Source organism: Carcharhinus amblyrhynchos, chromosome 13 (genome assembly GCF_965287045.1).
Source record: "Carcharhinus amblyrhynchos chromosome 13, sCarAmb.v2.hapA, whole genome shotgun sequence".
NCBI classification, from domain to species: domain Eukaryota; kingdom Metazoa; phylum Chordata; class Chondrichthyes; order Carcharhiniformes; family Carcharhinidae; genus Carcharhinus; species Carcharhinus amblyrhynchos.
The window spans coordinates 73,661,882-73,733,970 of NC_137336.1; the positions used below are offsets into that span (position 1 = coordinate 73,661,882).

The 72,089-nt window shown below is 42.9% G+C and overlaps 1 protein-coding gene across 1 annotated transcript; it reads right to left on the reverse strand.

Moving 5' to 3' along the window:
- Positions 1 to 2,434: 2,434 nt before the first annotated feature.
- On the reverse strand, positions 2,435 to 59,493 carry LOC145351985 (NACHT, LRR and PYD domains-containing protein 3-like). The gene is made up of 12 exons (XM_080201834.1): positions 59,451 to 59,493; positions 56,288 to 56,493; positions 36,830 to 36,996; positions 28,568 to 28,739; positions 28,397 to 28,462; positions 21,021 to 22,758; positions 12,953 to 13,039; positions 11,589 to 11,759; positions 5,310 to 5,480; positions 3,518 to 3,688; positions 3,212 to 3,379; positions 2,435 to 3,052 (listed from the first exon to the last, which is right to left on the reverse strand). The coding sequence occupies exons 2-12, from the start codon at positions 56,346 to 56,348 to the stop codon at positions 2,944 to 2,946; spliced, it is 3,081 nt and encodes a 1,026-aa protein (XP_080057960.1). The 5' UTR covers positions 56,349 to 56,493; positions 59,451 to 59,493; the 3' UTR covers positions 2,435 to 2,943.
- Positions 59,494 to 72,089: the final 12,596 nt, after the last annotated feature.

Sequence of the window (72,089 nt, forward strand, 5' to 3'; positions counted from 1 at the left end):
TGCTCCTGTATCCACTAGCATCTCTCATTTCCTGCCCCCTACTAGTGCAGACATACAGATCCTTCCCGCCATCTTATCCTTGTGAATGGGGACTGCAGGTCGTCAGTCTTGCTGACTTCAGAGATTCATTGGTTCCTCTGATTCTGCTGTGGACATGGATTGGGGCAGGGGCCTCCCATGTTTGCCCCAACATATTGTTTCCATGTGTCCATTTTTATTACAATAATTACAATGTCTCTCACTGTTTCCAAATTTGTTTCCTTTCCTTGAGACCCAGCACTCCTTTGCAAAGTGCCCTCGTTGGCCACAATTGTGACAGGCCAGTTTGGGCTTAGTTCCACTCCTGCTACCGAATGCAGTTAAGCTTTCCTGTCTTATCCTCATCTGCAATTTCTCTCCCTCTACCCACCCCCCATGCCCCACCCACCACCCACCCCCCCCCACCCACCACCCACCCCCCACCCACCACCCACCCACCACCCACCCCCCACCCACCCCCCCCCACCACCACCCCCCCCCACCACCACCCCCCCCACCCACCACCCACCACCACCCCCCACCACCCACCCCCCACCCCACCCCCCACCCCCCCCCACCCCCCACCCACCACCCCCCCCACCCCACCCACCCACCACCCACCCACCAACCACCCACCCACCACCACCCACCCACCACCCACCCCCCACCCCCCCACCCCCACACCCCCACCCCCCCACCCCCCCACCACCCACCCACCACCACCCACCCACCACCCACCCCCCCACCCCCACACCCCCACCCCCCCACCCCCCCACCACCACCCACCACCCACCCCACCCCCCACCACCCACCACCACCCACCCACACCCACCCCCCCCCACCCACCACCACCCCCCACCCCCCACCCCCACCCCCACCCACGCACCCACCACCCCCCACCCCCCACCACCCCTCACCACCCACCAACCCACACGCTGCTAATCCATTCCACTAGTTCATCATATCCTGGGACATAATCATTCCCACTTTTAGTATGGTTTGGTGAGCGCTGGAGTGCCCATCCTTGAAAGCTTGAATAAAGGCTCGATCCACACGGCCTGGACTTCCCCGCCCTAAGCATTCCTGGTATACATAATAACTGCTCCTTCCCCCTTTTTTTGCTTAGTCATTGTGATTCTGCTTCAGTTAGTAGGAGCATTTCCTAAAACTCTCTGGACTTCTGCTTTAATGAGGACGAAGGGTGCATGTGGGACATCTATTCCTGCTGTTAGAGCTACCACATGCATCCAACGTCGCCCACTGTAGTCTTGTGCTGGGGGAACAGCAGGCACTCCAGCTTCCTGCTTCCATTTATCCACTGGAGATGCGGCCCGAACTAGTTAGTGTATATTCCTTAAGTGCAGTTGGTCACCTACCCAAACCGTATCTAATTCTTCCCAAAACGTTGTATTCGTGCTTCTAGGTTGTAGTTTATCCAGAGAAGGCATTATCTGTTGTCTTTTGCCTGGGACGATAGTTTGTAATTTGCTGTTGGCTGCGCATCCATTCCCCCTTGGGTTACTGGCGCCAAGTTGTGTTCTAGCACTTCCCCTTCCTCTCTGGGCGGGGGGGTGGGCGGCGATTGGTCCCTCTTGTGGGGACTCATAATGGGACAGAAGAACAGTTTCCCCATCCCATTGATCCTCTTCTAATATGTGATTTTTTTCTCTAACTCCCTTACTCTGCATTCTAATTTTTTAATCTTATCCTTACCTTCGTCCCACTTTTTAGTGGAAGCGACTACATAAGAACATAAGAACATAAGAAATAGGAGCAGGAGTAGGCCATCTAGCCCTTCGAGCCTGCCCCGCCATTCAATAAGATCATGGCTGATCTGTCGTGGCTCAGTTCCACTTTCCCGCCCTCTCCCCATAACCCTTAATCCCTTCTCTTATCAAAAACCCATCAACCCGCTTCTTAAAAATATTTAGCGAGGCAGCCTCCACCACTTCAACGGGCAGAGAATTCCAGAGATTCACCACCCTTTGAGTGAAGAAGTTCCTCCTCAACTCCGTTCTAAACCGCCTCCCCTTTATCTTGAGGCTGTGCCCCCTAGTCCTACTGTCTTTTTTTACTTGTTCAATTAGTCCACTTCCTTGTCCTTAGTCGAACAGCACAAGTAACAATTCCTGTATCTATCCGATAGTCCCATAAATTCCCCAAATTTTTGCCCATTTTTAACTGCATTGTTGGTTCAGTCTGACTCCCACAGATTCAATAATCTCTAGTGCAACTGGGCAATCAAGGCCATCCGACCAACGCACCAGGTGAGATCCTGCCGCCTACAGGAATTTGTTGTGGGAAAATCACCACTTGGAGTCAGATCTAAGATTCAACACACAGTTTTGTCAGACAAAGCTTTCAGAGAAGCGGTGGGATCTCTGCAGTGCACGCAATCACCTTCTCAACTATACAATGACAGTTCAGCATCTTTTATACTTTTACAAATAATAGACAAGTACAGACATCAACAGTTATTATACATATTACATTATACATAGAGTAGACTGACATCAACAGCACAACATTATACATAGAGTAGATTCAATTATGCATTTATGTTCTCCCATCAATGGCTGACCTCGTTACTGAAAGAGTAAGAAGTCTGACAACACCAGATTCAAGTCCAACCGATTTATTTGATGGTAAACTCACAAGCTTTCAGGGTTTGCCCCTTCGTCAGGTGAATGGAAAGTTCTGAAACTCGTTACTGAAACTCACTGTTTTGGCTCTGCTTTATCTCAAGCTAAGGTGCCTCAAGATTTGATCTATATCCTGCAGTAATTTAGACACTAAGAGGCTTTAACTCCTTGTGCAATGTCTGTGCCCAAGTCAGCACATCTTAATGTCGTTTCCCAGAGTCCATTTTGTGCCAGGTAACCATCTTGTATCTATTAATTTTGATTTTACTGCAACAATAGTCACTCATGTTGATAAATTGGAATATTCACATTTCACACTTAGTCCGGATCGGGATTCCTGTAGTGACTCCACGTGTCTTTTTCCATTTGGGCTGAAACGATTCTCCACAAGCCTAAAGCAGATTAAAGATTAAGCATATAATACATAGATTAAACCAGCACTATAAATATCAGGAGACTGGAATTAATATTTCAATAATAATATACATATATTAACCATCAGCATGGCTGAAAATGCATTTATGTATTTATTTATTAACTCAAACACTCACACTATCTGCTCCAAGGTCCTGCAGGTTTGTATGAGTCGGCAGAGAGCGGGTACTGATTGGTCTGTGAAGGAGTTTGAATTCAGATTCAGAACCATCAGTGACTGGTTTGCACTGAGAGCAGAGGCGAGATCCTTGGCACAAGAATCTGTGAGAACATTCCATCCAAGACTGGGGATCAGGGAAAGACATATCAAAAGTTAGAGTAAATGCTCAATGTTTATTAATACAACAATTACTGGTACTATTGATAATGAATAGCATCAATTATCCAGTTATTACAACACTTTGACACAGTCTGTTACTTACTCCAATTTCTGTATTTTACAGTCTGGATTACTTAAGGCCACTGACAATAGTTTCACGCCCAAATCTCCGAGTCTATTCATCCTCAGGTTTAGATCCATCAGTGACTGATTTGTACTGAGAGCAGAGGCGAGATCCTCAACACAAGAATCTGTGAGAGCATTATCATGCAGCCTGGAATCAGAGACAAAAATAACAGGAATCAGTGCAAATCTCTCATGTTTAAAAAAAAAACAGTTTATGATAATAATAATGTACAGATATAGATATTCAAGGATCCTAACTTCTATTCATACAGAAGGGAAAAGAAAAATGATTGATTTTGCAAATCTGAAATCTGACTAAAATGCTGGGAATAGTTCACAGGTCTCTGTAAAGAGAAGAGCAGCATTCAGTTCAACAAACTTTAATTAAGACAGGGCAATGGCAGCAATTAACAACAATTGTTGAATGACAGGCAGTTGGGCAGATGCAACAAAAGAACAAATGAAGAACACAGTAATTAAATAACAAGATCATCCATTAATCCAGGAAGTCTGGATGGTGATTGCGGACATGAGCAAGAATGGGGCACAGTTACAATGCCACAAGAGGATTAATGATGTCTTCTGACAAGATGAGTGCAGAACACAATGTTAAACTTACAGCCTTCGACATTACTAAAGATAAAACTGAAATTGGTACAATGGCCATGACTTTAATAATAGGATTCTCCTAAATATAGTTATAATTTTTAATGGTTATGTCCACCCTGGCATTAGCATTAATAATAATCAAACACTAATAGTGGACAACATTAATTTATAGAAGTGCTCAAAATATGTATGGGACTGAATCCTCCAAAGTTTTGGATTCTCACATCGCTACATTTAACCTATTTTATTCTGATGTTCCACACCTTTTCTGCAGATTTCTGAACTGGGCTGTGAGAGAAACGTGGAATAAAACTGCTTCTGGTGTCCTTCCCTAGGACTATAGGAACTTCAGGGAATGTTAAGCCACCACCGCTTCTTACAGCATGGGCTGCCACATATTGGTAAGTTTTGTTCAAATGTCACTTTGACAAGCTACAGACTAAGGAGGTAAGTAGGTGAATGGGTAGGTATTAGATGGATGGACTCAGGAGTGGGGTTTGGAGGTGGGGAAGTTGGTGTTGGGAAGATTTTTGGAGGTAGTTGGGTTGGGGGGGGAAGTTGGAGGGTCGTTGTGAGCATGTTCAGCTAGTTGATGGGGTGGTCAGTTTGAAGGGCGAGTTAGAGAATTGGGGGAGTAGCCACAAAGTCAGTGGAGTAGTCTGCTGTAGTCAGGTTTCTGGAAGGAATTGGGTGGGGGGGTGGTGGTGGTGGTGGTGGCTGGGGGGAGAGATAGTCAAGTTGGGATGTGTGCAGGAGGAGGATACTCTTGACTGGGAGGGGAGTCACATTGAGGAAAGCAGAGTTAGGTTGATTTGTAGTTGCAGGGAGGATAGTTGGGTTGGAGTGTAGCTGGACAATCATGGGCAGTAGTTGGGAAGTCATAGGGTCACCAGTATTGTGAACTATTTTGATCCTAACTTTTTCAGGGTGATTATTCTGCTCAGTTAGAATCATTGGAAGTCAAAGTTTGCAGGGGTGGGGGGTGTTATGTAGACACAGGGTAATTGGCCAACATAGCTTAAACTTCGTTGGCAATAATGCATGTGGACCTCCGAGGAGGATGCCTTGCATATTGTCTGCAGTGCCCGTGAGGACCATCTGGAGACCGGAAGATCTGGGCCAGTTATTACAAACACAATCTCGCACAGTCTCCTACTTACCTCAGTCGCTGTATTTTACAGTCTGGTTTCCTTAGAGCTGCAGACAGTAGTTTCACTCCAGAATCTCCCAAATTATTATTACCTAGATTCAAATGTGTAAGTGACTGGTTTGTACTGAGAGCAGAGGAGAAATCCTCAGCACAAGAACCTGTCAGAGTGACATCGCATAGACTGGGAATCAGAGTGAGAAATAAGAGGAATTAGGATAAATGCAAGCTACTTAAAATAACATCATCAATCACAATAAAAATGTACAGTGTGCGACGCTGAAGAAACAAAACTTCCATTCACAAAGAAAGAAAAATATTATTAATACCTTAAATCTGAAATATAAATAGAACATGCTGAAAATACACAGCAGGTCAGCCAGTATTTATCAAGGCAAACAGGGTTAATGTTCACTTTGATCAGTTTTCATCAGTATTAGGAAAAAATATTCTGCATCTGGGAAAGCAGTGAAGGGAAGCAAGAAAGGAACAAAATGGGAGTGCAACAAAAACAGAAAATGCTGAAAAATCTCAGCAGATCTGACAGCATCTGTGGAGAGAAAATAAAGCCAATGTTTAAAGTCTAACTGATCCAATGTCAGTTATGATAGTGAGCACCTTCTAGAATTTCTGCAGTCTGTCTGGTGCACAGTGCTGTTAGGAACAGAGTTCCAAGATTTTCAACCTGTAAAAGTTGCAATGATATAGCAAGTCTGGATGGTGTGTGACTTGGAGTGGACCTTGCATCTGCTGCCCTTCTCTTTCTAGGTCGTAGGTTTGGAAGATGCTGTCAAAGGATCCTTGGTTAGATTCTGCAGTGCATCTTGTACATATCACACATCACTACCTCAGTGAACTGATGGAAACAAATGTACAAGTTGGTGGATAGGGCTCTTTAACTCTGAATGGTGTTGACTTTTTTGAATTACACTCATTCAAGCTAGTAGAGTTGTCCATCACACTCCTGATTTGAACTTTGGAAATGGTGGACAGGCTTTGGAGAATTAGGATCTGAGTCACTTGCCACAGAATTCCCAGCTTCTGACCTGCACTTATAGCTGCAGTACTTAAACAGCTGGTCCAGTTCAGTTTCTGACAAATGGTACCAAAAGGATATTATGAAAGGGAAGTCCAATGTTAATGCTATTATTGAATATTAATTGGATATGATTAAATAGCCTCTTGTTGGAGGTGAAAATTGTCTGGCACTTGTGTGATGTATGTGTTAACTACCATGAAAGGTTCAAGTCTGAATGTTGTCCAGATTTTGCTGCATATGTTCATGAACTGTTTCAGTATCTGAAGAATCATGAATGATACTGTAGTCATCAGTGAGCATGCCATTTCTAGCCTTATGGGTGGGAGGTTACTGAGTAAGTAGCTGAAAATGGTTGGGTTAGGGCATTATCTTGAAGAACACTTGAAACTATGTATTGGGATGCAAAAGATCAGTATCCAACAACCAGAAGCATTTTCCTTTATATAGACATGGCTCCAATCAGTGGAGAGTTTCACCCTGATTTCCACTGACTTCATTTTTTTCCAATGCTGCTTGATGCCTTGATGTCTAGGGAAGGCACTCTCCCCTTAGGTTCTTTACCCAGAGGATGGTGAGGGATTGGAATGCGCTGCCTGCTGCAGTTGTAGATGCGCCTAGTTTGGGGGCGTTTAAGAGATCCGTGGATAGGTTTATGGATGGAAAGGCATTGGTTTAGGTTAGAGGGTCATTGCTTTTTTAATTGGTCGGCGCAACTTCGTGGGCCGAAGGGCCTGTTCTGCGCTGTAATGTTCTATGTTCTATTACCTCCTGAGTTCAGCTCTTTTGTCCAAGATTGGGACATGTTTGGAGGTCAGGTCCAAGTGGCTCTTGTGGAACCCAACTGAGTAGGCTATTGCTGTATTGGTGCCAAATGATGGCATTTCCAGTGCCACCTTCTTCCACTTTGTTGATGATTGTGAGGAGGTTTGTAGTGTGGTAATGAGCCAAATTGTATTTGGCTCATTACCACGTATGTCTTGGTGAACAAGACATACGTGGGTAATTTTACACATTGTCAGGTAATTGCCAGCATTGTAGCTGTCCTGGAAGAGCTTGACTATGGACACATCTAATTCTGGGCACAAGTCTACTGCTGAATATTGGAAGGGCTGATATCCTTTGCAGCATTCAGTGCCACCAACCATTTCCTGGGGTCATGGAAAGTGAATCCAATTGGCTGAATATTGGTATCTGCTTTGCTTCGTACCACAGGAGGAGACTGAAATGGATCATCCACTTGACATTTTAGCTGAAGATGGTGGCAAATCCTTCATCCTTGTCTTTTCCACTGATGTGCTGGGGACTCTCACGTCACTAAGGATGGAGATATTTGTGGAGCCTCTCCGTCATGAGAGTTGTTTAATTGTCTACCACCGCTGGGGAATGGATGTAGCACGACAACAAGGCTTTTATCTGACATATTGTTTGAGATTGCATTGGAATATCATGTGCTACATACACAGTTTGACATGCAAGTACTCCTGACTTGCTGCTTCACCAGGTTGACAGCACATTTTTATGTATATCCAAGGCTAAGCTGTTAATGAACGGTAGTGGTGCTAATCCTGTAGTGACTTCTGGAGAACCACCAGTTATATTTTTTCGTTCTGACAAATACTTAGCATTCATAATGACTACTTTATTAAGAATGTTATGTGAAGTATTTACTGCCACTGGTAGTCATGCCTTGAGTTCCTGGGTTCTAAAGATCTGGAATTCCCTGCCTAATCCTCACCAACTCTGAACTCTTCTCTTTTAAGCTGTTCCTCATTACCAAACATTTTGACTTGGCTAGTTGCCTGTTCTAATGTTTCCTTTTTTCCCTTGGTTTCCAAAATCTGTTGGGATAGCACTCAGGTGAAGTGCCTGTGGCATTTTACTATGCTCTTATTCTTGATTTCTCTGCCTGAAGGTAGGTTTCATCCATCCTGCCATGACCTCCATCAGGAGGTAGTTCCCAAATCCACCCCACCCATAACGGGGATCAAACAATGTTCAGTTGACATCAGTGTGATCCACACTGGCTTTCCAGTTAACTGACCCAACTGCCCCTGCGTCCTCCTCTCTCCTGGGACCCAGGAGTCCAAATTGCCTTGGACACATACATTTTTATATCATGATATACCATAATGGATAGTAAAGTTAGGGGTTCTAATTTTATTTCCATCACATGGGTGACCAGGAATCTCTTCTGTTCTCTCAACTTACCATTCACATATGATGGAAGGACTTAGAAGTTGATACTCAACTTGTTTAGCAACATAACAACTGCAGCTTCCTTGGCCATCACGTCCTGGAGTGGGACTTGAACCAAGAGTTTCTCAGTTTGAGGCTGGGACGCTACCCACTCTAAAACAAGACCTCCTTATTTACTATTTTAAAAGGCGTTATATAAATGAAATTTACTGTAGTTGTTAATAGCGCTATGACATACCAGTGACATACTGACTATGTTAGGCATCACAGATCTCGCAAGTGGGTTCCTTAGAGCTACAGAGTGTGAGAGTTGATATTTTGCTAACTGCCTTACATATGGGAACATTGGAACAAACTGTCCCCATATCCCTTTATGCCACTGGTGATGGGAAATCTGTCAACCTCTATTTTAAACATACTCAATGTTCCAGGGATTCACAACCTTCTGACCAAATGACATCGGAGGTGGTTCTGCTTTTGAGTTTCCTTCCCAACTCCTGAAAATCTGTTTTGAGAACCTTACCCCTCTACTGACCTATATCATTTGTATCAATATGGATCACAACCTCTGGCCATTCACTCTCTATTGGAAGTATGCCTTCCAACCACACTGTGACGCCCTTGGCAATGGCAGCGGTGAAGCAACATATCATCCTGATGTCATCTTTACTGCCGCAGAAACACCTGTCTGATTCCACGTCTATGAAATCCCCAATCCCAATTGCTCTTCCACTCCTCTCCTTCCCTTCCTTTGCAGCTAAGCCACGTCTGATTCCAGGGATTTAACTTAAGTTGCATTCCCGAGGAACCATTGCCCTCACCAGTATCCAAAATGGAAAAATAATTTGCAAGCAAGATCAATTCAGGGGGTTGCTGCACTACCTGCCCCGTTCCCGCAGACTGTATCGCAGTCACGCATTCCCTCCGTACATTTGACCTGCAGTGTCAGCACTTCCCAACGCATGCTATCTATCTGCATAGTCCAATACCTCGCAGATGTACAACAGTGAATGCAACCTTTTGATATGTTCATGTTCCAAAACCTGAAACTCAGCCTTCTGCAGCCAGTGACACTTCCTGCAGATATGTTCATTTAGGACACAAAGTATAATCCATGACTTCCCAATATACTTACAGCCTTTTCTATTTTTAATCAAACCTGAAGCTTGCAAGTTTATATATTCTCAATGTATAATTAAACTAAGTTGAAAAGGTTATAGAGTACATGCCAAATATGGTAATGTACAAACATTTGTTTTGTCCATCTTTTTATTCTGAGTAGAATTTTAAACTATTACTTAAAGGTTTCATTCCTAAATCTTGCAGTTTATTGTAACTTAGGTTCAGACCCATCAATGACCCTTTCACTGAGGGGGGAAATGACAATATCTGAAGCTGTTGCTATGTGGTTTGGAAATCAGGAACAGAAACAGAACAGCAGAGTAAACCCGTGGTATTTAGTAATGTAAGAAATGGGACCTTTAATAAATGATACTTTTCAGAATAAGTAGAGGATTCTTATGGAATTAGTAGTCATAATATCAATCCACTTCAGCAGACTGACAAGGGAAGGGACAGCACCTATAAATGAAGTACATCAAAAGTGCTTGGGAGTCAAGCAAGCAGTCCTCATTAGGAAACTGTTTTCTTTCCATGGAAAATGGGCCAGGGAAGATGGAATAAGAGTGAGCAAAGATTTTCACAACATTTTCGTTGATGGGCAGAATGTTTCAGCCACAAGCTACAGAGACCAACAGACTTTGCGCCATAGGTCTGTTCAACCTCTGGGATCAGTAAACCACTTTCTACTATCATAGTCATACATTTTTCCTAATGACACTGAAAGAACTGGAACTTTTGTGAAAAAAAAAACTGTGCGTCATTTTGAGTTTGTTTGACTTATTTTGACCCAAGTTCAGTTGTATTAAGCTGAGTGACACTGAAGGACTTCTATCCCGAAATATAAAGCTAAATCTGGTGGCTTGAAATTGTCTGGCAGAAATCTGTTTTGAATTTTTTCAAAAACACTTTGTTTTATGTTAAAAAAAACATACTATTGATTTAAATGGTTAAATAGATCTGTAGTCTGACTGACAATTTTCTCAGTGAAGTTAAGTAGTGGACATCACAACTTCAAAATCGGTTATGAATGAAAAATGAGCAATAAAAGAAATATGAGAAAGTTTTAAGAAAACATGTTTGTGTAAAGAGATGCAAAGTTTTATGAGTCTGCTGCAAACACCCTTTCTGCTAACAGTTGTGTATTCTTACTTTCCTATAGAATTGGTAGACATAGCATTGGCCCACTTGAGCAGAGAAATTGGTTTCTCTCTGTGGAAACAAACACGGGGAAACTCCCTAGAAATGTCAAAGTCTGATTCAGGCTGACACTTCTGAATTGATAGGATATTTACCCATATAAATATCTGTTAAAGGTTAACATATAGCTCCTAGCATCGAGGGAAGCTAAAAAATAACCTGAGCTCAAGTGATCGACAAGGGGCAGGAGAACACTCTGACATTTTAGGCACCCATCCTGTATTCATTGGTCAGTAGTGATTAGCAAAAGGTGAAATAATCAATCCTGCAATATGGTATATAGGTAACTGCCTTTTGCAGGTGCAAAACTGACCAGGGAAGATGGATGAATATCACATGAGTTACCTGACACGTTGATTAACCAGCAGACTGCTCATTCTTAAAAAAAATCTTAATGAACACCTTAAAATCGCTCGAGTTGTCAACTGAATATTTTGTATAATCTGTGTCTCAAGATCCTTAGAAATGCACATAAGTGACTCCAATATTGTAATGAGTAGGTATAGTGATTAATAATAGCAGTCACTAATAATAATTTCTGATAAGAAATAGCACCCCTATCGTGCAGAAAGAAGCCATTCAATCCATCAAATCTACAGCAACTCTGATAGAACATCTGTCAGCCACCCCCATCCCCATAACCCCATCGATTTACCTCGCTAATCCACTTAACCTACAAATCTAGAGACAGTAAGGGGCATACCAGCCCAGTTATTATGAATACAATCTGGTACTTACTCCAATTTTCGTATTTTGCAATCTGGATTCCTCAGAGCTGCAGACAGTCTTTTCACTCCTGAATCTCCCAGTTTATTGTTACTCAGGTTCAGATTTGTCAATGATTGGTTTGTATTTAAGGTGGAGGTAAGATAGTCAGCACATGAATTTGAGAGAGCGTTATTATCCAGCCTGAAGGTCAGAAACAGAGAACAATGGAAGTCTGAATGAAGTATAACAGGAATGAAATTGGACACGTAAAAGGTTAAACAGAGGCATTATTGCATTGGTTGCCCGTGATTTGCACCTACTGCAAGAGATTTCAATACCAGGTGTTTCTACAACTACTGTAAATGTGCTTTTTCCTGGCTTGCATTCCTTTCAAGTCAATTAACATTCTCACTGTTTAATATTCATACTATTATTGATACACATAATATAAGGGATGATTTTATGCCTGTATTTGATCCAAATTTAAACGGCGACACAGATGCAAAGTCTTATGAAAGTACGGAAGCCAGACTTTCACCAGCGCAATCTCTTTTCCAGAATTTCTCCACCCCTTGCCGATGTTGTAATGAAATGCCCTTCATTAAAAACATTTAATTAAATTTAAGAATATTCACAGGCCTACCTGCTACATGATTACCCCTCACACAGTATTGAATACTTGCTGATATAGTGTCACGTTGTTGAGTTCACAACTTTCCAAAGATGGGAAACAGTTGAGGGAATCCCATTGCAGGTGCGAATGTATTGCCCCCAGGGGGACAGATACATGACTGCCCCCTGGCACAAGTTGGATTGGGGTTTCCATAATGTGTGGTGGAGAGCAGGTGGATGAGGGGAAAGGGCCATTGCCTCTAAAGTGAGGGGAACTTGGCAGTGATTGGATGGGGGAGGGGTGGAGCGGGAGGGATACCCGACAGTGATGAGCATAGTGGGCTACCTGTGATTCCGCCACTGTGTTTGTGACTGATAGTGAGGGGAAAAAAGATTCCCCAATACTTCTGCAGTGGGCAGGGGGGACAGCACCTGATACCTTCAAGGTGAAGGGAGTGATCTTTACGCAGGTTGGGGTACCATTTAAAAAGGTGGAACCCTGATCTCTGTGGAGCCAGCCTTGCTTGCTGCATTAAGCCCCACCCTGCCACACTGGTAGTATAAACTAAACTCTTGATTTTCTTTTTGTCAAGAGTGGCTTGATCTGGTCTGAAAACATGTCAGTGCATCTGGAGAGATACACACAGATATTCAGTCAGACTCTGACACTGACAAATTATGGAAAACATTACATTGTGTTATTAATAATAATATTCATTATATCAACAATAATGTTAGAAGTCAAGTTATAAACACAATTTTGAAAAAAAATTGGTGTTTACCTCAGTTTCTCTATTTTACAAACTGGATTTTTCAGTGCTGTACACAATTGTTTCACTCCTGAATCTCCCAGGTTGTTGTAACTTAGTCTAAACAGAGAGTGAAAAACATATTAAATGGGATGAATTTTCATCATGGAGCCGGGTTATTTTCAGTCAGAACCCTGTCATCGGTTAATTTGGAAGTTTGTGTGGGGATGTCATTGGTTGCAGGGATGTAGTTGGTATTGAGATGGGTTTCCTGTTCACTTAAAACCAGTGGAGGTGGGTCAGATGAAGGGTGGATTCATTTGGACTCACGTGACTACCATCTCCGCTGGTTGCCTAAAGGAGAGATCTGCAGTTTGTGTCAAAGCCTCATCAGCGCCAGAAGGAACAGAGAAGTTACAGGGAAGCCAGAGGCCTGTCACCTGTGGCAGGACATCCCCTTGCTTCATCAACGCGAAACTAGAGGTCATGAGGGAGACAAGAGGATCCTCTTCCCAAAGGCCTTGTGAGGAGATCAGCGCATTGTGTAGCAGGGGCTCTACCTTCAGGGTCGTAGTAGCCATTCCCTTTAAGGGGCTAGCCCCTTGAAGGATCAGTGAAGGAGGAGTCACGTGACCCATTCGTTGAATAAGGAATGGAGTTGAGAATTGGCTGGGATGTGTTGGGACTTATCCAGCAGTTAAAACATGGAGGTGAATAGGAAAATACAATTTAAAGCACTCTGTAAATAATTGCTTATGGTTATGATAAATGGTTGTATTTTATAAGTTAACTGATGAAGCCAATCCTTGAGTTAGGACTAGGGGGCACAGCCTCAAGATAAAGGGGGGGCGGTTTAGAACAGAGTTGAGGAGGAACTTCTTCACTCAAAGGGTGGTGAATCTCTGGAATTCTCTGCCCGTTGAAGTGGTGGAGGCTGCCTCGCTAAATATTTTTAAGACGCGGGTTGATGGGTTTTTGAAAAGCGAGGGGATTAAGGGTTATGGGGAGAGGGCGGGAAAGTGGAACTGAGCCACGACAGATCAGCCATGATCTTATTGAATGGCGGGGCAGGCTCGAAGGGCTAGATGGCCTACTCCTGCTCCTATTTCTTATGTTCTTATGTTCTTATGAAAACAGAAAATACTGGAAAATCTCAGCAGGTCTGACAGCACCTCTGGAGAGAGGATGGAGCTGATTTTTTTGAGTCTGGATGACTCTTCAACAGAGCTAAGGGAACTGGGAATATGTTTTATTTGATTTGATTTATTATTGTAACATGTATTGGTATACAAATGAAAAGTGTTGCTTCTTGTGCGCTATACAGACAAAGCATACTATTCGTAGAATACATAGGGGAGAAGGAAAGGAGAGAGTGCATAATGTACTGTTATAGTCATAGCTAGGGTACAGGGAAAAATCAACTTATAAGGTAGGATGAGATGTATATACTGTTGCAAGGTGGTTTTGGGGCTGTTGGGGTTGGATAGAGGGCCAGTAGATGAAGGCCAGGATAAGGTTGACAAACATGTCATAGGAAGAAATAAAAAGGGAATGTAGATAGTGATGATCATAGTTAAGAAAGGTGCTGATAGTGGCACATGAAGAGATCACAATACATTAATGGCAGAACAAAAGTGAGTGGTGTATCAAAGAACAATCTGGAACAGGGAACAAGTGACCCTAGTGAGATGGGGGTGGGTGGAAAGGGAGATAGTGGAAAGGGAAAAAAAATGGAAAGAGGGATAAAAAGGATAGGAAAATGAATCAATGGAAGAAATGAATATAAATGATGGGAATAAAAATAGGGTGAAGGTGGAGAAGAGAGTTCATAGTCTGAAGTTGTTGAACTCAATGTTAAGTACAGAAGGCTGTAACATGCCTAATTGGAAGATAAGGTGCTGCTCCTCCCGATTGCATTGGACTTCAATGGAGCATTACTGTAGGCCAAAGATGGACATGAGAGAAGGATGGTGTAAAAATGTCAAGTGACAGGAAGGTCTAGGTCCAGCTTGGGGACAGACCGAAGGTGCTCTGCGGTCTGCGTTTAGTGTCTCCAAGTAGAGTAGACCACATTTGGAACAGCAAATGCGACAGAGTAGATTGGAGGAGATGCACAAGAAAAGCTGCTTCAGCTGAAGAGACTGTTCTGACTTTTTGACCATCACATTCCTGTCAATCTCCCCGTAGCCTCCATATCGCTGGCCCTCTATCCAGCCCTTACTGCTCCATAATCCCATCCACCCACCACAACAGTTTGAATCTCATCCTAATTTCAGTTCTCAGGTCTGACAAAGAGCCATCCAAACTCAAACCATTAGCTCTGTTCTCTACTGTCCTTTCTCCACAGATGCTGTCAAACCTGCTAAAATTTTCTAGCATTCTCCATTTTTGTTTCAGATTCCAGCATTCACAGTAATCTGCCTTTTCCCTTAAGTTATTAAATTAGTAATGAAGTAAAAACCAGCCACAATGAACAGGTCAAAATGCTCCTTCTTGGAAAATTAGAGCTGTTCAATTATTCTTATGATAATTGGGTACAGTATGTGGATTGCTTGAAATTATTTTTCCATGCACAGCCATTAGAAAGGGAGGAAAAGCAGAGAGTAATGTTGTTAACTGCGTGTGGGACACAGACGTAGTCTGATTTGAAGTTTTCCAAACCTAGATGCTTCTGATACCAAATCATTGGCAGCTTTAGAGTTATTAAAGGAACATTACCACCCTAAAGCACCAGTAATCTTAACAGCGTAACGAGTTTAATTCAACTTGGACAACCCCAGGGAAAACCATTGCAGCCTTTGTGGCAAGGCTGCAGAAGATTATAGAGAATTGTAATTTTAGGACTATGTTAAATGCTTGCTAAAAGGTTGTTTATTATGTGGCATTAACGATGAACACATACAAAAGAGGCCTTTGGCAGAAGTCTATTTAAAAAAGACGCTGCAGATTGCTTTAACCATGAAGAGAATGGAGACGGGTGTCCAGGAGTTACAAAGTACTCCAAGCAGCACAGTCCACTAGTTATGGTGGAAACCCACAAGCAGCAGTTGCAGCAGGATTGAAGCGCTGGACCAAGCTTGGAAATGAATATTGGAACAAGAAGAGCAAGAGCTTTAGAAGATTAAAGTAACAGCCCAGGATAGAGCCAGAGTGTTGCAGATGTGATGGAAGCCAAGCCCTAGGCATATGCAGATTTAGGGAGCCTCCATACTTTAGTTGCAGAAGAAAAGGGCATTTGAGACATAAGTGCATGTATAAGCAAAGCTTGCCTAGCATTAGTAAATCAAACAGTACATTCCAGTATACCATATGAAAGATGGTCCTAAGGCACAACAGAAGGCGTTGTCTGTCAATAATATAAAAATGGGCACAATGGCTCCGATCACTTATGTTATTGGAAAACAAGGATGTTATGGATGGAAGTGGACGCTGAGGCCTCAGCCACCACAGTGGCGATCAAATCTACTAGTACTTTCATGAAGGAGATCATTCCCTGTGGCTAAAGACGGGAATAAGGTTAACGGCATATGGTGAAGGCAATAAAGATAATAGGTACAATAATTACTCTAGTGAGGTATCGATAGCAATCCACTCACCTGCTTTTAGGAAAGGGGGCTAATCAGAGACTGAGTTAAGTGAGGTGTGACTAGCTCCAAGAGATCAAATTAAATTGACTAGAAATTTTTAGCATCAATGAAGGGGGTCTGCACAAGATCACAAGTACCAAGATGTTTTCTAGCAAAAGTAATAAAAGGTGACACTCAAGATTTTTCAGAGCTAGACCTTTGCATTATTAGAGAAGGTCAAAATGGAATTGTAAAGGCTGAAAGGGCATCGTCCAAACAGTATGATTTGCAGAATGGGCAGAACCCATTCTACCATTAGTGAAGCTGGATAAAACCATTTGCATCAGTGGGGATTACAAGCTGACTGAACCAAGCCACAAAGCTGGATAAGTTCCCCATCCCCAAAATCTTAAGATCTATATGGAAAACTTTTTGGAGGTTAAATATTTACGAAGTTAGACAATAATCATGACTATCAGCAGCTGGAACTGGACAAATGTCCTTGAGGGAACATGTGACCATAAACACCAATAAGGGGCTGTATTAGTGCATGTTCTTGCTCTTTGGAGTTTCATCAGCATGTGCTAAAGAACCGTAGAGAGTTAACTGCAAGGCTTGTGGGATGTCATCATGAACTTTGATGACATTTGTAACAGGGCCTACAGAAGAACACTTGTCAAATCGGGAAGAAGTGTTAAAGAAATTGAAGGAAACAGGAGTGCACTCCAAGAGGGAGCAGTGCAACTGCCAGGCTAATGAGATGGCTTACTGGGTTATTGGGTGGACGCACAGGCATTGCACCCTATGGAGGGCAAGGCAAAAGCAATCAAGGAGGCACTGACCTCTAAGAATACCTCAGAACTCAACTCGTTTCTGCGGATGGTTAACTATTATGGGTAGTTCCTCCCAAATCTGTCAACAATGTTAGCTCCACTACATGCTTTGTGAAAGAAATGCCAGAAATGGAAGGCATCACAAAAAGAGGCACTCAAACAGATGTTACAGTCATTGTGTTTTCTGGTGTACTTTGACCACTCCCCCGACCCCTAAGAAGATAATACTCATGTGATGCACCCCTATATGCTGTTGGGCCGTTTTATGCCACAGAATGGATAATGGGTTGGAGAGATTTGTTAGACATGCGTCAAGAACCCTTACAGATGTAGAGAAGAACTATTCACTCATCGAGAGGGTCTAGCACCTGTGGCATCAAAAAAAGTTCCATCAATTTCTATACAGCAGATATTTCACTTTATTGATAGACCACAAACCACTTCTGGGTTCATTCAAGGAAAATAAGGTGATTCTAATAATTGCTTCAGCCTGGATACAGTTTTGGACATTTGACAGTTTATAAGTATATAGTTTGAGCGACCGGGAATGCAAATAGCCAATGCAGATGTCTTGAGTTGTATTCCTTTGCCAAGACAGGTGCACCCCTCACACTACTAGTAGAAATAAGAATGGTCATCAATTTTCTAGATACCTTGCCAGTGTCAGCTCAATGGATTAAGTACTGGACTAACAGAAAACCATCGTTGTTGAAGGCGACACAGATGTTATTGTATGGATGGCAGAATGAAAGAGCTTCAGGAGTAAATGAAGCTTAGCAATCAGGAAAGATGACTTTAGTTGTGAGGATGGTATCATCCTCTGGGGTTCGAGAGTGGTCATTCCTGGATGAAAAACAGCATTATTACTGAAGAATTATTATAGTGCCCATTCAGGTGTGCCCAAAATTAAGAATTTATCGAGAAGCTACGTGTAATGGCCTTGCATCAATGCTACAATTGAGACAGTGGTAAAGCACTGCAGTTAGTGTCAATTTCAGCAGAGGTTATCTGCCGAAGCTGTTACACCCATGGGAATGGCTAGACTCCGCGTTGCATATGTGGGATCATTGATAGGCACAATGTTTTTGTTATTAGCTGATACCCTTTCAAAGTGGATGGAGGTATTTGCAATGAGGTCCACAACTGTTTATACCACAGTTGAGAAGTTGTGCCAGTGCTTCATAGTCCATGAGGTGCTTGTTTTGGACCATGGAACAGCTTTTACTGATGATGAATTTCAGACGTTACAACTTTTTATAGAATAAAATGCATTGGAACAGCACCATACCATTCCTCGTCCAATTGACTGGTTGACAGAGCAGTTCAGATTTTCTAGTCTGGCTGAAAAAGCAACCATCTGCATCCTTAAACACCAAGTTGACTAGGTTCCTGCTTTCATATAGAAGCACCAAGCACATGACCAAGAAGTCTCTCCAGCAGATCTGTCGATGAGTCATTGCTTGAGGACTGAGTTAAGCCTGGTGTTCCTAAATTTAACAAGGTGGAGACAAGCCAAAGGAACCATTTGTTAAAAAGAACAGCTTTCAAGATAGAAAATCCGGTGTTTGTGATGAATTTTGTAATGCACCAAATCGGGTTCTAGATGATGTTGTGGCCAGAACACAACGATTGTCCTCTGAGGTTCAAGTACAAGACAAGAATTTAAAGAAGCATGTGGGCCACTTGCATGGATGAGAACCTTCCCAAGAGCCAGTGTTCCAATCTGATCCAATTGGGCCAGCAGGAAATATTGCAGGCTGCCCGAGGAGCAAATTGTCTGATCAATCAGGCAAGTGTTATTCCCTCTGGAAATAATGGAAATAGAGGAAGATGAAATGTTGGTACAAGGGGCAAGGCCTTGTGAAGTAAGGCCAACAGTAACTACCTCAACAGAAGAACATCAGTCACTTCAGCTACTTTGCTCTATGAGCGAGAAGTCATCACCGGACAGACTGAGTCGTTAAAAATGTTCATCATCATTAATATTTTGGCAATTGGGTAATTTAGTTATTCCAATGTGTAATAAGGGATTTAAAGGGGGAGGAATGTAGTAGTTATCTCCTTTAAGGGGCTATCTCCCTTAAGAGGCAGTCGCTGAGGAACGAGTCATGTGACCCACTAATGTAATCAGGGACAGATTCAGGAACAGGCAGAAAGTTTTGGGACTTGTCGCGCAACTGGACCCCAAACCAGAGGATGGAAATACTGTTTCAGGCACCCTGTAAATAGTTGTAATAAGTTGTTGTGTTTTGTAAGCTAATGGTCGAACCAACCCTTGAAGTTGTTACAAGGATCATCGCAGTTCGCTCCTCTTCTCACCCAGCCTGCTTTTCCTCCAGTGAACTGCATCCTCAAGTATCCTATTGACCTCAAAAGCCACACCTCCCTACAACGAACTACCAGAATGACAGACACTTGCCATAGGGGATTAGGGGTCACCACCTGATTGGCTCAGGCACTTCAGATGCCCAATGGCCAGTTCAATGGTTGTCCGATGAGCAAGTGACATTGGTTCTATTGTCAACGTGCCTCTTTCCGGGGCTCCCACAGAGGGTTCAATAACATTGCTCCACAGGGTATCCGACATCCTCTGCAACTCAGAGATTGAAGATATCATGGCAGCAACGAAGGAAGTGTGTGCACACATGGAGGAAGCTTCTCTTTTCATAAAGATAGGTTGGCTATGGAGATTTTGGAAGTCCTTCATTTTGATGGAGCTCGCTAACCAGTCACTGAATGCCTTGATGGCCGAAGGGTGCAACTGATGATGCCCTGTATCAGGCAGAACCCATTGATCATGGAGGAACTCGATGCCCTCTGTCCCTGCAATGCCTGAATATCATTAAACTGCTGACAGCCCTGGCAAGGGGTTTTCCATGACTGCCAAGTGGAACTATTACTAATGTCAATGTCTTGAGGAGTTAGATGTGAAGTTGTTCATGGGACACAAGATTGTGACCAGTGCTGTGAGGTCTTCAACAACAAAGACACATATTTGTGTCTATTCTGACTGGAGATTTACAATCGGAGTGAGTTATATTGTGAAACTGTGCTAATGGCTGATGTAAAATCCAGCCACCTGGATTTCATCTAACAAGAAAAGTTTATTCTATCCCGGTACAAACTCCTTGTTCTCCTAGTTTACAGGAGATGGGTATCTTCCACTTTTTTCCTCATTATCCAGCTCTACACTTACTCCACGTGTAGCTATTGTTATAGTTTGAGGGAATATCCTCCCAATCTGTACAGCTCGTAGTTAATAGAGTAAATTATTAATAGTTTTTATTGAATTACTTATATCTGCACTGGTATTTAGTATGCTTAGAATATCAATTATTCTCATTTTCTTATACATAGATATAGGCTGAGATTCTCCAGTCCCACTGCCATGAATAGAGACATGGCTGAGTGCCTAATTCTCTGTTCAGGCTGGCAGCAGTAGCAGGGCGTGAGAGACCAGGGATTCCAGGCCATAGTTTCTTTCTATCTCAATTTCATGGTCAAACTGAGTCAACCCAAGTAAAACAAATAACCAATGCTAGTTGTCATAATTCTTAAATTTCCACCTAAAAATTTTACATGTCTTATTTTGTAAACTTTTTTCTGACTTTGCTCGAATTGGAAGGGTCTTTCCTTTTATAACATCATAAATGATTTCCTAACAGTGGATATAATCAGCTATGGGACCAAACAAGTGGATACCTCAACTCCTGGAATTTGTGCAGAATAGGTACCAGCCTCTCGAGTCCTTCACATTGAATGAGGCAGTCACTTAGATCAAGGCGTTTTATTGTATCACAGAGTCTAATGACATGAGACAGTATCGCACAGTCAAGCGGAGTCAGTCGCAATTGACTAAACGTCAGTATTTTCACAGATCCCACTGTGGCCTGAGCCAGTGCTTTATTCTGAGATTCAAACAGGTAGTGGAATGTGTTCAGAAGGTTCCTTTTACCAGCCACACACTCTGTGCTTCCAATCTGCCCTGCAACAGTCTCCTTCACCCAGTCAATCACTTGGTAGGTTGTCTGATAAAGAAATCGACCCAGAACCTCCTCCAGGGGCCAAGTTGACTGTGGGGAGGAGAGACCAGCAACAAAACGGAGAAATATCTCAAATCTCCGATCTTCCTTGCTGTGGGCTTCCCTGAGAAGTTTTTGGATATCCTCAGGATCAGGAGTCAGGAATTGCGCAAGTGCAGCTAAGAATTCCTGGATGGTGAGGTGTGGGAATGTATAAACCACACTCTGGGCAGAATCATCTCTCTCTAAAAGTTCCATCAGGAACCCAGACAGGAACTGGGAAGGTTGCAGATTGCACTTGATCAAATCTCCATTCCTAAACACAATCTTCTTCTCGGAGATTCCTGTGAAGGCCATCTCACCAAGCTTCAGTAACATGTCACGAGGGTTTTCAATCTCTCGGCCATGGTTTTTCAGAATGTTGTAAATATAGTATGAATATAGTTGGGTGACAGTCTTGGGACCTTGCTGCTGTTTCCTGTGTTGTTGTGTGAAGAAGGGGCCCAATGACAGACCGAGGATCCAGCAGTAGGAAGGGTTGTAGCACATGGTGTACAGGATCTCATTCTCCTCCAAGTATTTGGAAACAGCTGCTGCCACTGCCTGATCTTCAAAAAACCTTTTGAAATATTCCCTCCGTTCATCACCAACAAATCCCAGGATTTCAGCCCAGACAATGATCTCAGCCTTTTCCAATAAACGTAATGCAACAGGGCGGCTGGTCACTAGCACGGAGCACCCTGGGAGCAGCTTGTGCTGTATTAAACCGTACACAATGTCAGACACTTCACAGCAGCATTCAGGATCTGTGCACATGGACTCAGGTTCTGTATTTCTCTGATTGTCAGCAAAATTGATCTTGTCCTTGAATTCATCCAGACCATCGAATATAAACAGCAATCCCTCTGGGTTTTTCCAGAGCTCTCCCAGAACATTCCCAAAGTAAGGATACTGATTCAATATCAGATTCTTCAGATTTATTCTACAGTTAATTATGTTCAAATCACGGAATTTAAAACTGAAAACAAATTGAAAGTGTGGGTATATTTTTCCAGTGGCCCAGTCATAAACAATCTTTTGTACTATTGTTGTTTTTCCAATCCCTGCAACTCCACTCACTGCTGCTGTACTCCCAGATTTGAATTTTTTCCGGGAAAAACTGCTCTGGAACAACTGATCAGTTTGGATTGTTTCCAGTTCTTTCCGGAGGTGTTTCTTTCTCCACTCTTCATGGTCTCGGCCTCTTGCCAGCAGTTCATGTTCTACAAGTGTCCGATCTCGAACAGTAGAAATGACAGTCAGCTCAGTGTATCGATCAACCAGCTGGAAAATCTTAACCTTCTGCTTTATTAGGATAGTGTTCACTCTCAGTGTTTCAGTTTGTACCCAGAGTGCCTCCTTGTGTTTCTGTTGAACATCTTAAATTAGAACAATATTAGTTGTATTAACATAATATTGAGAAGTGTTTACTATCTTAAATGAATAGATAAATTTAATTCAGTTTGTGCAGAAATTAACGTTCATACCTTCCAAACCTCATTTAACATTTCCAAACAAATTTAAAATTCTCACTTAATTCTAATCATTACTTAACATGGAGATTTTACAAAAATGGTATTTTCCCTAAGAAGGGTAATACTTTCCAACCTGTCCATACTATAGACATCTTGTTACTAAACCACAAGGATCTGGCTTATACAACAGCAGATGTACTAGTTGATCAATTTGTATAACCATGTTAATCTATAGCCTAAATGATAAATGGAAGAGGGAATGGCATTATTATTGCTGAGTCCCAGTGTTGTTGTATCCTACCTTCAGCAGATTATCTTTGATAAAAATAAAATTATTTATCCTGGAATCTGAAACAAGAACAGAAAATCCTGGAAAATCTCAGCAGGTTTGACAGAGTTGTGAGGAGAGGAGAGCCATTGTTTTGAGTCTTGATGACCTTTTGTCAGACATAAGAGCAAAGAAGATTAGCAGAGAATTATACTATTGGGGAGGGGGGAGTGTGGATTTGGACAAAGGGAATGCAAATGAGGATACAGAAGACACAGAGTGTCCATTAAGTGATCACAACATGAGAATGGCAGAACAGATTGTTAAAGGAGTGCCTGAGGAATGTGGCAGTTGCACTGAAAGAGGGCAAGTTGGGAGAGTGTGGAAAGAAGGATAGCTGGAATGGGGAAGTGGAAAATAGAAGTGAAAAAGAAGGATGATAGAATAGAAGAATGAGATGAAATGGAATAAAATAAAATGGAAATGGGGTGAAGCTGGAGGAGAGAGTTCATCCTCTGAAGTTGTTGAAATCAATATTCAGTCCAGAAGGCTGTCAAGTGCCCAATTGGAAGATGAGGTGCTGTTTGTCCAGTCTCTGTTGGGTTCACTAGAACATTTCAAAAGGCTAAGGACAGACATGTGGACAGGACAGAGGGTGATGTGGTGTGTTGAAGTGGAAAGCAACAGGAAGATCTGGGTCCTGCTTGCAGATGGACCAAAGGTGTTTAGCAAAGCAATGACCCAGTCTAAGTTTGGTCTCTCCAATACGGAGTTGACAACATTGGGAGCAGCAAATGTAATAGATGATTGAAGGAAGTGCATGTGAAGCATTGCTTCACCTGAAAGGGGTGTTTAGGATCTGGGACAGTGAGCAGGGAGAAGGTAAAGGGGCAGGTGTTACACCTTCTACAATTGCATGGGAAGATACCATTGGCAGCAGGAGAGGTGTTGGGTATGATGGACGAGTGGACTAGGGTGTCCCGAGAGAGTGATCCCTGTAGACGGGAAGATGAGTTGGGTAATGGCATCATGCTGGAGTTGGTAGAAATGGCAGAGGGTGATCCTTTGAATGTGGAGACTGATGGGGTGAAAAGTGAAGACAAGAGGGATCCTGTCCTGGTACCAGGAGGAGGGGGGGGGGGTGGTCGAGCGATAGATTGGACGCGGTTGAGAGCCCTGTCAACCACAGTGGGTGGAAAACCATAATTGAGAAACGATTATTTTGGAAAGCATCATCATCTGAACAGTGATGGCGGTGGTAAAGGAACTGAGAATGGAATGGAGCCCTTACAGGAAGTAAAGTGTGAAGAGCCATAGTCAAGGTAGTTGTGGGAGTTGGTGGGCTTCTAATGGATATTAGTGGACAGTTTATCACCAGATGTGGAGACAGAGGTCAAGGAAAGGAAGAGAAGTGTCAGAGAGAGGTGTGAGGGCAAGGTTTAAAAGAGATGTATGAAGCAGGTTTTGTTTTTTGTTTTACAGAGAATGGTGGATGCCTGGAGCTCGTTGCCAGTGGAGGTAGTGGAAGTGGATACGGTAGTGACTTTTAAGGGGCATCCTGACAACTACATGAATGAGATGGGAATGGAGGGATATGGTCCCCGGAAGCGTAGAGGGTTTTAGCTAAGTTGGGCAGCATGGTCGGTGTGGGCTTGGAGGGTTGAAGGGCCTATTCCTGTACTGTAATCTTCCTTGTTCTTTGTTCTTAGATGGACCATCTGAAGGTAATAGAAAGGTGGAAATTAGAAACAAAATTGATACATTTTTCCAGGTCTAGGCAAGAGCATGAAGTGGCAACGAAACAGTCGCTGATGTACCGATAAAGGAGTTGTGGGAGCGATCCAAAGAAGGACTGGAACAGGGAATGCTCCACACATCCCATAAAGAGACAGGCATAACTGGCACCCATGCAGGTGCTCAAAACCACACCTTTTATTTGAAGGAAGTGAGACAAGTTAGAGGAGAAATTGTTGAGAGATTATTTTTGATATTGTGTGCATCCTGGGAGAGAAACATTAATGAATGGAGAAGATTTGTACTGTTATTCATTCAAGCTGTGGACAGGTTATCTGGGTTATTGCAGTACTGAGCGAGGAATAGATTGTGAATGGGCATAAACTGCGCTTTCGTAAAATCTGACCTGTAATTTCTGACCCCATAATCTCACTCTTACAAGGACAGTCTATATCCACCTCCGTAATAGCACCCATTGCAGCCTCTCTCTCATCTCATTTGCTGTTGAAACATTCATCAATGCAATTGTTATATCCAGCCTTGAATAGTCCAATAATCTTATGGTTAGCCTCCCATCTTGCACTCTGTAAATCTGAGCTCATGTAAAATTCTATTTTCTACATTGGAATTTTTATCATGTTCGTTTCCCCATCACCCCTATACCTGCTGATCTAAGTCGAATGTCCATCCCACATTGCCACCTCCCAGTCCCATATCTATTTAATATTTTGAATTCTTCTTTATAAATATCTCCATGGCTTTACTTTTTCATTGTTTCATCTCCTTTGGCTTTTCAAGAAATGTGCAGTGCTGCCATTTGGGTCTCTTGCATATTCTCAGTTCTCACTGGTCTATCGTTGGTGACTGCACCTTCAGCTGACCTAACCATGCACTCTGAGAGTCTCTCTGTAAACCTGCATCTCTTTACAATGATTCACTGTCTGATACTGGGTTTTGGACAGGTTATCTGGAGTATTGCATGCACTGCAAGGTGAAGTCTGTGAATGGACAGAAATTAAATTGTCATTGATTTTGGACATCTTATTACCCACACTTCTGTAGACATACAGGATAGGATAGGATTCCTGCCATTCTGATGGTTCGGGGGGAAATCAGAAGCTTAAGGTACAATGGAAATTATAACAAATCCTGGAAATCTTAAACAGAAACAGAAGTTTGGAAATACTCAGATCAAAGAGCATCTGTGGAGAGAGAAACAGAATTAATATGGCTTTTCATCAAACTGAGGTGTGCACTTCACTTAAACTGGGTCTCCTCAGAAAATGTAGAAAGGTGAGGACAGAAAGATCAGAGTGAGAGTGAATTGGAGAATTAAAATAACAGATGATTGGGAGTGCAGGATCATGCTTGGGCACTAAAAGGTGGTGCCCCAAAATTCAGTCACCCAAATGGTGTTTGTTCTGCCCAAATCAGAGGGGGCACTGTGAGCATTTAGTTACCAATTTGGAAGTATACATAAATCATTATTTCAGCTGGAAGAAGATCTTTGAATGCTGGATGGGAGAAAGGAGTTGGTAAAAGACAGATGTTGTATTTCTTGAGCTTGAATGGATTAGTGCCAGGGGAAGGGAAGGGAAGGGAAGGAGATGTTGAAAGTGGTTGACGAAAGGACCAGAGTAGTGCAAAGTTAACAGTCCACTCAGAATGTAGTTTGAATGTAATTTGAGAGCGCTTGGGGTATTTTGATTGGGAAGCAGCTTTGGCACCAAATTATTTTAATGGAATTCACAACATTAACTGATGATTCCCAAAATGACGAATAACACAAGAACATTATCTTTAGAAATAAGGGAAATTAGGGTAATTTCTTCACACTTCAGAAAAATAAAACAGGGATCCATTTACCAGGGAAAGACACTGAAGGGACAACATAAGTAAGGTCTAAAGACAACTGAAGGTGTTTCAGAGGATATATTGAGTACAGGAACAGTATTACCCTTCATCAAATCTACTCAATTTATCCTCAAAGAATTCAGCAGGTTTTTCAAGCACATTTGTCCCCTCATAAATCCATGCTGACTCTGTCCAATCCTGCCACTGTTTTCCAAGTGCTCTGCTATTAAATCTTTTAAAATGGCCTCTATCATTTTCCCCATGATCGATGTCAGGTTTATAATTCCCTGTTTTTTTCTCAACCATCCTTTTTAAATAGTGGGGTTACATTAGCCATGTTCTAATCTGTAACAACTATTCCAGCGTCTACAGAATCCAAAATGCACGTGTTAGAGGGATTAGCGGGGTAAATATGCGGGGTTACTGGGATAGGCCTGGGTGGGATTGTTGTCAATCCAGACTCAATGGGCCGAACGGCCTCCTTCTATACGGACTCTATGATTCTAGAAGACGACCACCAACACACCACTTCCTTAAGTATACCGGGATGTTGATCATCAGATCCTGAAGATTTACTGGCCTTCAATCCCATCAATTTCTGCAACACCATTTCCCTACTAATTCTGATTTCCATCAGTTCTAACTTCTCACTAAACCCTGTGTTCCCTCACATTTCTGGTACATTACTTGGGCTCTCCTATGTGAAGACAGAACCAAAATATGTATTTAGATGGTCAGCTATTCCTTTGTTGGCCATTATAAATTCCTTTGTTTCTGACTGTACTTTGATCTCCATTGCAAACTTCCCTGTCCCTGTATTTTGAAACAGCACAGATTTACAGAGGTCTATTAAATATGTAACTGAATGGATACACAGTCTCTATTGATTGATTATTCTGGTTTATTACTTTGGGAGGACCTGTCTAAACTTTGGAACACACTGAATGTTCAGTATTTGGAGTGTGTTTTCAGTTGCTGCAGTAGTTGCTCATTCTGAAAGGGGAGCTGGATCAGCCCTTCACTGCAACAGGTGTCACACATGTAGAACATAAATGGGTTATAAATGATAACTTACTGAGGGAATCAGAGAAGAATAAATTAGAGAACAATTTTCCATATTAGCTCTGGACTTTTTCATTTGTGCCTTAAATAGAATATTGTATGGTTCTTGAGGGTGGCAAGATGGGGGAGTAGGAGGCAGATTTGGGAACAAATGCTTAGCCATAATGGTTCAGCCTTTGCATTGAGTGACTAGCTTCTTCTGTGATCTTCCTGTTCAGCATTTTGATTTGTTATGGTATGTATAATATCTCAGGGTGCAGGGAACAATTAAGACTGGCTCAAGGTCCTGTTGTTTACTCTGAGCCACAGTGCCTATGTGCCACATGGAAGGTTTCTAATAAGATTCACAGCACAGACTAAAGCATCAGAAGTAATAGTGATCAACAACTGGATTAAGTTAAAACTAATATGTCTACATATTTACAAAATATAACAAAAATCATATCATACGAGTTAAAATTTGAATACACACATAGTTGAGAATCAATGACACATTGTAACTACATTCAACCCTGATTCCCATCATTTGATTTTCTGATTCACAAAAATTGATAACCTCTGAAAAAAGATTCCAATCATTCAGATTCTCAGAAGTTAAACTGTTTGAAATTTTCATTATCTTACCTTTCAGGTGACTGGGTACTTCAGATAAAGCTTGTGTGAAGTTTTTAAAACCAAATGGTTCAGAACCTGTTTAAAACAATTGACTCTTATGAAATCAGATGTGTGCAACATTGTAGTAAAATCTGCAGTGAAAGAATCTGAAATTGAATACAGTGTGTGATTTTACTGTACCAAATTTCTGTACTTCTTTCAGTATTTTGTCCAACTTTGGCACCCCATAGTGCATTTTCGCAAAGGATTCCCACATCACTCTTCGGGCCCGTGATCCCTTCTCCATAACCAGCTTTAGGAGAAGTTTGGAACTGTCCTTCCGGTTTTCCTTCTCCACGAGTTCAGTGATTTTCTGTAAAGAAGAAAGATGAATATACTGAGGAGCCGGTTGAAAAATAAACACTGAGAATGAGAAGTATCTACTCAGTGAGGGGATTTCCCACTTGTTCTGTGCACAACAGTCACCTAGCTGAGTCCTGATCCATAATGAAAATGAACTGAAAATTCTCTGCACATCTCCTGTTTCAGTTATTAACTGTGAACAAATGTGAATAAACTAAACTAGAAATCTAAAATACATTTTGAGAAGAGTAAGAAATCACTGAGTATCTCCAGTCATTTTAATACGATTAGATTTTCTGTCCGTCAGTGTCCAACATGATGTCAGATTATGGGTTGACAATATAATCCACTTAATTCACACATTTACTTTCTGCTGGCATACTTTTGTTATTTACCAACAAATAAACAGTGGTGAATCAGAACTCAGATGTTAGGAAGAGCAACTCAGGTCGTGAAGTCATTTAAACAGAAGAATGGGAGTTGTACACTGAGAACTGCCTAGGAATTTACCACCATCCAATCCAAAAAAAAATTGTCAGGAGAATCAGTCATAATAATGGTGAAAAATCCAATCACTTCAGTAATCCTTCCCTGCTAGTAATTGAAATGGCAGAAACTCAATTTTATTTCCAAATTTGCTATGAGCAGAAAACTTGGTAAGCAGTGGGAAAGTGAATAGATCTCAGGAAGGGAGCACAAGAAGCCAGAGTAATGCAGAAGTTCAGTGGCATGATGGTTTGCGAATTGTACAATTTGCAAGGATGGAAATATTTATCAGGATATTTAAGTAGAAAAATGGGAATTTTCCATTCAAGGCATCCAAGGACTGGGAGCCAGAATGGGTATGTGAGCACAATGGTGATATCCAGGAACTGGCTGGGAAACAGGATAACGGCAACAGAATTTGAAAAGCGTGTCCCAACAGGAGAACATTGGAATAGTAGAGTCTCACAGTAATAAAGATGCAAATTAAAGTTAAGCAGGAGGGTTGCTGAGGTATGGATAGAAATTTGTATTATCCCATAGAAGTAGGGTATTTTTGGAATGGGAAGTAAGTGGGAAATGGAACTCCGTTTCAACCTGGACATCAAAATCACAGATAGTCTGTTTAGCTATAGTCAGCAGTGTGGGAAAGGAATACAATCAAATGGTAAAATGATAGTGTTCATGATGGGGATAGCAGACAATGGAGTCATCCTTCCAATACTTAACAGCAGGAAAGTCTCCTCCTTCTCCAGAGGAATTTCACAGTAACTTCATTGCATTTTTACTGGAAGCATTACTTGCGACAAATAATAAACTTTAAGTGGGGAGTTTTGTTCCACAAATTGTAAAGTTTTAAAGTCTCCCCCTCCAGTGAGTTAATTGCCCACCACCACTCAACTGGATGTGGCAGGACTGCGGGGCTTAGATCAGATCCGTTGGTGAAAGAGTGCTTCATTCTATCACTTGCTGCTTGGCATGCAAGTAGTCTTGTGCTGTAACTTCATCAGATTGACACAGGTTTAGATATGACTATTGCTGCTGTCATGTCGTCCTGCTCTTTTCAATGAATCAAATGACCATCGGCTGTTCTCCCACTCAAAAGGAAGAGCTGATTGGTGATGAGGATCACAACACCTTTGGCAAAGGGCAAGGTGGAGAAAGTGAGCCTTCATGAATAACCTCAGCTGGTACAGGAATTCAACCCACATTGTTGGCATCGTTCTGCATTGCAAACCAACTTAACTAAACTGACTGCATTTAGAATAGACAATATTGTAAATGCACTGACACTAATGCTTTTAGAAGTGGTAGGATTAGCTCACTTTGAGTCAATATTGTCCTCTTCATGCAACCCAACATCTGATTTCCTTCCTTACCTCCTAGCTTGGTGGAAATGGTAGAGTGGGGGATATATCAGTCCATGAAGTTACAGATTACGATTGAGCTCAATTCTGCTGGTGATTACCCATACTACTTCATGGCTGCACTTTCCTGAATTGCTAGATCTGTTTGAAATTGGCACAGTGGTAGCACCACACAACACAGTGGTGCATATCCTCAATGTGAAGATGGTACTTTTAAATGAGGTAAGAACACTTGAGGAACTGCCCTGCAGATTTAAGGGATTATTATCAGGGATAACAAATTATTGTTAATATGGCAATTTGAAATTTCAGCATATTCTCCAAGATGAGCAGATCTAGGAACAAGTTTCTGGAATTTTTCAAGATTCTGAAAGCGTGCGAAGAAATCTCAGTGGATGGTAGAGTGTTTGGATTTTTCGAACCCAGTTTTTTTTTCTGTTTGGGTTTCACAGATTTTCAATACTTCAGCTCCCCTATTTTTGAATGATATCTGCTTAAACACACAATCCACTTTATTTTTGTCATTAATTAATCAAATCAGGAAATGTTTAATCAGTTTCCAGGATGGTTGATTCTTTTTCCCCCTACATTTGCTTGCTTTCCTTGGTCTCCTTTCGACATTCCAACTCAAAACGCTTTTCCTTTTATTGCCAATCCATCCAAGATTTGTATAGATACTGACATATCCACTGCGTATCTTCAGATCATTGTTTCAGCTTCACAATATATGCTATTTGCTCCACTTGTTTTCCTATTTTCCAATTTCTATCTTTCCACAATTCTGTGATCTAATATAGAAACAGTTCTCATCAAAGCGGGAAGGAAATTAGATGTTGGGGTACATGAAGAGGGCAATACCAAACCAAAACAGTGAGCTAATCCTGCCAATTCAAAAAACATTGGTGTGATTGCATTTACAATACTGGGGAGGGTTCTCCCATCCTGTTACACTAATTTTCTGGTGCAATGGGCTGGGAGATTCATGCGGGTGACGATTCACGGGCTTCCCGCAAGCGTTCATGCCCTGCTAGTATCTCCCAGTGCCAGGTTTCCAATGCAGTCTGCTCCAAGCCAGAGAAGCATTTAAGTAATATTTTAAATATCATTTAAATGCTATTATCTGACCCAGGACTGAATTCTCCGAGCCAACTAGCCTCTTCCACCCTGCCAACATGTTTCACTCCAGCAGGGTTTGAGTGGCTCCCCACTTTTGGGGAGCTAGCAGTCTGACCCCACTGGAGTGAAAGGGGGCAATTGGGGCCCCCCAGGACTTTGAGCGACAGTGGTGCCCCCTGGGCACGGGCACCTTGGCAGAGCTAGCCTCTGCCCCTGGCACTGCCCAATGGGCAAAATGCTTATGCCCAGCATAGATAGAAAAGAAAAGGGCTACTGTAAGATTGGCAGACTCTGCTAGGATTTTTGATTAATAAGTTTAGATGCAGAATTCACTTTCTCAATGGGCAGCAAGTTTGCTAGTAATTGTAATGAGGTGTTTTAAGTACTTTGTAGTTTTAAAGGTACATGTAATACCTTTAATTAGTCCATACACATAAATATATCTTCTATACATTTTTGAAATTAAACAAAGAAACTTAGATGCACAGTTACAGAGTGTCCCTTTGATATCAAACACATTAGATACATTCCTTCAAAATACCCAACTGTTGGAATCACAAGGCCTAAAAGGAGGCTTAATGGCCCCACTAAACACCTAATCAGAAACAACTGATACCAGAGTAAGCTTTAATGAAGCTGCTTTCACAGTTTCTAATCAAAACGGGGTCAGAAAGAAAATAATAACTTAGCTAACGAAAAAATTATGGTAGGGAACTTAGAAGGAACTGATAAGAATTAATGGTAACATAACGATACCAGTGGAAACTGTAGGTTGTGATGAAAAGCTCAGTCATTGGATTGATAAGCAATACAGACACATGTTTCATTATGTTGGCAATAAACAAAACTTATCAGGGCTATAATTGGGGAATATTCTGAAGGCAAGATGAATTGACCATACCCCTTAAAGATTCAGTTACCTTCACTGACAAGGCCATAAAATACTAATAGCTTTAGTAGGCCCCCCTCTTTATCATCGAACATAACAGCATAGTACAGGCCCTCGGCCCTTAATGTTATGCCGAGCGCTGTCCAATCCCAAGATCAAAATATCCCCTCCCCATCATTCTGGTGTGCTGGCCTATCCAATGACCGCTTGAAAGTTCCTAAAGTGTCCGACTCCACTATCACAGTGGGCAGTCTATTCCACACCCCAACCATTCTCTGAGTAAAGAATCAACCTTGGTCATCCCTCCTATATCTCCCACCATGAATCTTATAGTTATGCCCCCGAGTAACAGCTACATCCACTTGAGGAAATAGTCTCTGCACATCCACTCTATCAATTCCTCTCATCATCTTAAAAACCTCTATTAAGTTGCCTCTCGTCCTCCTCCGCTCTAAAGAGAAAAGCCCCAGCTCCCTCAACCTTTCCTCATAAGGCCTACCCTCCAAACCAGGCAGCATCCTGGTAAATCTCCTCTGCACTCTCTCCAATGCTTCCACATCCTTCTTATAGTGAGATGACTAGAACTGAACACAATATTCCAAATGTGGTCTCACCAACGTCCAATACAGTTGCAGCATAAATTAAATTAAAGGATCAATTGAAGAATTCCATTTGAGATCATTTTAGTGAAGATGTCTGGTGAGGCTGCAATCAAAAATAGAGACATGATGTTTGACTAAGAGATTAGAGGACAAGCTTAGGGATGATATATTGAGGTACCCACGAGGTATCATGATCTCATAGATCAGGGTGGTTCAGTACTTTGTCTATTGGATCAATATGTAAAGTATGTCATTTGTAACACTTTTGATTGGATTGCGCCCAACTGACTGTGAGCTGCAGAATTGTATAAACCAGGATGATTTTCTCTGTCCGTGGGAGTGGTATTTCTGATCCATTATGTCAACAGACTACCCTCCCCCCCCTTGTTAGCAAGTAAAATAAAGACAATCTGTCAGTTAAGCATCTTGTGTGAATGTACATTTGTCTTGTGTTAAAGTCAAACTTGGAAGTCAAGATTTCAACACCAGGGGGCACCTTTGCACTGCACATCAGGCATTGTGCTCTCTCAAAAGAGGGGCGGGGGGTACCTTGTTGGTGTATGGGACCTATGTGGCAGGGCCTGATGGGGTGATCGGTGGAGATGGAGGGTGGGGGGCTGGGTCCTGCTGCCACTCTGCATAGGGATCAGTTGGAGAAGGAGGGAGGCCAGTGATCGGTGTGAACTGGAGGAACGGGGGACTGCCGGAGATTGGGTCAGCCCAGACGAGTGGGGCCAGTAAATAGGAGGCTGACAGTTCAGGGCCAGTGCGCATGTGCAGGGGCCTGCTGGTTTCAGCCTCCTGGGTGGGAATAGGCCTTGCCTCCTCGTGGCATCTATATTGCATAGAGTGTGGGAGATTCCAGTGCGAACTCCCACTGAGAAAAAGCAGCGTTTCCCTATGAATTCAACAATTTTTTGTGAGAATTCTGCCCACACTCTATTCTAAATGGGGGTTGATTTTGTTCAGTTAGCTGGATAGTTGGTTTGCAATGCAGGGTCAACAGCGCAGGTTGAATTCCTGTACCATGAGAGGTTATTCATCAAGGCCTGCCTTCTCAACCTTGCTGTTTACCCAAGGTGTGGGCAGATTAAATCTTCACCAGTCAGCTCTCCTCTGAGTGGGAGAACAGCATATGGTCATTTGGGACAATGGCGACTTTACCATTACTGTCTACAGTTCTGCTTTCCTCATTATAACAAGATTATTGAAGCTTCTGAAGAGAGGAACTAGAAAAACTGAGAGGATGGAGGGGTTGCATTTGGAGCTATTATGTAAATGGTGTATTACCTCACTGAAAAAAGAGATTAAGAAATGATACAACTGTGGTTTCTCATCAATTTCAGTCTTGCTGGGGCTCCTTGTTGCATATTAGTTCAGGTGTCCTGATGCGAAGGGCACGCACTATCATCTCTCCTCTGGAATTCTGACCATGTTTGAACCAAGTCTAGAACAGAGTGATTCTGGTGGAACCCACACTGACTATTGTTTATTGCTGAGTAAGGACATGTGTCAATGATGTCTTCCAATATGTTACTGATTGTTGAGAGTAGATCGATTGATTAGTAAAGCTGGGTTTGATTTGTCCTTTGTTTATTATAGATATTCCTGGGCAACTTTCTGACTTGTCAGATAGATGCCAGTGCTGTAGCTGTAATGAAACCATTTGATTCATAAACGGCGCCAGTTCTGGGGCACTAATCTTCAGAAGTTGTTGAGATCAATGCATCCAGTGAGTTCAGTCATTCTTTTAAATCACGTGGAAGGAATTAAACTTTCTGAAGACTTCCTTTTGGATACTGGAAGCTGAGGAGGAAGATAGATTTTCTTTCTGGTTGTATCACAGCTTGGCATAGCTCCGTTCTGCTCTGCCCAAGACTGCAAGAAACTACAAAAAGGTCATGAATGTAGCCCAATCTATCATGCAAAGCACCCTCCCATCCACTGACTCTGTCTACATTTCCTGCTGCTGCGGCAAAGCAGCCAGCATAATTAAGGACCCCATGTACCCAGACATCCTCTCTTCCACCTTCTTCCGTCAGGAAAAAGATACAAAAGTCTGGGGTCACATATCAACTGACACAAGAACAGCTTCTTCTCTGCTGCTATCAGACTTTTGAATGATCTACCTCATGCTAAGTTGATCTTTCTCTACACCTTAGCTATGACTGTAATACCATATTCTACACTCATTTCCTTCCTTATGAATGGTATGCTTTTGTCTGTATAGCATGCAAGAAATGATACTTTTCACTGTATGTTAAATACTTGTGGCAATATTAAATCAAAAAGATGAATCAGCCACTTAATATTTTTGGCTGAATATGGATGCAAATGCTTCAACCTTTTGCAATCACAAGCTGTACTCCTTTTTCATGGATGAGTGGACGTTTGTCCCCGCTCCTCCTCACGTCAGTTGTTTAATTATTAACCACCATATGATGACTGGTATGGCAGCACTACAAAGCTTTTTGCTCTGGTTTTGGAATATATATTCTTTAGTGATATTCTGTGGCTTCACCAGGTTCGCACTTCATTTTTACACATCATTGGTCCTGCTCCTTCAATATTCTCCTACACAACTTATTTAACCAGGGTTGATTGTGACGGACATACCTTGGAATAAAGATAATCGCTTGTGATGTAATACAATTCTGCGGCTGATGATCCAAAGCACTTCATGGACAGCCAGCTTAGAGACAGTAGATCCATTCTGTATCTAACACATTTAGAACAGTCGTGCACAGCATCATCAGTTCAAAGATGATGCTTTATCTCCAATAAGGACTGTGGGGTGAGCACTCTTATTAATTGCAGTCATAGGCAGATAAATCTGTGACAGGTAGATGAATGAGGTGAAAGAGTGTTTTGTTTTGTGTTAGTTCACTCGCCAAATGTCATGAACTCAGTCTGGCTGATCTGTCTTCCAAGGCTGAAAAGCATCAGTCCATAGTTGTGCTACTGAGCCATTTTTGATGGGAGATATTAAGTCCCCACTAAAGCGTCCTAGTAAATTGGAAGAGATTCATCAACTGCAAGATGGCAATAATCAGCACAAAATTTTCTTTTCTATGTTTGACCTCATTCCATGAGATTTGATAGGGCCCAGAGTCAATGTTGAGGACTCTCCCTGTTTACTGTATACCACGGGGCTGATATCTGAGAATCCATCTTGTGGGAAGGTAGGAATAGTAACCAAGGAGTCTGGGAAGTTGTTTGATGGTCCTACAGTCAGGAGCTGTTTCATATTAGTTACTTAATTAACTTTGTTCAAAATCACATACTGCCACCGTGAGACCGAAGCTCAGGTCTTCGGATTGTATGTCCACATTCCAAGCTTGCTAACCCAGTTACATAACTATTGTGCTGCTCTACCAAGGTTTCCAAAGCTCTCCACCTCTGAGGCCTTCTTCACCTCACAATGGGGTCTGCGGTAGTCTAATTATGGGAAATGAATTAGTCAACATCGCCATAATGTGGAGATGCCAGCATTGTCAACTCCATTGTCAGTCCTGCATGTGAATGCCCATATGTTAGAAGACGAGCCAGATAGAACTTGGGTCTTTTATCATCCTTTGTGAATGTCCTGCACAAATTCTGTAACGTTTAGATAATCCAAACTCATCGTAATCCTCCCACTTACCCGATGTTCCTGGCCACTGAAAATCCTCTCATATGTTAACAACAAGCTGACTCCATCCACCCCTTCTTCAATCGCCTGTTCTAGTCGGCTCCAGTAGAATTTTGTCAACTGGAAGAGCTGATAATCATCACACTTTGTCAAGAATTCAGTGAGTGTAGAGTTTGGACCTGTGAATAAAAATGGTTAAAAAAAATCAAAACTATCAAATTTCTATTCACATTTTACATGTTCTTACAAGATACGACAGAAACCTCCTGCGAACCACATTAACAAGTTCTGAAAACTCAGCGACAGCATCATAGATTTGTGAAATAAATCTACATACCCACCTTTTCCCCAAATCCCTTAATATCATGGCTCACAAGAGGCCATCAATTTCAGATTTAAAATACATTTAAAATATCTTTATGGTGTGTGCCAAAGACAGCATTTGTTACTTGCCTGTAATTGCCATCAATAAGCTAGTGGTGAATCACCTTCTCCAATTGCTTCAGGCTACCTGGTACAGGTAAACCCAGAGTACTGCTGGAAATGGTTTCATGACTTTGGCACAGTGAAGTAACAGTAGTTCTAAGTCAGGATGGTGTGCAACTTGGAGGGACAATTCCAGCTGGTGATATTCCTATGCACCTGCTGCCCTGATCCTTGTAAGTGATGACAATCCAAAATTATTTAACTAAATTAGCTCAAACTCACGAACTGCCACAGCACAGTGCTGTTCTACCTGTACGAGGCAAGTGTTGCATGCTTAGAAGAACAGCTGAGTTTGGATCTATGGTTCCCAAAGCTCTCCACCTATGAGGCTTTCCACACCTCATACCTGTGTCTGGTGTAAACTAATTACAGGAGATTGATTAGCGAAGACGCTGTTGCAGGAGCTTTCATGAGTTGCTGCAGTGCATCCTGCAGATGTTGCACACTGCTACCGCTGTGCATCAGTGATAGACAGAATGAATGTTATGGTGGTGGATGGGTGCCTATTAAGAGTTTACTTTGTTATGGTAGGTGTAGAACTTCTTGAGTTTTATTTCAACCAAGGTCATCCAAGTAAAGCAAGAATATTGCATATACACCTTATTTTTGCCTTGTGTCATAATCCTGTCTGATGTTATCAGGAGGTGACTTGCTCACAAGAGTTCCCAACCACTGACCTGCTCTTGTAACCACAGTATTAATTTGACTGGTCCAGTTCAGTTTCTGGTAATCCCCCAGGATATTGACAGTGAGCTTCAAACTAATGTCATTGAATGTCATGGAGTGATGGTTAGAATCTGTCTTGCTGGAGATGTGATTTCCTGGCAACTGATAAAGATACTACTTGCCATTTGATCAGTTGGCAGATCTTGGAGGTGGGCATCCTTCCAGATGATGACTTCAGTCTCACTCAGAGCCAATTAATGGTTGCATTGCTGTTAATTTGGAAGGTTCCTGATCACATGGAGGCATGCACCCCATTTTTAAGTTGGCGAGCATCAGCTCATTGCATTTATGACTGGGGGCAGAGTATAAATTTAGAACCAGATGTTTCAGGAGTAAATTTGGAAAAACTTCAAGACACAAAAACTCTCTTCTGCAAATGGCCAATAGATGCTAGAGCTGAGATGACAGTGATTGCCCTTGACATCAAAGCAACATTTGACTTACTGTGGCATCAAGCAGCCCTGATAAAACTGAAGTTAATGGGAATTGGGGGGAAATTTTGCACTGTCTAGAGTCCTTTCTAGCAAAAGTAAAATAGTTGTGGTTTTTGGAGGCAAAGCATCTTAGTCAGGGACATCACCAGATTTCTTCAGAGTAATGTCCTTGGCCCAGGGACCTTCAGTTGTTTCATTAAAGGCTTTCCTCCGATATAAGATCAGAGTAACGATGCTCGTAGTGATTGCAATGTTCAGTACCGTTTGTGATTCCTTACCTACTGAAGCAGTAGTTTTTCATATTCAACACTACCTGGACAATATTCAAGCTTGGAATAATAAGTGAAAATAACACTTGCACTACACAATTGCCATGCAATAACCATTCCCAACCAGAGACAACATAATTATCTCCCCATGACAGTCAATTCATTACAATTGGCGAATCCACCATCAACAACATTCTGGAAGTTACATTGACCAGAAAGTGAACTGGACCAGGTATTTAAATACTGTGGCTATAAGAGCAAGCCAGAGGCTGGAAGTTCTGCCGTAACTCCCCCCTCCCCCCAACCACCACCACTTCTCAAAGCTTGTCCAGCATCCTCGTGGCACAAGTCTGGAATGTAATGTAATACTCTTGATTTGTCTGGATGAGTGCAGCTCCAACAACATGCAGGGATCTCAACATAATTCAAGTAGCCCATTTCATTGGCACCCCCCTACCAGCTTAAGCCTGTATTTGCTCCATGGCAGATGCAGCAATATACTACTACAAGATTATACCACAGATTCTTTAACAGCTGCTTCCAAAAAAAACAGAAGGGAAGCAGGTGCCTGGAAATACTACTATATTCAAGTTCCCCTCCAGGTCGTGCACCAACCTGATTTAGAACTATAATTCTGTCCCTTCACTGTCTTTGGGTGAAACATGTGAAACTCCCTGTCTTAATGCAATGTGGGTGTCCCAATATCAATTTGGACTACAGCAGTTCAAGAAGGTGGCTCACAAGCAGCTTCTAAAGAGCAAAAAGGATGGTTAATGAGTGCTGGCCTCATGCCTACATGGCTAAAATGAATATAAGAAAAAGGTCTCAACCACTTTGTTTAAAATCCTGGGCTGCAGAGCATCTGGTCTTGGGGAGCTGTCCCTCTTCAGCATCATTATTTCTTTAATTACCGTTGCTTTGCTTATGTTGATTTTGTTTGGCACCTAACCCTAATTTAATTTCAGTTTTATGGAGATGTCTGGTATATTATTCTCTTCTCTGCTGTTAATACCGAAGCAAGATAATGGGGGCGATGCTCCCAAAAAAAATTCAAACTATCAAATTTGTGGGAAAACTGGAGAAATTCACAATGTTTTTTATTCATTAGGAGTTCAGAGAATCTCCCACACTCTGCACAATGCAGAGCCATCAGCATGATTATTATTAGATTTCAGTGGGCAGGACTTATTCAGGCTGGAGAAGCTGAAACCAGCTGGTTCTGCAACGGGCCAGGCTGGAACCCCCGCAGTGCCAGCCCCCAACATCCCACAGCCTGATTGTGGCCCCCCTCCCTCCGGGTCAGCCCTGATCTCCAGCCCCTCCCTAGCCCTCAACCCCTGCAGGCAGGCCCCTCCCCACCCCACCCTCCCTGCAGATACCAACCGTGGCAGTCCTCCGCTCCCTCCCAGCCCTCTGCCCTCCCCCTTCCCCCCCAGAATTGAGGACAGTTACAGAACAAAGAGATCTAGGGGTACATGTTCATAGCTCCTTGAAAGTGGAGTCAGGTGGACAGGGTGGTGAAGAAGGCATCAGCATGCTTGGTTTCATTGAATACAGGAGCTGGGAAGTCTTGTTAAAGTTCTACAAGACATTGGTAAGGCCACACTTGGAATACTTTGTATGGATCTGGTCACCCTATTATAGAAAGGATATTATTAAACTAGAAAGAATGCAGAATAGATTTACTAGGAAGCTACTGAGACTTGATGGTTTGAGTTATAAGGACAGACTTGATAGACTGGGACTTTTTCCTCTGGAGTGCAGAAGGCTAAGGGGTGAACTTATAGAGGTCTACAAAATAATGAGGAGCATAGATCAGCTAGAAAGTTAATACCTTTTCCCAAAGGTCGGGGAATCTGAAACTCGAGGGCATAGCTTTAACGTGAGAGGAGAGAGATACAAAAGTGTCCAGAGGGGCAATTTTTTCCACACAGAGGGTGATGAGTATCTGGAACAAGGTGCCAGAGGTTATCGTCGAGGCAGGTACACTTTTGTCTTTTAAAAAGGTTTAGACAGTTACATGGATAAGATGGGTATTGAGGGATATAGGCCAAATGCAAACAATTGGGACTATCTTAGATGTTTTAAAAAAAGTTGGGTGAAAAGGGCCAATTTCCATGCTGTAAACTTCTATGACTCTGACTGACCACCCCTCCCCAGCCTGCCCAAATTCCCGGCCTCCTTCCGGATCCCAATGTACAGAGGCAGCAGGATGCCCCCCACCCCCATCGATTGCTCCCTATGACCTCCCCCTCGGCCCCACCCCTAAGGTATTGCCTATGAGCAGTGGGCAGTGCCAAGGTGACCCTGAGCATGGCACTTTACCCCATGGGCAGTGCAAGGGGCACAGACTGACACTGTCTGGGTGCCAATGCATAGGGAGCATCCCCTCCCCCCACCCCACCCCGCACCCCCCACTGCCCCAGCCCCTTGGGGCACACCTTCACTTTGGGGTCGACCTGCTTGTTCCCCAAAAGTGGGGGGCTATAATAATCCCCCTGGAGTGAAATATTCTGGCAGGGTGGGAGATGCTACCAAGCCCAAAGAATTCAGTCCTAGACCTGCTAATAGCATTTATTTAAATAGTATGTAAAATATCATTTAAACGCTAGCCCCGCCTTCCAGCCGATTTCCCTCTTTTCCCTCATGCAACTGAAATATTATGTGTTTTTTTTTCACGGTTGAGCTGCACAGAAAAATATACATACAAAATCATTTTATACGTATACAAAACATATGTATATGATCACTGGCCAGCCCAGTTGTTTCATCAAAGGCCTTTCCTCCGATATAAGCTGACAAAATGGCTGCAGCTGGTCAAATGCTTGCATAGTACATTGGGGAGACCATGCAGACCCTGCAACAATGAATGAATGAACACTGCTCAACAATCACCAGGCAAGACTGTTTTCTTCCTGTCGGCGAACACTTCAGCAGTTGCAGGCATTCGGCCTCTGATCTTTGGATAAGCGTTCTCCAAGGCGGCCTTCACAACACATGACAGCGCAAAGTCGCTGAGCAGAGACTGATAGCCAAGTTCCGCACAGATGAGGGCGGTCTCAACCGGGATCTTGGGTTCATATCACACTATCTGTAACCCCCACAACTTGCCTGGACTTGCAAAATCTCACTAACTGTCCTGTTTGGAGACAATACACATCTCTTTAACTTGTGCTTAAAGTGCTCTCCACTCACATTGTCTGTACCTTTAAGACTTGATTAGCTGTAAAGATTCGCATTCCAATCATTATTCACATAAGTTGAGTTTGTGTCTGTACATGCCCTGTTTGTGATCAGAACTCCCACTCACCTGATGAAAGGGCAGTGCTCTGAAAACTGGTGGTGTCTGCTACAAAATAAAACTGTTGGACTTTAACCTGATGTTGTGAGACTTCTTACCGTGTTACCCCAGTCCAACGCTGGCATCACCGCATCACAAATGCTTGCTTCCAGCAGACTGAGCAGTTTGAAAGACAAGCATTTTCTGGCAGATTCTGTCAGCAGGATCTTGCAGTCCCACTGAAGGCAAACACCCGCTGTGGGTTTCCTGGCAGCAAGGGTGCATACAATGGGAAACCCTGTTGACAACCATATGATAGAAGATCCTACCACCGTGAAACATTCCACAGGGGGCACAGAAAATCCGACTCCAAGTTAACAAAGTAGATTACCTCAAATGTCAGGAATGAACACTCCCTGCATAGCATAAGCATTCCAGCCAACACAATGCCTCAGCACAGGAGCAGCCTTTCCCAGTCAGTTACGAACAAATACATTGTGCAAGTCTTAATCCTCCAATAATGGTGATTAAAGCCAAAGCATGATCTGTTCTGACAAAGTGGTTTCAACATGGGGGCCTCATTTAATCAACCCGCCACCAGTGTTGCCAAGAACAAAAAGAATCCTGACTTCAATTAAACACCTTCATTCCAGTCATTAAAATATACATCCTTTGTCCAACACTGAGGAGGAGTGTTGGGAGGCATGTAACATGACCTCCCCCAAGCTGCACTGTAAATTATTCAATGCAACAGAAGTCTGGCAGATACTGTTTGATCTCCAACATGAACAGAAATCCTGTGCTGCTGTGGGCCCTGTGCTCACCTTCATTTCTTGACCCCGCTGCCACCACCTCCCCGCCTCCCTCCAAAGCCTTATAACTACGTAATACAACGTGTATTTGTTTAATTTCATAACTTGATTTCATTATGGGGTTTATTTAGCAGAAAATAAACATTTTGCGAGCCAATAGAATTCACAATTAGCATAGGCTTTCAGGATTAAATTTATATAATGTCGTTGTCTAGGATGTATACATTGCCCAGGTGATCAGAGAGAGAATGCAAGAGGCCGAGGCAAGCAGTGCAGGTATCCCCTGTGGCCATTCAACTGAAAAACAGATATACTATTTTGAATACTGTTGAGGGAAATGGCCCCTCAGGGGAAAGCAACAATGGTCAAATTTGTTGCACAGTTGGTTCTGCTGCAGAGAAGGAGGAGTCAGAAATGACAGAATTCACTAGTTATAGTTGACTCATTGTAAGGGGGATAGATAGGTGTTTCTGTAGCCACAAACAAGACTTCAGGATGTTATGTTGCCTCTGTGGTGCTAGGGTCAAGAATGACTTAAGGTTGCGGGACATTCTGAAGGGGGAGGGTGAACAGCCAGTGGTTGTGGTACACTTTGGTACAAACAATATTAAAAACAAAATGAGGTCTTAAAAGCAGAATAGAGCGAGCGCGGAAGCAAGTTGAAAAGTAGGATCTCTAGAACCAGCACCAGGAATCTGGAATCCTACACCCCCCCATCCACCCCCAAATCATCCATAGGATCTCACAGGTAGTTATTTTGGGATTGCAACCTGTGCCATGTGCTAGACAGAGTAGAACAACAGGATATATAGGAGGAATTATGTGGCTAAAAAGGTGGTTTGACGGGGAAGGTTGAGATTCCTGAGACAGGTTCTAGAGGAGATGGGACCCGTACAAACTGGATGGGTTATATCTGGGCAGGGCCAGCAGTGGTGTTCCTGGGAAGAGGCAGGGTGGTGGGGTGTAGTGGAGGGGGATACTTGCTGGAATGGTTGGGGAGGGTTTAAATTAATATGGCAGAGGGGTGGGAACCTATCTAAGCATTCAGAACAGGGGAATCAAGAACAAAAGGAAAAGACAGCAACGAGAATAAGATAAGTGACAGGCAGAGAAATCAAAGGCCAGGCTCAGAAAAGGACACAATAAAAAAAAAAGTAGGAAGGGGAAAGGGCTGACCTTAAAGTTTTGTACTTGAATGCTCGGAACATTTGAAACAAAATGGATGAATTAGTTGCATAGATAGATGTAAAGGGGAATGACATAGTTCTCAGTACAGAGACATGATTAAGGATGGGAACTAAACATTAAGGGCTGTTCAGTGTTTAGAAAAGAGATAGAATTAAAAAGATAGTGGAGTTACATTGTTGGTTAAAGAAGATATTGACACGTTGTTGAGGAAGGATATTAGCACAGACAATACGGTATCTGTATGGGAAAGTTAAGAAACACCAAGTTATGGATAAGGTGTATAGACTACCAAACTGTAACGGTGATGTTGGGAATAGCATCTGACAGGAAGTCAGAGATGCATGGTGTTACAGGAACATCTGTGATTATCGGTGACTTTAATCTGCAGACAGATTTGAAGAGTCAAATTAGTCACAAGACAATACAGGAAGAATTTCTAGAGTTTTCTGGACCAAACCGCTGAGGAACCAACAGGGGAACAAGCCATCATGGACTAGTATCGTGCAATGAGAAAGGATTAGTTGGCAATCTAGTTGTCAGAGAACCCCTGGGGAATGAGCGACCATAATACGATAGAAATATTTGTCAAAGTGAATAGTGAAAAAGTTGCTTCTGAGACCAGGGTCCTGAATCCCAATAAAGGTAACTATGATGGTATGAGACATGAATTGGCTCATGATGGTCTCAGAAACTTTACTGAGAGGAAGGACAGTGGACAGGCAATGGCATTCAATTGAAGAATAAGGAGGTGAACTCCAAAAGTTGCTTATTACATTTTCGTGCAAGAGTGGGAAGGGAACGGAGGGATCCTATGTATGCTTAGCTCTGTTTGTTTCAGTCTATGTACAGACTTCATTTTAAGATATTTCTCCCAATGCAATTACATTTAAATGCTAGATCGTAGGGGTTAATTAACACAGCTAACATTTAAAGATGAATTGACTATATTTTAAAACTCAGAAGGCATGCTGGGTTTACTGAAAATTGACTATATTGCTGAAAGTACACCTCATGCAAAACCTGTGTTTGCCAGACAGAGACAGCTTGAGTCAAACATTTCCAATAATGAGATAAGAATTAAGGTATGTTTTGGTTTCAGTGTGTGTGTTCAGAGTTCCATTTGAGATCCTGCCCAGTAAAATACAGGGACTGGTATTGCAGCCAATCTCAAAGTTTGCTTTCTCTCTCCTTCTGTAATGATTTAATTTTCTTTAAGTTCTGTTCAATAAAAGAAATTCATTGTACCAATGCTGTCCTCATCTATTCAAAGGAATGAACAGACCCTGCAGAAACTGTGGCCAGACTATGGCTTATAAGACTTATTAGATTCAAAGAAGCATACAAATTGGCAAGAACAGAGGAATAGAACTGAAGATTGGAAGCAGTTAAAAATTCAGCAAAAGGAGGACCAAAGGGATGGTTAAGAAGGGGAAAATAAGAGTATAACAATAAGCTAGCAAGGAACATAAAATCTGACTGTAAAAGTTTCTATTGGTAAGTAAAAAGAGAAAAAATATTGACAAAAACGAATGTAAGCCTCTTACAAGAAGAAACAGGAGCATTCAAATGGGCAACAAAGAAATGACTGAGGAAATAAATTTGTTCTTTGTGAACTCAGAAGCAAAGTAAGACATGGATAATGTGTCAGAAGTTCTGAGAGAATTAAGTTTTAGCGAGGAGTTGAAGGAAATCAGTATGAGCAGAGAAATGGTTTTGGGAAAATTGATGGGAGTGAAGGTGAATAAATCTCCAATAATCTTCACCCTAGAGTACTTAAGGATGTGGCTCTGGAAATAGTGAATCCATTGGTGGTCATTTTTCAAAATTCTTTGGACTGGTTCCTCGAGATTGGAGGGTAACTAATGTAAGCCCACAATTCAAAAAGAGAGATAGAGAGAAAACAGATAACTATAGACCAGTGAGCCTAACATCAGCACTGGGGAAGTTGCTGGAGTCCATTATCAAGGATTTCATAGCTCAATATTTGGAAAGCAGTGGTATAATCAGACAATATGGATTTACAGAAGGAACATCATGCTTGATGCATCTATTGGAATCCTTTGAGGATGTAACTAGTAAAGTTGACCAAAGACAACCAGTGGATGTGGTTTATTTAGACTTTCAGAAGACTCTGGTCTCACACAGTAGACTACTAAGTTAAAGTGCATAGGATTGTGGATGGTATCTCGAGATGAATAGAAAGCTAGTTAACAGACAGGAAGGAAAGAATTGGCATAAATGGGTCTTATTCCAAGTAGCAGGCAGTGACCAGTGCAGTACCATGGGAATCACACAGGCCAGATCCCACTGCAGCTCACACCAGAGCTCACGGGCAGAGCTGCAAGGATCCAATTTGAAAATTGGGTTCACTCTTTCCCTCATTTTCCTCTTTAAAATAAACATATTTCATTTTATTTTTGGCATTTATACACTTAAAGGTAATTTAAAAAGATTAGGAGGTGAGAGATAGAGACAGAGATAGTTATAGCCTGAATTGAATAGATCCCTGACCTCTCAGATTCCCCATACATCCAAAATCCATCCTGCTCCACCACACTCTCACCACCATTACAGATTTCCAACAGTGCAGAAGGAGGCCATTTGGCTCATTGAGTCTGCACCAACTACAATCCCACCCAGGCCTCATCCTTGTTACCCCATGCATTTACCCAACTAGTCCCCCCAACTGCTTATATAGCAAGAAAAATGCTTATTTAGCAAGAAAAAGGCACAGAATAGTTTCCTACAAATAGTCATGAGAAGATATTCAGGTAAAACCTTTTCAGTATTATCTGAGGGGTACTGATTAATCAGAACATCAGAGAGAAGTGCATTACTGCGGCATTAACATCTCAAGCCTGACAATGCTCAGACAGTACATGGATGCCCACTGACACCAACAGATCTCAGTCAAACAGGACATTTCCCTCCACACATTACATATCATAGAATCCCAATTGTACAGAAGGCCATTTGGCCATCAAACTTGCACTGACAACAATCCCACCGAGGTCCTATCCCTTAACACCACACGTTTACCCTGCTCATCTCCCTGGCACTAAGTACCATTTTAGCATAGCCAATGCACCGAGTCTGCACCACTTTAGAATGTGGGAGCAAACGGGAGTAGCTGGAGGAAACCCACGCAGACACAGGGAGAATCTGTAAACTCCATACAGGCAGTCACTCCAAGTCGGAACTGAACTTGGGTCCCTGACGCTGTGAGCCAGCCGTGCTAACCACTGTGCCACTGATTGAGCCTGTGGACACACAGAGCTGGAAGTAGTAAGGGGAAACTAGGATTCAATTCTCAACCCATCCTGCATCACTTAAAATAACAGCACATTACACTCCAACGTGTCACATTTCTAAATTAAATGTTTAAGTAATGAAAAAGGAAGCAGAGAGTCGGAACAATAGAGAGAGAGAGAGAGAAAAAGAAGGGGAGATACAGATGGATAGAATAGATGGTTTGAATAGATCCATCCACTACACTGACCGAATGAGAACTGGAATAGTGGCTAGTTTTCTGCTAACCTGTTGCAGATATTAACTGGAATCCATGCAACTATTTTAGTGCAATAATACCATTTTACAGCTGCAATTCGTATGTTAAAACATAGCTAACTGCGCCATTTGTAAACTCACGACTGGTAAAAATACTTTGGTTGATCGGATACTTCCATTTCAGGGGAAATGATGGCCATGCACTGTGATAAACAGCAGTGATAAGATGCACTGAAAGGGGCACATTTCCTGACAATCATTTGCATTCTAATGTGCTAAACATATATTGTGGTTTGCACTATTTCATTGGGATACAATACGCAGATCTGTTGACGAGGGCATGAAACTTTGGTGTTCACGAAGCTCTGATTGGTACTATAGATGGATTTGCAATATATTGTATTCTCAGTTCAAGCTGGGCACTGTATAATTCACAGTAGAGAATACTGAACATTCATTAGTGAGGTCTGTATTTATTCCTGAGTAGTTCCCAGTGTGAGCTGACTTTATATACTGAATCCCCTATTTTTTCATTTGGAAGCTGAAATGTTTGTTTCTGCGAGTCTTCATGACTGCGTTTAAAATCATTTAAGTATCGTGTGCAATGCGGTGCTACATATTGTCAACAATACAGTGGCACAGTGATTAGCACTGCTGCCTCACAGGCCCAGGGACACAGGTTCGATTCCTGGCTTGGGTCACTGTGTGTGTGAAGTTTGCACACTTTCCCCATGTTTGCATGGGCTTCTTCCAGGTGCTCCGGTTTCCTCCCACAGTCCAAAGATGTGCAACTTGGTTTGATTGGCCATACCAAATTGCCCCGGGTATCCTGGGATGTGCAAGTTAGAGGAATTAGTGGGGTAAATATGTGGGGTTGTGGGCATATGGCCTGGGGTGGGATTGTTGTTGGTGCAGGCTTGATCGGCCTGCTTCTGCACTGTATGACTTCTATGAACAGCAGGCACAATTTGTCAAAACTGCTTTTGACAAAAAAAAAACAGATCAGTTTGGGTTAACTCAATGCTCACTACAACATTGAACTTTTGAGGTGCTTTTACATGCATTGGGCCAGCCAAAACATGCTTTCCTTCTGGAGCTTATGAAACTAATCAAAATTATTTCTCACTCACATTGAATTGAACACCAACTAATTCCAGACCAGATTAAAACAAATTTGCTGCCTGACTGCTGGGGAAGACTTTCCAGTAACGCCCACCAAAATTAATCTGCAGAAGGAGCTTTAACTCTGATTGAACCTGAAGTCACTAATAAACCAATTGATTAAAATTAACTGAATTAAAAAGGTGGTTGGATAATGGAGACATTGGATAATGAGAATCACAGAGAAATTGAAAGCGAAAAAGAGGAATGGGGGAACTGTCAGAGAGAGGGAGAGAGAGTTATTTCCAGGAAATCCAACTCTGAACCTCAACGTTTCACTAACATGGAAAATGTGTATCTCACTTAATCAGCTCAAGTATCAACATGCCCAGGAATCATTTTTTCTGAGCAGCTTTTACAAACACATTCATTGTTGAATTTAAAATGCTGCAGGCAATTTACTCAATAAGCTCCCAAAAAGAGGAAAAAACTTTTTATCCGGGTGATGTGGTCTGAAGTCAGAGCACACCGTAAAAAGCTGACAATACTCACAGACTTTACAGAGTCACCCGCTGACAGGAAAAGGCCCCAATCATACAGGCCATTTCTTTCTGTATTGCCTCTATCCTGAATGTTGCCACAAAGTAATATGGATTTCATTTCAGACACCAGCCAGCACGGTGCATACATTGTGCTTAGGCACAGGGCCTCAACCAATGTACTTCATTGTAAGTCCAACTCTGCTGTGCTGTCTAATATCTAGCAAATGGCAGCAGAAAGGACTCTCTGGCCCTCATCAAAACTACCAACTGCTGGAATCTTGGCACTCATACCTCCAAATTATTTCACTCTATGGGCCTTAGAACCATAGAACCCTACAATGCAGAAAGAGGCCCTTCGGCCCATCAAGTATGCACCGACCACCATCCAGGCCCTATCCCCATATCCCTACATATTTTACCCACTAATCCCTCTAACCTAAGCATCTTAGTACACTAAGGGGCAATTTTAGCATGGTCAATCAACCCAACCCGCACATCTTTGGACTGTGGGAGGAAACCGGAGCACCCGGAGGAAGCCCACGCAGACATGAGGAGAATGTGCACACTCCACAGACAGTGACCCAAGCCAGGAATCGAACCCAGGTCTCTGGAACACTGAAGCAGCAATGCTAACCACTGTGCTACTGTGTCGCCTTCTCGCATTAAGTGCCGCTATGAAAAGATAGATACAATCAGTCAACCTTCCCTCAAAATAAATTTTCTATCAGACTGCTGATTCTGGACTCTGTACCCATGCAAAACCCTTGTTGCGATAATACCCTGAACCCTTTCCTTTCTCCTTAATCCCCCTTCTTCCCCACACTTGAGTGCACACAGGAACATCAGAACTAGGAGCAGGAGTAGGCCATCTGGCCCCTCGAGCTTGCTCTGCCATTCAATAAGACCATGGCTGATCTTTTTGTGGACTCAGCGCCACCTACCCACCCGCTCACCATAGCCCTTCATTCCTTTACTGTTCAAAAATGTGTCCATCCTCGCCTTAAAAACATTCAATGAGCAGGAAATTTCAGAGATTCACAATCCTTTGTGTGAATAAGTTCCTCCTCAACTCAGTCTTAAATCTTATTTTCAGGCTATGCCCCCTAGTTCCAGTTTCACCCGCCAGAGGAAACAATTTCCCCGCTTCCATCTTATCCATTCCCTTCATAATTTTGTGTTTCTATAAGATCTCCCCTTATTCTTCAGCATTCCAATGAGTATAGCACCAGTCTACTCAGTCTCTCCTCATAAGCCAACCCTCTCAACTGCAGAATAAACCTAGTGTAACTCCTTTGCACCCCTTCCAGTGCCGGTATATCCTTTGTCAAGTAAGGACACCTAAACTGTACACAGTACTCCAGGTTGGCCTCACCAGCACCTTATACAGCTGCATCATAAACTCACTGCTTTTAAACTCCATTCCTCTAGCAATAAAGGACAAAATTCCATTTGCCTTCTTAATTACCTGCTGCACCTGCAAACCAACTCCTTGAGATTCCTGCACAAGGATACACAGGTCCCTCTGCACAACAGCATGCTGCAATTTGTTTTACCATTTAAATAAAAGTCCATTTTGCTGTTATTCTTACCAAAATAGATGACCTCACATTTACCAACATTGTACTCCATCTGCCAGACCCTCGCCCACTCACTTAGATTATCTATATCCCTTTATCTATATCTCTTTACAGACTTTCAGAATCCTCTGCATACTTTGCTCTGCCACCCATCTTAGTGTCATCTGCGAATTTTGAGACACAACACTTGGTCCCCAACTCCAAATCATTATTGCAAACTGTAAACAATTGCAGTCCCAACACTGATCCCTGAGGCACACCACTCGTCACTGATCGCCAACCAGAGAAACATCCATTTACCCCCACTCTTTGCTTTCTGTTTGTTAACCAATCCTTTATCCGTGCTAATACATCACCTGTAAAACTGTGCACCTTTATCTTATGTAGCAGCCTTTGGTGTGGCACCTTGTTAAATGCCTTCTGAAAATCCAGATACACCAATCCACAGGTTCCCAATTGTCCACCGCACGTGTAATGTTCTCAAAGAAGTCCACCAAATTAGTCAAACATGAGCTTCCCTTCATGAACCCATGCTACATCTTACCAATGGGACAATTTATATCCAGATGTCTCGCTATTTCTTCCTTGATGATAGAAAAGGGGTGGTCATTGTGAAATCCTTTCACACAAGTGTTTGTAAAAATACACCAACCCTTTTTATTTTATCTTACATTGAGTTTACTGTACAAAATATTTGTAGAGGATTGGAGTCGTTCAAATTTAAAGGTTGGGAAAATAAGAATAAAAAAACCTTTCTGAAATGGACTGGTACTGAGCGTAGAAATGCGTCAGTGGTTCCTGGTTCCATCTCTGTCTATTAAAACACAGCCAAAAAAAAAATCACTAGCATAGATTCTTACATCATCATCATCTCTGGACTGCTTTGATTATGTGTTGTTGGCCCTTTTCTACTTCTCATCAATACATTGCCATGCTTCTGAAGGGCGTCATGTTCCAGATGTCAAGAAGAATAAAGAGGCAAATGATATGCATAAGCAGCTGGGATCCAGTGAATCCCTTGAAGGGCACAGGGAGTGTAGGAGTCGAGTTAAGAGAGAAATCAGGAGGGCAAAAAGGAACACGAGATTGTTTTGGCAGACAAGACAAAGGAAAATCCAAAGAGCCTCTACAAATGCATAAAGGGCAAAAGTGTAACAAGGGAGAGAGTAGGGCCTTTTAAGGATCAAAGTCATCTATGTGCAGATCCACAAGAGGTGGATGAGATCCTAAATGAATATTTCTCATCAGTATTTATTGTTAGAAAAGCATGAATGTTAGAGAACCTGAGGAAATAAATAGTGATGTCTTGAGGAGCGTACATATTACAGAGAAGGAGGAACTTAAAGCGCATCAAGTTAGATAAATTGCCGGGACCTGATGAAGTGTACCCAAGGGTATTGTGGGAGGCTAGGGAAGAAATTGCAGGTCCCCTAGCCAAAATATTTGAATCATCAATAGTCAAGGGCGAGGTGCCTGAAGTTTGGAGAGTGGCAAATATTGTGCCACAAATAAAGGTCTGCAGGGAAAATCTTGGGAACTACAGGCCAGTGAGCCTTACATCTGTGGTGGGTAAACTGTTGGAAGGTATTTTGATAAACAGGATCTAAAGGCATTTAGAGATGCAAGGACTGATTAGGGACAGTCAGCATGGCTTTGTGAGTGGAAAATCATGTCTCACAAATTTGATGGAGTTTTTAGAAAGGATAACCAAGAAGGTGGATGAAGACAGTACAGTTGATGTTATCTACATGGACTTTAGCAAGGCCTTTGACAAGGTACTGCATGGTAGGTTGTTGCATAAGGTTAAATCTCACAGAATCCAGGGTGAGGTTTCTAAATGGATACAAAATTGGCTTCTTGACGGAAGCCAGAGGATGGTTATAGAGAGTTGTTTTTCAAACTGGAGGCCTGTGACCAGCGGTGTACCTCAGGGATCAGTGCTGGGTCCACTGTTATTTGTCATTTATATTAATTTGGATGACAATATAGGAGGCATGCTTAGTAAGTTTGCAGGTAACATTAAGATTGGTCGCATAATGGACAGTGAAGAACGTTATCAATTGGGCCAGTGGGCTGTTGAATGGCAGGTGGAGTGTAATTTAGACAAATGTGAGGTGATTGAACCAGGGCAGGACTTACCCAATTAATGGTAGGGTGTTGGGGAAAGTTACAGAACAAAGAGATCCAGGGGTACATGTTCATAGCTCCTTGAATTTGGAGTCACATGTGGACAGGGTCATGAAGGCGGCATTCGGCATGCTTGGTTTCATTGACCAGAACACTGAATAGTTAAACAAGATGTCCCAGAAGTTGGGACATCTTGTTTAAGTTGTACGAGACATTGGTAAGACCACAGTTGGAATACTGTGCGCAGTTCTGGTCATCCTATTATAGAAAGGATATTATAAAACTAGAAAGAGTGCAGAAAAGTTTTACTAGAATGCTACTGGGACTTGATGGATTGAGTTATAAGGAGAGGCTGAATAAGCTGGACTTTTTTCTCTGGAATGTAGGAGGCTGAGGGGTGATCTTAGAGGTCTATAAAATAATGAGGGGCACAGATCAGCCTGATAGTCAATATCTTTTCCCAAACTAGAGGGCATAGGTTTAAAGTGAGAGGGTAGAGATACAAAAGTGTCCAGAGGAGCAATTTTTTCACACAGAGGGTGATGAGTGTCTGAAATAAGCTGCCAGATGTAGTAGCAGAGGTGGGTACAATTTTATCTTTTAAAAAGCATTTAGATAGTTACATGGGTACAATGGGTATAGAGGGATATGGGCCAAATGTGGACAATTGGGATTAATTTAGGGGTTTAAATAAAGGGCGGCACAGACAAGTTGGACCGAAGGGCCTATTTCCATGCTGTAAATCTCTATGACTGTATGTAAGCTGATCACACCCAACTTTATTTCTTCATTGCTCTGAACTCTGATTCCTATATCCTAACTCACGCCGATTCTCCATTCATCATCACCTAAGCTCACTGGCCCATTCTGATTCACAGTCTGACAATACCTACATTTTAAAAACCTCAACTTAGATTTTTAAATATGTCCATGAACCCTCACTTTCTAACTATGTAACCAACCCCAGGCCCAGAAGCCATCAACATCCCTGCACACCACTTTTACAAATCTGATCCAGTCCTGCACCCACTGATCCAGTAGCCACACCCAAACATCAGTGATCCACCATGCACCTCACAGGTCCATCACAGTGGCTGTACCCCATTAGTCCAGCCCCACCCACACACACATCACTGACCCAGACGCCATCCACACTCAACCAATGGTGTGTTTTCTGAAAGAAAGGAAAGATGATGGAATATTTGAAACATAACAGGGACATTACCAGACACAAAGGACTTGTAACAAGGACTAGGAAAAGAAGCTGGAGGATCGACAGTTTGGTGGAAATGGGACCAAATGAGCAGGAGGTTGTTTTTGTGGACCGTGAGCTCAGAGATAGAGTGATTTACAATGGAATAGAATCTAGAAAAATATGAGGTCAGTAGACTGCATTTTCAAATTGTCAGTTGTGAAGCTTTTAACCCTTCATTTATCATAACATTTCTGCAGCTGATGATCTGCTGAATCACACCCTCTGCTCCATGGCAGCAGAGAATATTCAGTGAAGTTTTACCAGTTGTGCAAGGAGAAAGGAAGCTGAACACACAATCTTGTTCTTTGACACAACAAAGTTCCATCAGCACGCCACAATTATCCCTGAGGCGAGTGTGGAGACTGCAAGGATAGTGAATTGTGGTGGGTAGCAGAACCCTAGGTTATCTTTGAATTCCAGTTTGATCTTTGATTTATGGGCTTCAAAATAGGCCAGAACCTGACAGTATTTTGTGTGGTTCAATCAGACGGCGATATCTGGTACAGCCAGTTATCAGCCTCACTTTCAAATCAGAGTCCCTCAGTTTAAGGAAATGAAGATCAGGATAATCACAGTTAATGAGCAGGGTGAGAAACAATCATGGTTTTTAAAAGACATAGAGGCATCAAAGGTGGAGCAGAGGGTGTGACTGAGCAAATCAGTAGCTGCAGAAATATTAGGATAAATGGAGGATTAAAGGCTGGACAGCTGGGAATTTGAAAAGCAACTGTCTGTGAATGAGAGAGTCTGCTATTTTCAAGGAAAGGGGAAATAGTTTAAAGTATAATAAATCAGGTGATCAGGTCTGAATTTACCTATGTTCAACATAAAGGGAATAGTAAGAATAATAGGGGTAGCCAAGTCAATGGGAGCTCGGTGGATCAGAATAGGTGAGTTAAATGGGGGAAGGAGAAAAGTGAACTCAGAAGAGAATTTGGATGATTTAATACAGCATTTAAAATCACCTAGGATGAGAGTCACCTGATGCAAAGATGGAGGGGAAAAACATTTAAGATATTAGCGTTACTGAGAAAATTGGCCTGGGACTTGTGTGGGTGATGGCGAAACAACTCTGTCTTTGATATTCAGGACTACATCACAAACAATGATGTCCTCAGCAAAGCTGTACAGTAATTCCCAAATTAAAAGTTTCCCCAAGGTATAGAGTACATGGTGCAGAAATGATCAGATCAATATAAATGAAGGTAAGACTAAGGCCCAATTCTGCTTGAACTGGCTAGGATGTGACAATGTTCTGATCCGTCTCACTCTGTTGTACTGTGGAGAACTGGAGTGGGCTCATTCTGGGACTTTACTGTTAAACAGATCATCCTTCATCACTGTAAGAGCATGGACAATTACTGGATATAACCACTTGGAAAAGGAATGGTTACAGCAGCCTGTTCAACATAATCTCACTGGGGAGAACATGTCTTTAACAAGTAAGATGATAGAAAGATGTAGGCCTGAATATTTTCCTGTTGGGCACTCAAATTTGACAGGCTGAGAAGCAGACGTGATCTGTGTTCCTGCCCGCAATCAGCCACAGAAACCAATTTCATTTTGGATAGCCAATTAACAGACATCCAGTGTGAAACTCACTCTGTGAAAGGCTGAGAACTGCCGAGGGCGGCACGAAGAGGGTGGGTACCAAGAAAAGGGAGGGTGTAGTGTGGCATTTCTGATGTGTTCCCTCAAGGGACAGCTAGTGCAGTGCTGTCTAAGGAAGCTGCTGACCCGCAAACAAAACAAATGTTGATGTTAAAACTATTCCATGAATGTTCAGCTAGCACAAACACACAGACCTCAATCCCCAGATTCCATTTAAATTTCATTTCAGCTTTGACAGTTTATCCCACCCTGGATCCAGGTTACAGCTAAAAAGTAAAGGCTGCCCGGCCAATTGACCAACCCACCAGCCATAAAAGCAGATGAGACACGTAAAATTCCACTCAATTGGCTGCTTAATGGGCTAAATTGCCTGCTTCATTGTCCGCGGGCATTTTTCCAACTCTCACTTGCAATTGCCAACCAAACTATTACGTGGGTGTGCGATGATGTTGGAACATGCTTCCAACATCTTCTCCTGTGCTTTCATGTGCAATGACCTGAGCAATGTAAAATCCTGGTCATAGAAGATAGTTTCAGAAACTCTATTAATCTTACCTTGTTGCACACATTGTGCATTTCCCTCTGGAGTCTCCCAGGTCTGTTTTTGTGAACTCATTGTCAGTAGTCCTGAGGTTGTTCCTGCTTTGCTTTCATTCACAACTGGAGCTGATCTTCGTAATATGTGTCCCTTCCTGATGGATTGAACAACCTCCTGTTGTCTGAAACGTCTGACTCTAACTCCACCCTTTGACTGGACACTGCTGTTCAAAAAGTACATAATCACACTGGTTTAGCAACTCCTTCAACTGCGCAACTAATCTTGTTCAAACAATGTGTTACTAAATACTGACTCATAGCCAATTCAATTAATAAATCATTATGTTTCTAACTGAAACTGTACAATTACTCAAGTTCCATGAAGTTTGGACTTTTAATCCAACACCTCCCAGCTGGTTTCTGGTGTGTGAACGTTGTATGAGTCTTGAAAGACAAGTGTTAACCATTTAAAAACAGAATTTTAAAAAAAGTGTTGTGAAACAGAGAGAAAACTACTTCCCCATGCTCAAGCCTATTTTATAACAGGGTCATAGTCACTCCAGCTGCCTGCTAATACTTCACCCTGTGCTCACAATCTAAGTTGGGTCCCAGTGCAGGAAAGCCTGGATTTTAAAGCTCTCATTCCCATGTTCCTTTCTCTCAATGGGCGTTGCCCTTCCTATCTGTCTAACCTTCTCCAAACTGAAAAGAATTAACTGGATAATGGATGGGCTTACTGCTGCAAATTCAGCAAGATTAACAGAAACATTGGAAACACAACAATTTGTGGTGTTTCTTTAGTTTCCGCAGATTATGATGTAACCACATCATAATTCTTGGGAAAATTACATCTCAACATATCCAAAAAACCATTGAACCACCCTTAGGTAAAATTAAAGGAAGTGGGAGAAAAGAGAACTTGAGATTAAATTATCAGAAACATATAAATAGAATGGGAGTTCTCACCAAAAAAGAACAAGAGCAGGGAAAAATATGAGTCCTTAGCTACAAAGAAATGCAATATTCTGTGTAATCTAATCTCAGTAAGAAGATTACAACACCAGGTTAAAGTCCAACAGGTTTAGTTGGTAGCAAACACCACTAGCTTTGTCAGGTGAGTGGGGAGTTCTGATCACAAGCAGGGCATATAAAGGCACACATAGTTGACAGAATGCTGATTAGAATGCAAGTCTTATGTAGTCCTGGGCTGCAAACATTGGTGAGAGAGTATGAGGATCCTGCCAGGTATGTATGAGATTTCATACATACCTGGCAGGTGTAAACAGGGTTTCCTAGTGTGTCAGGATTTTGCGAGGTATGCGCAGGATTTCATGGTGAATCAGGATCCTGCTAGGTGTATAGAGAGTTCCATAGAATATCATGTTAGTGCCAGGTGTGTAGAGTGTTCCAAAGTATCAGGATATTGCCAGCATTTATGGGGTTTCAGTACATCATAGAAACAAAGAAAAGAGGAGCAACAGCAGGATATTCAGTCCTCCATGGATATTTAGTCCACTGTGTCTGCTCCATCATTCAATCTGATCATGGCTGCTCCTCTACCTCAACATATTCCAGCACTTTACAATCTGAACATCTCTATATTCCCTTCTTAAATAGATTCAGTAAATGATTCAATCTGTCCAGCCCTATAAGAATTTTATACATTTCCATTGGATCTCCTCTCATTCTTCAAAACTCCAGTCAACCCAATCACTTCTGATGTGATAATCCTGCCAATGACAACCTGGTGTTGTCAGACTTCTTGCTGTGATAATCCTGCCATGCCAGGAATCAGTGGTGAACCTTTGCTGCACTCCCTCTATGGCAAGTATATCCTCTCTTAGATAAGGAGACCAAAATATTTCAGCTCTGGTCTCACTAAGGCCTCGTACAATTGCAGTAAGATATTCTTATTCCTGTATTCAAGTCCTCTCGCAATGACAGCAAACATACAGCAAGCTACCTGCTTGCTGTAACTGCATGCTTGCTTTCACTGACTGTATACTAGGACACCCAATCCCTTTGTATATGAACATTACCCATCTATTACCATTTAAATAATACTATGCCATTCTGTTTCATTGTCCAAAGTGGTTAACATCACATTTTCCCACATTACACAATGCATCTGCCATGAATTTCCCTTCTGACTTGTCTGAATCACCTTGAAACTTCTCTATCTACTCCTCATAACTCATCCCCACTAAATATTGTGTCATCAGTGGACTATTAAATATTATTTTTGGTTCATCCATTCAAATTATTGCAATCATTGATTATATTGTGAACAGCAGGAGCCCAGGCACTAATATGTGTGAGACCTACTAGTCACTGCCTGTCAATTCAAAATAGACTGATTTATTCCAACTCTCTCTTTACTGCCTGCAAACCAATTCTTAATTCTTGCCAATTTATTATGTCATATAGACTCAAAAAAACGGGAAGGACTTTAAGGCCTTTCTCATTAGCAAGCTCATCTGAATCCACTAACAGCAAGTCACCACTGTTGGGGGTACACACAACAGGAAACCAGTTACCATCAGGGTGACTGAAAGATCCTGCCATCCACCAATAACAGGCTGCCAAACACACCGCAGAGGTTCAAAATCCCGCCAGTTAACTTTTTTTTCCCTCCGTAGATGTTATTAGACCTGCAGAATTCATCCAGTGTTTTCTGTTATTGCATCTAGTTTCCCAATTACATACCTTTCCCACATGTTATTTCTGATTCCTATAGAAGTACATACGGATTTGTTCACACTCCAGAATGATGGACTCTCTCCACACAAATTATTTCATTTTTTCATCTCCCTGCCAAGGTGGACAATCAAACATTTCCATTCTAGATTTTCTGCCAAATCTTTGGCCACTCATTTATCTGTATAACCTGTTGAAGGATGGCTTCATGTGTCTGAGCTCACTGGCTCCACACCCCCGAATTACACATTGTCCATTCTCACAGTCTCCATCCTCTCCAAATTAAACACTGTTCTGACCTCACTGGCTTTACCCTCCTTGGATTTGACTTATCCAGGGAAATCTGAAATTCGGCATTTTGCTTTCAAACGAGCTTGGCGTCGTCAGTTGATTACAAAATATAACAATAATATAACATAGTCACATGAGTTAACTCCCTAAAAGTTATCTGTATTCACTCATTTTGAAGCTATCACCTTCTTACCGTGATCCAGAAACTGCTCGCCCCCATCGCTGGGATGTTCCCCAGAACAACGGAACACATTACCGCGCCTGCGCAGAGTTGTTACTCAGACGTCCGCCTTCAATCCGGCGCAGGCGCACTGCTGCTGGTTCTTCTCATTGCCTTTGGACACTTTCCCATCGCGCGCTGAGCGGGTTGACCGGGTTGAAGTCCAACCAGTAAATCTGATAGTACACCCACAAGCTTTGGGTTTTGTGGCTTCACTATCAAATAAATTGGATGGACTTTAAGCTGATGTTGTAAAACTTATTACTCTTTACCCCAGTCCAACGTCGGCAGCTCCACATCGCGGGTTGCCCGGTCCAGCCACCTACCTGGGAGCCCCGCCGTCCTCTCGCGGCCTGTCACTTTGTAGGCGGGACCTGTGTGTCTGCTGCCTCCTGAACAGCGAGTTCTGCTGGCAGTCATGTCCCTCGCTGCCAATAAGAGCAGCTTCCTGCTGATAAAGGCAAATTACTGCCGATGCTGCAATCGGAAACAGAACATACAATATAGAACAGTACAGCACAAACAGGCCTTTCGGCCCATAGGTTGCGCCGACCACATCTATACCTACCAAGCCATAGAACTATCTGTAACTCCCAATGACATTAGATCCCATATACTCATCCAGGAGTCTTTTAGAAGATCCCAGTGAGTTTGCCTCTACCACCACCGACGGCAGCCGATTCCATTCACTCACCACCCCCTGAGTGAAAGACTTAGCCCTAACATCTCCTCTGTACTTGCTTCCCAGCACCTGTGTCCTCTGGTAGCAACCATTTCAGCCCTGGGAAATAGCCTTTGAGAATCCACCCTATCTATTCCTCTCAACATTTTATAAACCTTTATCAGGTTGCCTCTCAACCTTCGCCTCTCCAGGGATTCGAGTGCCACCCGTCTTTACTAAACAGGTCACACCTGCCCCTAAAGAGGTCCCAATGATCCAGGAACTGGAATCCCTGCCCCCTGCTCCAGTCCCTCAGCCACGCATTCACCCTCCACCTCATTCCATTCCTGCTCTCACTCTCCCGCGGCGCAGGCAGCAATCCTGAGATTACTAACTTCGCGTTCCTCTTTCTCAGCTGTCTACCTAATTCCCCATAATCCCTTTTCATGGCTGCTTCCCTCTTCCTGCCTACATCAGCGGTACCTATATGAACCACAACCTCCGGCTCCTCACCCTCCCCTTTCAGGATGTCTGGGACGCGTCCAGAGACAGCCTGGATCCCAACTCGAGGGAGGCAAACCACCATCCGCGACTCCTGTCTGCGTCTGCAAAAAGGCCTGTCTGATCTCCTCACTATAGAGTCCCCATTAACACTGCCTTTCTGCTCTTTTTCTTACTTTTTTGAAGTACGGGGTCAGGCTCCTCTCCAGAGACCTGGCCACCGCTTCCTCCCCCAGGTGGGTTGTCCCCTCCAGCAGTACTCAGACAGGAGTACTTATTTTGAAGGGGAACATCCACCGGCGTGCTTTCCATCATGTGAGCTTTCCCCTTCCTAACTGTTACCCACTTGCCTTCTTCCCGTTGCCCCGGTGTGATCACTTGCCGGTAGCTCCTGTCAATTACCTCCTCATTCTCTCTAATGAGATGAAGGTCCTCGAACTGTAGTTCCAGTTCTTTAACCTGATCCCTTAGGGACTGCAGCTCCACACACTGAGAACAGATATGGATGTCTGGGAGACCAGGAGCATCCAGGACCTCCCACATATTGCAGAAACAGCAGCAAAATCTCAGCAGGTGTGGCAACATCTGTAGAGAGAGAACACGGCCAACGTTTTGAGTCAGGATTCAAAATGCAGGCTCTATCCTCTCTCTATAGATGTTACCAGACTTGCTGAGATTTTCCAGCATTTTCTGTTTTTCTGCTATCAATACTTGCATGGGCAGAAATTTGTGATTGTCAAAGATCACAAGCCAACATTGTGGCTACTAAAAAAGGACAAAGTGATACCGCTGATAGCATCAGCCCATATCCAGCTGTGTGGGAGTTATTATTGACTGCCTACGACTATCAGTTGGAACACTGGCCAGGGGACCGGGTGGCAAATACAAATGCCTTAAGTAGGCTGTCCTTCGCAGATACCCCACCAATGTTATACAAGTAAAAGAGATGGTAATGACCATGAGTTTTCTGGATACACTTCCTGTGGTCATGCATAATATAAATCTTTGGATGCAAAAACCTGGTCCTCACAAACGTTGAACAACTAGTGTTAATGGGAGAAATGGAAAGACCATTATAAATTAATAACCTTCCCAAATTTAGAAGAAAAATTGAGTAAGATGAATGCAATTGGAAAGGCCTTATGAAAAAGAATGGTGTGGCAAAAAATAGTCTAAAAATGAATCATAGAACCACAGAACCCTACAGTGCAGAAAGAGGCCCTTTGGCCCACCAAGTCTGCGCCGAACACAATCCCACCCAGGCCCTACCCCCATATCCCTACATATTATACCCACTAATCCTTCTAACCTACGCATCCCTAGACACTAAGGGATGAAGTGAGAAATAAATTTTGGGTTGAATGGGTGCAGAGGCAGTAGAAACAACACTGAGAAACAAGAAACCCAGTTCTTAAGGTTGTTGCAATGAACATCCCTAAGAGATAATCGACATTAAGAGATTTAACTAAAATGAATTTGTATAAGAAAAAAGTAAATGCACAAACAATTTCAATTTGTATTCTATTTTGAACTGATCTATCATGGCACAAATCATGCTGAGCCAGGGAATCTGCTATTTTCAATCCACAGGAATGTTATAGAGTGTGATGAAACATTTAACTGTGCTGCAGATATATATTGGAAAAAGATGCATTCCCCACATTCTTGTATGGAAATTATAGCAGTGTGTCTTTAGGACTGTTAGTCATGTATCACCCAACTCAAGGACAGTTTCTTCCCTGCTGCCATCAGACTTTTGAATGGACCTACCTTGCACTGAGTTGATTTTTCTCTACAACCTAGCTATGTCTGTAACACTATATTCTCCATTCTCTCCTTTCCTTCTTTATGAACGGTATGCTTTGTCTGTATAATGTGCAAGAAACTATGCTTTTCACTGCATACTAATAAATGTGACAATAATAAATCAGATCAAAATTGGAGCACAAGCACAGGTTGTCTTAATATGGGGCATGGTAAAACTATGTGAAGGATCTCATGACGTTTTATTACTTTGAAGATGTTATGTAAATGCAAACTATTGTTGTTGTGTCACGAATAAATAAATTAACTTATTAAATTTTATTTTAACAAATGATTCAATTGCCATTGTAAACTAAAAAAAACCAAGATAGCCAATCCTCAATCCACGCTAACACTTTACCCCCAACTCTGTGTACCCTAACCTTCTGCAGCAACCTTTTGTGAGGCACCTTATTGAACGCCTTTTGGAAATCTAAAAACACCACATCCCCCTCTGTCTACCGCACTAGTCACATCTTCATAGAAATCCTGTAAACTCGTCAAACACAACATTCCCTTCATGAATCCATGCTGCATCTGCTTGATCGAACTGTTCTTTTCTAGGTGTCCTGCTATTTTTTCTTTAATGATGCATTTTCCCAACTATGGACGTTAAGCTAACCAGCCTGTAGTTACCCGCCTTTTGTCTGCTACCTTTTTTAAACAGTGGTGTAACAATAGCTATTTTCCAATCCGCCGGCACTTCCCCAGAGTCCAGCGAATTTTGATAAATAACTACTAACACATCTGCTATTACCTCTGCCATTTCTTTCAGTACCCTGGGATGCATTCCATCCAGGCCCAGGGACTTCTCTACTTTCAGTCCCATTAGTCTACCAAGCACCACCTCTTTAGTAACAATATTTGTATTAAGGACCTCATCTCCTGCCAACCCTCTATCTTTAATATTCGATAAGCTATTTGTGTCCTCCACCGTGAAGACCAACACAAAAAACTTATTTAAAGTCTCAGCCATTTCCTCATTTCCCACCATTAAATTCCCCTTCTCGTCCTCCAGTAGACAGTTACAGTGCCAGTACGCAGACCTGCCCACCCAGAAACGAGACGGAACAAATTTGGTCCAAACCAAGTGATAGTCCAAGCACGGCATCTACCGCGAAGCCAACAGAATGCCAGACACTTCTGCCCCTGAAATATAGAGGTGGTTGAGTCTCGAAGCTCTGGCTTCACGTAAGCGAAGGTTCTGGATCGAGGATGGAGATGTCTCCAGATGTCCACCAGGTCGTGAGTCTCAAGCAAGTCCCCCAACTTCATCACCATTGCGATGCACAGGCAGGGGCCGGTGCAGTCCCAAGCCTCGACGGTGCAGTTGAAATCACGCCCCCCCCCCTCCCCCGAGGATGATGCACTCACCCCCTTTGATTGTACGAGATGACTGAACACATTTTCTCGTAGAAAGTCATTTGCTGTGGTTTAGCAGTCGGGGCATAGACATTCAGGAAGTGAATTACCATTCCCCTCTCGTGGACCGTCAAGTGCAGCAATCAGCCAGGCATAGACTCCTTGACCCCCAAGATCTTGGTTGAAAATGTAGGGCCAACAAGATAGCCATTCCACTAGAAGCGAGTGTGAGGGGGCTCATACAGATCACCACCCCACCACCCCCACACCCCATGCCACTCCAGGAGCCATTGGACTTTATCTCCCGGGGTGGTGTCGATTTTTTGCAGAACGCACACCTTATACTTCCCATCCCGGAGGACCGAGAAGTTCTGGAACCTGCGGAGTAGCTCACTGCTGTCGCTGACGTTGAGGCTGACTGTGGTCACCTTCATATCAAAAGCTTAGCGCTGCCATCACCATTCACCATTTAACTCATTGTTTGAGGGAGTGGTGGAGCAAGACGCGCAGGTCTACTTCCCCATGAGCCCAGAGAGGAACCCTTGCAACTGCTCTTTTCTATCTGGGCCCAGCACTGCCCATGAGCTGGCTTGCGTGGACCATGAGCAGATGAGCAGCACCATGTCCAACCAACCGTCGAGGGCCAGTTGCAAACTGTCAGAGCGATCAGAGTGTTCCCCTACAAAAGGCCTGAGCTCCCCTGGGGGGAGGAAGAGCGACTCGGTGGGCACAGGGGAGTCCCTTGCCTCGCTCCATTCCCATCCCCACCACCGAGCAGCTCTGCTCCTCAGGGCAGTCACCCTCCGACTCCGGGTCTCCTGCCGCAGTACGTATGGCAGGCGGCATGAGATGCCAACCAGTCCTAGTTCCTCCTCAATCCCACCCCCAGGATCAACAGAGGAGGGGTTTCCTCTGAGCTCCTCCCTTGCTTCTGAGCCCAAGGTTGCTGGAGTTTCAGTCCCCCGCTCTATTCCAGATGTTGATGCGCTGCGTCAAAGGTTGGGACAAGGGTGGGGAGGGGAGAGGATACTTCCTCACCACCACTGCCCAAGACCCAAATAGCAGGGTGCTGTTGCAGGCCTCCAGTGCCCGAACTCCTCCGGGGGCTAAATTGCACCACATGCTCACATCAGGCCCTGGGGAGTCCCACTTGGGGGTCTGCGGCAGCAGATGTTTCTTTTTTTTTCTTGTTTTTCTTACCCCTGCTCTGGGAGCAAGGCACAAAAACAGGTGGAGGCGGGGTAGGGGTGGTGTAAAAGAGGCGTTGGCGCTACCAGCTCTATGGTAGGGGAGGGAGAGTGGGGGGTCCCACTGATCTTGAGGTCCCCCTCCCCTGGGATGTGGTTCCTTTTCTTGTGGAGCATCCTGCAGATAGGGGATGACCCTCATACTCTTCCCCTCTCCTTCACGCTTTGTCCCTCGGGCTTTCCCTTCCCTTCCCCTGCTTGGGATCACGCACACCCAGACCCAGGAACCCTCGCATTCACAGCACAGGACATTGAGGCATCAACGGGCCCGGCTGATGGTTTGGGAGGGGCGCCGGAGGTATATTCTTTCCCCGAGCTGCCTGTGTGGCCTCCTTTTACGTGGAGGCAATTGGTACTTGGTTGGGTGGGGCCAGGGCTAGTTGCCAGCTGCAGCCACCTTGGGATGGGGGCTATCGGTCTTGGAGGCAGGGTGGTACTTTCTGACATGCCCTACTTCCTTACAAGCATGGCACCGCATGCCGTCCGTGGACCAGAAGAACCGGTATGTCACCCCATTGAAGGGGACATTCAAGCTCTTTTGCAGGTACATCTCCCAGGCCAGGCAGATAAACACATGGCGCTGGAAGGGGTATATGTGCTTGACCGGTTGTTCCCAAAGGCCAAGCGGGAATGGGGTCACCCCGGACATGATCTCCCTCAGTAAATCGCTACATGCAAAGACTTTATTTAAACTGAGGCCATGCCTCTTGCGTTGTGTAAAGGCTATCCGCTTTGTGTGATCATTTCACAAGTCATTGCTTCCGCGTACAACGGCTTTTCACAAGGTTAACGCCACTATCACTTATCGACAAACTGTTAACTACTGAATCCGCTTTTCTGACCGGGTTTCGAATACAGGACGCGTCGGTGGAAGCACTGAAAAGCGAACTACTAGATCAGCAGGAGCAAAATAGCTGAAGTGAGGATTTTTTAAAATATAATTAATTTGAGCACAACGCCACCTCCCGTTCAGAGAGTGAACTCCAGGTGAAAATTGTGGCCAGACGGTCATGAATTGGTCGTGCGGGAGTTCTCCCGGAGCGCAGACAGTCACACAGGATATCAGAGCTGCTCAGAGTATTCAGTAATCCGTATTGTTCGAAGTTCTTAGTCGCCAGTCATTTCAACTCAGCAATTCTATGAAAAAATAATCCGTTGCATCAAATAAACTTTTCTCATTCCCCCCTCTGATTACTTTGTCAATTTTTATCCTGTGGCTCCCGTCTCTTCCATTGGACGCAGGTTATTTTACTTCAGCATTTTGAACAGCTCTAGTAACCCTTCTGTTAGCTTTCTCTGCGTGGATGACAATGCCCCAGCTTCACGTTCCTTTTACATCGCCGAATCCCTGTATTATTCGAATAATAATATAATAATAATATAATAACAATAATAATTCTTCTGCACTATCTCGAAAACCTTTCCATCTTTCCTAAACTGTGTTGTCCACAATGGGTGATAATTTTCGAGTTGGGCTCTGATCAGTCATTCAGAAAGGTTCAGTTCATCTTCCTTGCCTTCATGTTGTTGTCCCGTATCAAGTTTCTAATTCAATGCGGGCTCTGAACTTCGACAGTCGTCTGATTGCCCAACAGCGTGCTCACTGACTGTCACTTTTTCCAACCAGGAAATCAGCTTTCAATGAACTGCAATGAAAAATTAAACCCCTCCCCGTCGGGGAATTGAACCGCGGTCTCCCGCGTGACAGGTGGGGATACTAACTACTATATAACGAGGAGCACATAGTACGTGCTGAGCCAGGAAAGAGATTATTCGTAGATTAAAAAAGGTGCGCACAGTGCTGCAAACAGACTTTAGAATCTAAAATGTGCACAAGGCATCAGAGGCTGGCAGAGACAGAATAAATCCCCTCGCTCTCCCTATCCCCACGCAAAGTACTGGAAACTAACAGATACAGAATGAATTCCACACTCACACAGAAGAGAACATTGACAGGGACAGCATGAATGCCGCGTCCAAAGGCAACTCTGGAGACTAACAAATAAAAATTGCGTTCCCTAATTATAAATTGTAAAGTATCTGTCCGATGCAAAATGACTCGCACAGCCATGGAAACATGAGAGGCCGACTGAAACAGAATGAATCCCGGACATTCATGCATCAGAGACATGAACAGGTTTGAAATACCAATGGTCGACTCCTGCTCCGCTTTTCCTCTGCACGTTGCCCTGTTTCTGACACACTGGCAGTGCACGTGTACAGCAACTGCAGGGAGAGGAATACTGAAAGGATCTCGTTCAGATACACCAGATTGAAGCATCCAGAAAGAGAGAGATTGACAAATGTAGATTAATTCTGAGTCTCTGGTCGCACACGAATCAATCACTAATAATATTATTCAACAACGACTTAATCTAAAACAGTTTTTTTTCTCTGAACGAAAATCAGTCAAAAGTTGGAGTGACAAATACTGTAGAGGGGACAGTTTAAATTATACTACGGCTGATGTTTTATTGATCAAAATGCATCTAGAACCATCATATAAGGAATCGTTGCGTGTTGCAACCTTATCTGATCTGTAAATTTCATTGTTCAGGGGTGTGGCGACATCTGCTGGCCGTGACTGAAAACCGCAGCGGAGCGGCTCAAATTGACATTTATTATGAGAAACAGATTGGGCAGTTGCCTGTTCAAACCTGCTCCACCATTCTTGGCAAGAACACTAGTCAGGATACTCCGTTTCAAACTGAACTGGTAATGCAAAATCAATCCTTCCAGATGACTTATATCTTTGAACACAAGCACACATCACCTTAATATGACGTTTTAAAGTTTCATGTTTAGCAAGATCTCTTCCAACAAGTCTCCAATTTGACGACCTTACACTGAATGTGTTTCAATGAATGTATTTCGGATCATGAAATAATTTGAAACAAACTTCCATAGGTTTTTTTTAAAGATCAACCCGTTTCTCTGTTCCCCATTATGCCCTTTCTTTTCAACCTCTGAACATGGGACTCCTGAACACTTCGAATCTGCTTTCCACATCCAACGTGAAATAGTTTTCTCACATTTTTTACATTACCTACATTCTCTGGTCTAATTAGTCTAGAGAATTCAATTATACCCAGTGAAACAGATTTTGGTCGTAAGACCATATTTTCAGGATAGGTTTCTTGCCTCACTTTAGGTGCAGAAGTGTGAAAACAATGAGAACCAATATTAAACTCAATTCTCTGTGTATGTCCACAAAGGGAAATAGGCACATGTTAAGTCCAAAGTGATGAAATCATAGAATCAGAGGATCCTTACAGTGCAGAAGCAGAAAAAAAATCATGTCTGCACTGATTCTCCGACTGAGCACCTTACCCACACCCTATCCCTGTCACCCTACGTATTGACGTGGAGATGCCGGCGTTGGACTGGGGTAAACACAGTAAGAAGTCTGACAACACCAGGTTTAAGTCCAACCGATTTATTTGAGAGTAAACTCACAAGCTTTCGAGCTTTCCCTCTTCGTCAGGTGAATGGAGAGTACTGGCCTCAGGCAGAGCATATAACAGCACAGACAGTTTACAGATTACTGATTAGAATGCGAATCTTTACACCTAAACTGCTATTCAAGTCTTAAAGTGGCCAACAATGTGAGTGAAAGGAGCATTGAGCACAGGTTAAAGAGATTTGTATTTGCCATGCTAATCTACAAATCTCCGGAAACTAAAGGGCGAAGAATTATGGACAATCAATCGAACCTGCACACCGTAGAATTATGAAAGGGAACTGGGGCACCCAGAGGAAACCCGCGCATAAACAGGGGAACACGCCACAAAAAAACATTTACACAAGGCCAGAATTGAACATGGGCCCCTGGAGCTGTGAGGCAGAGGCCAACCAAACAAATTCCGATCTGTTTTCAACTGAGATAAGCTTCCAGACATTCTGGCATAAAAGTCAACATTAAATGTATTATCCGTGTCCACTGAGGTATCGTTGGTAGGGAGGGATTGTCTTCACGAATACAGGGAATACAACTTTGGAATTTTCCATGTCTTCCGTTCAAAAAAAAAACTATATTTATGTGGACCGTGATAACTATTCAGTTGTAAAATTCCGATCAAGGGGCAGAAGATTTCAACATTCTTTTTACTTTTCGCCCCTTCATGGAAAGTGACTTACCTACGCCCAAATCATTGCTCAGATATGGAATGAAACATGAATGCTCAGGTGATCATCGATTGAGTGAAATCTCATGTTGACACCCCCTCCCCCCCGCCTTCCCACCGCCTTCCGCTTTCTTTACCCAATTAATACCAGTTTGAACTTTTACCTTGCCACACTAAGCCCGGAATCATACTGGTTGGAACGTTCTTCACCTAACAGTGCTCAGGCAAGACCTATAGTTATGCCAGTAAAGAGGTCTTTAAATCGGGGGTGGGCGGGGGGTGGGGAGGCCGTAATAATTTATGCAAAGACAACAACGCAGCAAAGGAAGAGAGAAATGAGAGAAATAATAACAATTGCGTCAGAGAAAGGGACAAACAACACAAAACTAACACTATACCAGCAGATAGCGTTAGATTAAAAAAAAGTGAAGACAGACGAAAATCTCTGTAACTGAATGTGCGTAAGATTCGTAATAATACATTTGAAGTGAAAACACAAACGTAAATAAAATCTTACAAGCTAATCATCATCGTGGAGACATGGTCACAGCATGGTAACCTCTTGAACCTGAATATTAATGGATAAAATATTTCACAAATTGAAGAAACATAACCGTTGCTTCTGCCAAGCATTCATAGAACCTCTACAGTTGGAAGGCAGCCAAGCGGCCCATGGAGGCTGCACCAGCCATAATCCTACCTAGGCCCTATTTCTGCAACCCCACATATTTACCTTGCCAATCCACTTTCAAAGGAAGTGAAACTCTGGTCCCTTTGATTGGGAGCCTGATGCTCTAGATCTTAAACTTCCAAAGTCTTGTTTCATCATTGTTCATGTTGTTGTCTTCAATATCTTATAAAATGGCATCAGACTTCCTGTTTTGCATTTGGCGACGGTGCAGAGGGACCTCGGGGTCCTTGTGCATGGGTCGCAAAAACCCAGCTTGCAGGTGCAGCAGGTGGTCAGGAAGGCAAATGGGATGCTGGCCTTCATAGCGAGGAGGATTGAATATAAAAGTAGGGAGGTCTTGCTGCAGCTGTATAGGGCATTGGTGAGGCCGCAGCTGGAGTACTGTGTGCAGTTTTGGGCGCCGCACCTGCGCAAAGATATTTTGGCCTTGGAGGGAGTGCAGAGGAGGTTTACTAGGCTGATACCGGAGTTGAGGGGGTTGAACTATGAGGAGAGGCTGAATAAACTGGGTTTGTACTCGTTAGAGTTTAGAAGAATGAGGGGAGATCTCATTGAGACGTATAAGATGATGAATGGGATGGATAGGATAGAGGTGGAGAGACTCTTCCCGCTCAAAAAAGACACTAGGACTAGGGGGCACAGCCTCAAGATAAAAGGGGGGCGGTTTAGAACGGAGCTGAGGAGGAACTTCTTCACTCAAAGGGTGGTGAATCTCTGGAATTCTCTGCCCGTTGAAGTGGTGGAGGCTGCCTCGCTAAATATTTTTAAGACGCGGGTTGATGGGTTTTTGATAGGAGAGGGGATTAAGGGTTATGGGGAGAAAGCGGGAAAGTGGAACTGAGCAGCGACAGATCAGTCATGATCTTATTGAATGGCGGGGCAGGCTCAAAGGGCTAGATGGCCTACTCCTGCTCCTATTTATTATGTTCTTATTAGAAGAAGTCAGCTTTTATCAGTCGTTTTTCATTGTTTCATGGAAACTGAACAATCTTGACGAAATGCAATACCTTCATGGGCACTGAAGCCCTAGATTATCAGATTTAATGTTGCGATGAGCTAATGACTGAGCTATCCGAGCCTAGATCTCTGTCCGTGTGAAGTTTGCACGTTCTTCCTGTGTCTGCGTGGGTTTTCTCTGGGTTCTACTGTTTTCTCCTTCAGTCTGAAAGACATGCTGGTTACCAGGACTCAATCTATTGTGTGGTGATAGTGGACTTTCACAGTAACTTCATTGCAGTGTTAGTGCAAGCCTTATGTGGCTAATAAATAAACTCTACTTTTGCGAGAGTGACATTCGGTGTCTGATAAGAAGCACCGTACTGGCTTTTCGTTTGCATTTTCTTTTTTGGAAGCTCACCCTTTATGGAGGGACCTGCGATCTCCCTTTGTCTTCATTTCACAAACATTCAAACTCGCATCAAGGATTTGCTCAGTGATAAAGTGGTGAGGTGCAGGAGCTGTAAGAAAGTATGTTGTCCGCAAAATTTCTACATTTCCTGTCACTTTGTTTTCTTGTCTATTAATCTTGTGAATGCCCAGCAATTCATAAAACGCTGCTTCTTCAGAGACAAAATATTGTGCCAGTCGGCATTTTATTGGAAACTTGTTGTATCTTTAATCCGGTAGCTGAAACTTTGCTACGTAACTGCTTAACTTTTTAATTGAAACTAATTACGATACGCATTTCATCAGAGTTTACTTACTTCTGACCGAAGAAAATGCGACTTTTAATGAATCAGTCTAAACCAGACGCGGGTTTATCATGTAAAATTATCCTGTAAAATTGCAATCAGTGAAGTTGTTGCGATACTTGGATGTATTCTGAACTGCTAGAACGCCATGAATGTTTTTCAGGAGGATATAAACAGGTTGATGGAATAGGCAGACACGTAAAAACAATTCAATATCAGGAGAATTTGGGAGAAAAGCCAGGGGAGAATACGAATGTGGCATGCAAGACCAAAAAAAAGGATATGGGGTAGCAAGGGAATGAAAATAGCAATGGATCCGTTCGGGGAATGATATTGAGGAAGATGCAGAAGCATGGTGGTTTTGGGTGGGAAGGGAAGTAATGAAGAATGGAGAAAGGTTGGTCGTCTAAGGAAAATTTGTTGGGAGTGAGGAAGGAAGTGGGCATATTTTAAGCATTTTCCCCATGTTACTAGTTGGGTGGAATGTTGTTAAAAAGCCTACAGGACAAGGTACTTATATCTAATAACTAAG

Coding starts and splice junctions, on each gene's coding strand:
- LOC145351985 (XM_080201834.1), bottom strand. CDS start 56,348: ATGAGTTCACAAAAACAGACCTGGGAGACTCCAGAGGGAAATGCACAA. Junction 3,380..3,517: donor TGTAAAATACAGAAATTGGA/GTAAGTAACAGA, acceptor CCTGATCCCCAG/TCTTGGATGGAATGTTCTCA. Junction 3,053..3,211: donor AGGACCTTGGAGCAGATAGT/GTGAGTGTTTGA, acceptor AATCTGCTTTAG/GCTTGTGGAGAATCGTTTCA.